The 72,089-nt window shown below is 39.8% G+C and overlaps 1 long non-coding RNA gene and 1 pseudogene across 1 annotated transcript; one reads left to right on the top strand and one right to left on the bottom strand.

The window, feature by feature from the left end:
* The first annotated feature begins 22,488 nt into the window (after positions 1–22,488).
* On the top strand, positions 22,489–37,463 carry LOC128627573 (uncharacterized). The gene is made up of 3 exons (XR_008391829.1): positions 22,489–22,750; positions 29,648–29,770; positions 37,308–37,463. It is a non-coding gene; the product is annotated as an uncharacterized LOC128627573 (long non-coding RNA).
* Positions 37,464–47,574: 10,111 nt separating this feature from the next.
* Positions 47,575–48,343, bottom strand: LOC119046521 (protein YIPF5-like; annotated as a pseudogene).
* Between the last annotated feature and the right edge of the window lie 23,746 nt (positions 48,344–72,089).

Here is a 72,089-nt window from a genome sequence, read left to right on the forward strand (position 1 = left end):
GACTTGAGAGACAGCTCGAAGGTGTCCCACTGGCCAGTTCGGGTATAACTGCAACATAAAAATATTAAATACACAGATGAACTATGAGAATGGGAATACATTAATACATATTGATGATTTTAAAAGATATCTAAATAAATAGGGGGTAAGGTTATTCCACTCACATTAGAATGCCGAGGGCCAAATGGCAGTGTGTAAGGAGTGCTGGAGAGAGGAAAGAAATCATCCCTTTGCAGCCACAGAGTAAAGGTGAGGCGACAAAGAAATGCCAAGGCATGGTAAGTCGCAGGGGGAGAGTCTGATGAGGAGCAGGACACTCATATGTCTTACAGTGTCTCCCCAAAGCCTGATTGTCAGTTCAGGGAAGGAAATAAAACCTCAGAATTGTTCAGCAGAGATCAGAATTACCCTTCCTACCAGTGAACACCTGATGTCTCCAGATGTGGCCCCTTGGGGGGAGTGCAACTTCGCCTGTGTGGCACAATGGCCAGAACTGCATAGCCTCAGTATAATCACACAGAAACATCAGACAAGCACAAAATGAGGACTGTTTTATTTTTTTAAGGGTGCATGTGTGGGAGTGGGGGGATTTAATATTCAAAATGTCAATATTATGAAAGACAACAAAAGACTTTGGATGCACTCGGATTAAAGGGGACTAAACGAGGAGGATGAAGTGCCAAACAGAACATGACTAGAACAACTGGCCGCACTGGTGTATGGCTGCCAGATTAGCTAAAATTATTATCTCAGTGTAAATCTATGAAGCTGATCACTCTACTGTGGCTATGCAACAGAATATGCTATTCCTGGGGAATACCCACTGAAGTATTTAAAGGTAAAAATGCCATAATGTAATTTACCTTCGACTGGTTCAGAAAAAAGAATTCTGTACTCACACACATATATGTATGTGTGTGTAGAAAGGCAGATGATAGAGACACAGAGAAAGACTGAGAGAAGAGGGAGGGAGGGAGGGAGGGAAGCAGGAAGGGGAAAGAGCGAGAGAGAGAGAGAGAGAGAGAGAGAGAGAATGAAGTTCCTTGGGGAGAAGAGAAACATTTGTTCCCCATGCCCGTAGCAGCATGCATTCTAGGGCCACGGCCTGAATGCTGGCCTGAAGAAATGACAAAAATATATGAGGATATATGAGGGGACATCCAAGCATAAAGTCAGGTCACCGAGACCAAGTGATTACACCCAGTGCACCTGCCCTCTCAGTGTCCCTGTGCGGTGATATGTTACACACAGTGCTAGCTTAGTCACCGCACCGGTCCTTTGTCCAGCAGGAAACAGGTGGCTCCCACACTGGAGCTAGATTATTGAGGACAGCATAATAAAGGGATGATTTACCAAGGGGTGAGGATTACAGAGTTAGAGAAACCAACAAGGGAATTGCATCTCCCCAAGAAAAGTAGCAGCGGGGAGCCAGTGCTGTCAGAAAAAAATGAAGGGAGGGAGCTGTTACTAGAACCTGAAGCCAAAAGAAGAGCTATTTGGAGAGCTGATCTGGCCACCTGGTAGGAACTGTGGTCTTTGGTAGACAGCTACAGCTGACTCTGCAGCCAACCTCAGCAACCCAGCAGGGAGGGGCCAAGGAGGACAATCACCATGCCCTACTTTCTTTGCACCTCCAGTCTCCTGCCAAGGTTTCCTACTGGCAAAATCCACCTGGCAGCCAGAGGACAATGGAGTCAAATGAGGCCTCCTCTGCAGGTCTGCCTCCCGGGGAACAGAGCCGGGTGGAGAAGGGTGGAAACTGAGCCCGGAAGGGAAGATGGACTTAGCAATAAGTGATATGGTGCTGCAGGGGATGTGTAGCTTTGTGGAAGCAGAGAGCTCATGTCCAACAGCATCCAGCAAGAGTTCTGACTGTATGTAGATTCGTGGGACTGAAGTGGTTAAAGAGTGTGAGAGGAAAGGTGGAAAAAGAATACTTCTTTCCTGGTCACTGGAAATAGGTTTTTTAAAAGCCTTTATTTTCTCTGAATAAGTTATTTTTCAGGTTGTCGACAAAAACCAGTACAAAGATAAGTATAGGAAAATTCATTAACAACATACCAGTAAAATTCAATATTGATGGAGAAATACTGCCATTAAATTTTTTCAAGAAGTAGAATACCTACCAGAACTGACCAAAAGGTAGTATATTTCTGGAGTGCCCCACCAAAGTGTGGTTCGGTGTCTGTGGTGTATTCACTGTGGGGGAGTAGTGGTCTCTGTACAGGGCCAGGGGCCAAGGCAGGATACTGACAGGACAGCTAGTTTGCAAAGAAAATTCAAGGGGCAAGGTGAAGCTGTCAACCAGAAGACAAATCACAAAACGAGAAGTTGAAAGATTTGGAGGAAGAGGCGTGGTGTGTGACATTGCATGGCCAGTGATTTGGAACCGAGGCTGTGGAGTGTCATTCGCAGTTTGTTTTGGAGGCAGGACCCACCATGAAAAAGAGGACTGACCTCCCTGCAGGCCTAGTAAGACCAAGACAGTCTCCATACAGCCCAGCATTGCCTTTTGAGAGAAAGCAAACCCAGCCATGATTTCCAGCACACAGAGCTACACTGATCCTTGCCTTTCTAACCTTTCCAGCCCCACCTCCCTCCCATTCCCAAGCACGACACAGCTCCACATGGTCTCTCAGGGGCCCAGGTTCCTAACATCTTGTTGCTTTACCATCTCCTGGGGTATTACCCTCATCCACAGGGCGGAAGCGGGCAAGAGAGAATAAGTGGCTTTGTCTCCAAGCAGAGGACTCAGAAGTTGCACATATAACTATTGCTCATATCCTCTTGGCCTGAAGCTAGTCATGGGAGACTGGAAAGTATAGTCTCTACCTGGTGGCATATGTTTTACCCAAACACATGGTGTTCCAAGAAAGGGGGGCAATTACAAGTTTCTGCCACCTGTCTTATTTTCTTGGCCTAGAATGTCCTTTGCTCACCTTGATCACTTCCCTGACCTTTCCTTCCTGCCCCTTTGTGACTTAGTTAAAAATATATTTTCTCAGTTCCTTACCCCTTGCATTTTAATTCCTCTCTGTTATACTTATCTGTGTACAACTTAGACTGTGAGAGCTGGAGAAGCACCCAGCAGTAAACTACTAAAATCACTCCTGAAATAGAAGAATTTTATAGTACCTATAAAACCTCCTAGTTACTGCAGTCTTGGTCACCCTTCAGGACAGTATTGGTATTAAAGAAAATTGTTTACAAGTCCGAACACACTCTTTTATATACTCCTCAGGTGAAAGATCTTCTGTGTCCAGAAAACGGTCTGTCTTAGACACCGACCTCACTGTTATTCGTAGCTGTTATTCCTTGAAGCTGCCTGTGTCCCACTCTGCACTGTTTTCTAGGACCTGCTCAACTTCAGGAGCCAGGCATCACTGTAATCACAAGAGGCTCTCACCTACCCAGAAATAAAACAGAAAGAAGTAGGCCTTCATTGAGCATTTAGTGAATGAATGATTTACTTATTGAACCAGTGAACAAATACATAAATGAAATTATAAAACTGGTTAATATTTGAACCAGAAGCTAGTTATAGAGGCTGGTTCTTTTAACTGTCTTAATCATCACATGGCATTTGCGGTTCACACATCCGCTCAATAGCTTTCCATTGAACAAAGCAGATTGTAGTATTTTGGAGACTGATTTTGCTGGAGGGGTAATACTTTCCTGAAATCTTGGCAATTCAAAGGAATAAATCCTACTGGACTGCTTGTGTGGAAGGTGGTCTAGGAACCTGCTTTTTCTGGCTTACAGGACAACCCTCCTCTGGCTCTCGCCCAACTCTTTTGTGTAGTCTGTATTTAAGGCAGAGAGGTGACAGCAGAACACATAGTCCCCCAACACTTCAGAGCTGACCCAGGGCAGCTGCCTGTAGTGCGAGGCCCCGAGAGCCACTGAAGTATAGGCTGGCATCTCCACCCAAAACAGGTTTGCTTGCACCTGAAAGTTTAGGAGAACAAGGTAAATAAGAAAAATAATCTGCTATCAGGATTCATACTTAAAAACAAAACAACCAACCACCTACATCCTGGTATCAATAAACATTCAGCCCTGTCTACATTAATATTCAAAGCACCTTGTAAAGATCACTCCCAGTGATCTGACCGGTTAACAATGTTGCTCAGGCTCTAGAAGACCCCAAATCATCACAGAGTAAATCGTGTTCAGATGCCTATATTTCTCAAACATTGTAATATGGCCTATATTTTTATAAATAAAGGGTGTAAATGAAAAATTCATTTTCATTTTGTTCCCTGCATTTCTGGAGTTCATTCTATCATGAAGCCAGTTTCTTCTTAAACAAAGGTAGGGTCAGGAGTCTGCCAAGCTTCTAAACCCTAATCTAGGGAAACTCCAAGTTACTTGTCACGGTCTCATTATCACATTTGGTACTGGCTGTGGTTTTTTCCCCCTGAGAATAAGAGGAAACTTTCTAAAACATAAGTTTAAAATGTTTAAGATCATCCTGACAAAACTAATCACAACCTTTGATAACTCTAAAAGTATCTATTTATATATAATAATTTATGTCTCACTTTTAACTGGGGGAGAAGACACTCTTGTTGAATGTGACTAGGAAGGTTTTTGCAGAAATAGCAACACTAAAAGTTTAGTAGTCAAATGAGAGAAAATTTTCTTGAGAGGAAGGCCCAATACTCTTGTAACGAGATTTTTCAAACAGATAAAATACTATGTACTTTTACAGAGTACTATAGCTGATGTTTGATTTAGGACCCAAATTGGATTCAAATACATCTGAATTTAACTGTTGAGAGATGGGCAGGTTTGGAGTTAACAGCTTAAATAGGAGGAGTTGTTTGTGACTGAAGTAGTAAGCAAGGGTTAGAGCATAGGTGCCTGGGGTGTGGACTAGGAAGGGAGGGTCACTGTGATAGCAGTGCCCTGAACATCTGCTCAGACATGAGGAACTCACACCACACCTGTTATTTAGTGAAATAGGCATGCTACAGAAAGAAAGCAAAGTTGATTTAAAACATTCTGGGGGAGATCCAAGGGAGCGAAGGAGTAAGTCGAAGCTGCACAAACCTCCCCACAAGACCAAACTGGAATTACAATTGTAGAGAAATAAACCTGAATAACTAACTGAATATTAGGCTGGAGAGAAGACTTATAACCATGGACAGACAGAAGAAGCCACAGCGCCACAATGTGTGGAGGAGATGCAAGAGGGCTGGCTGGGCTTCCATGGGAGGCAGCTGAAGTGCTGGAGGGAAATGTCAGCATCCAAGTGTGGGTGGGGGAGCCATTCCCCCGAGAAGTATGTGGTTTAAACCCCAAGCTGGGCTCCCCAGACTACAGCACCAGAGCCTGAAAATAAACCCAAATAACATATGGCTGTGAAAAGCAGAAGGGTGTCTGTCCACCAGGGGGAAATGGTTAGAGAGACAGAGAGCCTCTGAAAGGGCCAATGCATAAGCTTTCATTTGAAGTCATTTACCCTGGGCTCTGGCAGAGGGAGACCAGAGTGGACTAGAGATGCATAAGAACAGTCTGGGGTTGGTGGGTCTGAGGAGAGAATTAAAGGAACAGCCACCAGGATCCCTGTGCTGAGTCATTCTCCATACTGCAGAGGCAATCTTTCTCAAGGCAAAGTACTCCTCTTCAAGGGTCATCAGCCCGAGGGGAAGAAACAGCCCCATCCACAGGAATTACTGTGCCCCACCCTGTGGTGCTTGTCAGGCTGCTGAGTACAGCTTGACCTCTGAGTACAGTGGATCTTTGGGAGCTCCAAGACCTCAGCTAACCCTCCTCTGGGACCAGCGCTGGTAAATGTTGGTGTGGGTGTTCAGCCTGGTTTTTTCTACACACACACAGGCCCAGCAAAGAAAACCACAAGCTGTGGATTACTGATAACTCCAAACAGGTTGGGTAGAGCCAGTCACAGGCAGTGTCTAAAATAGGTACACATGAGAGTCTTTGCAGATCTACCTAACACATCAAAACAGACACAAAAAGGCAGCCAAAATTGGAAGACAAGAAAACAGGACTCAAATGAGAGAAGAGAATCCTCCAGAAGAAGAGCTAAATGAAAGGGAGCAAGCAATTGATCAGATATAGACTTTAAAGTAATAATTAATAGGATACTCAACAGCATGAAAAACAACACAGAAACCATAAAAAATGACCAGTCAGAAATAAAGAATACCACATCTGATATAAATAATACACTGGAAGGAAAAAAACAGTAGGCTAGATGACACAGAGGATCAAATCAGTGATTTATAAGAGAGGGTAGGAAAAAAACACCCAAGCAGAGCAGCAAAAGAATTAAAAAGAATGAGAGTTTGAGAGGCCTTTGGGACAACATGAAGCATAACAACATACATGTCATGGGAATACCAGAAGGAGAAGAGAAGAGTAAGGGATTGAGAACATATTTCAAAAAGTAATAACCAAAACTTCCCTAATCTGGTAAAGGAAAAAGACACACACGTCCGGGATGCACAGAGTCCCAAACAAGATGGACATAAAGAGGCCTACACCAAGACACATCATAATTAAAAATGGCAAAACTTAAAGACAAGGAGAGAGTCCTAAAAGTAGGTAGTTACCTACAAGGGAGCACCAATTAGACTGTCATCTGAACTCTCAACAGAAACATTTCAGGCCAAAAGGGATTGGCATGAGATGTTCAAGGTGATAAAAGCAAGGACATACAACCAAGGCTACTTGACTTAGCAAGGCTATAATTTAAAATTGAAGGAGAAATAAAGAACTTTCCAAACAAGAAAAAGCTAAAGGAGTTTGTTGACAACAAACCAGTACTGCAACAAAAGTTACAGGGCTTGCTTTAAGAAGAGAAGAAAAAGAAAAACAGTTAAAAAATTAAATGACAATAAATACATAATACCAATAATCACCTTAAATGTAAATGGCTTAAATGCTAAAACCAAAAGACGTAAGGTAGCTGAATGGATAAGAAAACAAGATTCATATATATATGCTTCCTCCAAGAGACCCATCTCAGACCTAAAGATACACGCAGACTAAAAATAAAAGGTGGGAAAAAGATATTTCATACATATGGAAAGGGAGAAAATATCTGGGGTAGCAATACTTATATCTGACAAAGTAGACTCTTAAATCAAGGCTACCGTAAAAGACACACTACATAATTATAAAGGGAATAATGCAACAAGGGGATATAACCCTAGTACATTTTTGCACCCAACACAGGAGAACCTAAATATGTAAGACAAATCTTGATGTATATAAAAGGAGAGAATGGCAAAAATGCAGTTGTAATAGAAGATTTTAAAAGAAAATGAACAAGGAGACAGCATTCTTAAACAACACACTAAAGCAAATGAATTTAATTGATATTACTTATTAACACATTGATATCAATTAATTGATCATACTTAGTAATACAATAAGTATGTATTAATGCAATAAGTATGTATTAATGGTATTAATACATACTAATACAATAATTCAGAGTATTTCACCCCAAACAGCAGAATATATATACTTTTTAAGTGCACATGGAACGTTTTCTAAGATAGACCACATGTTAGGACACAAAACAAGTCTCAATAAATTTAAGAAGATTGAAATCATATCAAGCATATTCTCTGACCATAATACTATGAAACTAGAAATCAATCACAACATTGAAAAAAGACACAAAGGCATGGAAGCTAAATAACATATTATTAAACAATGAATGGGTCAACAATGAGATCAAGAAACATCAAAAAATACTTTGAAACAAATGAAAATGAGGACACAACCATACAAAATCTGTGGGACAAAAATATCTAAGAGGAAAATTCATAACACTACTGTCTATCTCAAAAAAAAACAGAAAAAGCTCAAATAAACAATCTGACTTTAGACTTAAAGCAAATTGAAAAAGAACAACGAAGTCTGAAGTGAGTAGAAGGAAGGAAATAATAAAGATCACAGCAGAAAAAAACAAAATAGAAAGAAAAACCCCATAAAAGATCGAGGAATCCAAGAGCCATTTTTTTGTTTTTGTTTTTGGAAAAGATAAACAAGATTGACAAACCTCTAACCAAACTCATCAAGGAAAAAAGAGAGTACCCAAATCAATAAAATAAAAAATGAAAGAAGAGAAAAACACTGACACCAAAGAAAAACAAAGGATTGTAAGAAAATATTATCGACAAATATATAGGAAGAAATTGGACAACCAGGACAAAATGGATAAATTTCTAGAAACATACAATTTTCCAAAACTAAATCGGGAAGAATCAGAGAATCTGACTAGACAGATTACATCTAGTGAAATTGAAGCAGTAATCAAAAAACTCTCTACAAACAAAAGCCTTGGACCAGATGGCTTTGGAGGTGAATTTTACCAAACTTTCTGGGAAGAACTAACACCTCTCCTTCTCAAAAATTTCAAATAATTCAAGAGGAGGGAAAGCTCCCAAGCTCAGTCTATGAAGCCAGCATTATCTTAACACCAAAAACAAATAAAGAAACTACAAAAAAGAAATTATAGGCCAATATACCTGATGAACATAGATGCTAAAATCCTCTACAAAATATTAGCAAACTGAATAGGGCAACACATCAAAAAGATCATACACCATGATCAAGTAGGATTTATTCTGGGAATGCAAGATTGGTGCAACATTCACAAATCAATAAATGTGATTCACCACATAAACAAAATGAAACATAAAAAACACATTATCATATCAATAGATGCAGAAAAAGCAATTGATAAAATCCAGCATCCATTTATGACAAAAACTCACAGCAAAATGGGAATGGAGGGAACATACCTAAACATAAGGCCATATATGACAAACCCACTGCCAGTATCATATTCAATGGGGAAAAACTACAAGCATTCTCCTACGATTGGCAACAACACAGGGATGTCTCTCACCTCTCTTATTCAACATAGTACTGGAGGCCTAGAAATAGCAATCAGAGAAGAAGAAACAAAATTCATACGAATTGGAAAGGAAGATGTAAAACTGTCTTGATTTGCAGATGACATGATATTACACATAGAGAACCCCCAAAGATTCCACCAAGAAAGTACTAAAATTGAGACATGAATTTGGCAAAGTAGCAGGATACAAAATTAATATCCAGAAATCAGTTTTATTTTAATATGCTAATAATGAACTAACAGAAAGGGAAATTAAGAACACAGTCCTATTCACAAATGCTTCAAAAAGAATAGAATACCTAGGAATAAATGTAACTAAGGACATAGAAGATGTGTACTCAGAAAATTATAAGACAGTGAAGAAAGAAATAGAAGGAGATACAAATAAGTGGAAGCACATAACATATTCATGGTTAGGAAGAATTAGCATCATTAAAATGTCCATCATACCCAAAGCAATCAATAGATTCAATGCAATTTCTATCAAGATCCTAATGACATATTTTATAGAACTATGAACGAATAGAACGAATATTTCAAAAATTTATATGGGACCACAAAAGGCTCCACATAGCAACAGCAATCCCACGAAAGAAGAACAAAATTGGAGGAATCATGCTAGCCAATATCAAACAATACTATAAGGTCATAGTAATCAAAACAACATGGTACTGGCATAAAAACAGTCACAAAGATCAATGGAACAGAATAAAAAGTTCAGAAATAAACCCACACCTTTATAGTCAATTAATACTTGATAGAGAAAGCAAGCACATACAATGGGCTATAGATAGTTTATTCAATAAATGGTGCTGGGAAAATTGGACAGATACATGCCAAAAATTATATAAGACCACCTTCTTACACCACATACAAGAATAAATTCAAAACGGATTAGAGGCTTAAATGTTAGACCTGAAACCATAAAAATCATAGAAGATAACATAGGCAGCAAAATCTTGACATTGCTTCTAGCAATATTTTATCATATATATCTCCCCAGGCAAGGGAAACAAAAGAAAAAGTAAACAAATGGGACTACATCAAACTAAAGTTGTTGCACAGCAAAGGAAATCATCAACAAAATAAAAAGACAACCCACAGAATGGGAGAACATAGTCACTGATACATCTGAAAAGGGGTTAATATCCAAAACTTATATAGAACTTACAAAACTCATCACCAAAAAACAAACAACCCAATTAAAAAATAGACAAAGGACCTTAATAGACACTTCTCCAATGAGGAAATACAGGTGGCAAATAGACATATGAAAAGATGTTCAATGTCACTAATCATCAGAGAAATGCAAATTAAATCCACAATGAGATATCAGCTCACACCTGTCAGAATGGCCGTCATAAACAAAGCAACAAACAAGTGCTGTCAAGGATGTGGAGAAAGGGGCACCTTCCTGCAAGAAAGGTGCAGACACCGTGGAAAGCAGTATGGAGATACCTCAAAAGATTAAAAACAGATCTGCCTTTTGACCCAATGATCCCACCACTGGGTATATATAGAAACTACTCAAAACACTGATTCAAAAGGGCATAAGCACCCCAATGTTCATTGCGGCATTATTTACAATCTCCAAGATATGGAAGCAGCTCAAGTGTCCATCAGTATATAAGTGGGTAAAACAACCACAGGACATTTACACAATGAAATACTACTCTGTCATAAAAAAAGAAGAAAATTTTACCCTTTGAGACAGTGTGAATGGACCTGGACAACACTATGCTAAGTGAAATAAGCCAGTTTGAGAAAGACAGGCACTATACAATTTCATTCATATGTGGAATCTAAGGAACAAACTAAACTAACAAGCAAAATAGAGACAGACTCAGGCAGAGAGTAGGCTGACAGCTGTCATGGGGCTGGAAATGGGGGGGTGAAAGGATCAAGTATAAACATAAAAGGACTCATGGACATGGGCAACAGTGTGGTGACTGCAGGGGTAAAGAGGGGTATATGAGGGTTAAATGATAATAGAAAAATACAATAAAATTAAAAAAATAATAAAACATTCTGGTCTGGGAGCTGCAAACCTGAGCTTAACCTATCTTTACCTCAATGTCACTCCTCCAGGCTTCCATTTCCTTGTGTTATATAATTGGTTTGGGCTTTATGATTTCTGTGGACCTTCTGGTTATAACGTCCTCTGACTCTAAGGAGCACTGTGACCAAAAAGGAAATTAACATGGTGTATAATATCAAGATCAGCAAATGAATGGGGGCCGAGAGGCACAGTAAGGAAGTGGCAGTGTGCCTCCTTTTATCAGGTGGACGCGGGACCTGAAACCCATTTCCTTTGACACGGAGGGCAGCGGTCACAGGAGTCGTAGATTCCTGTCATGTCTGCAGATCCCAACGACTCTTGTCTCTGTGGGAATGAGGAAACAAGGCTGCTGAAACTAACAGATGAGTAGTTTTCAAATCGCATCTATTTAGAAAATTTTCTTCCATCTGCTTCTGTTGTGCTGAACTCTGCTTTGGAAGCATGAAAATAGAAAGGCAAGTAGCTGAAAGAAAAAGAAATTATCCCCTTCTATTCTGCCAGTACATTCTATTCAAAATCTGGGCCATGGGGAAAAATGATACTACAAAATCTGAACGTCCTTTTTTCATATTTTGTATGAGTTTACAAACCTATTATAACTTGCTACCAAATTCTTAACGTGGTATTCCAACCTTTACTTAGTTTCTATATTTTAGTACCCATTCTTTGTAATTCCCCTGTCACACCCTTGCCCTTAAAATTTGGTTCTTATTGCCTGCAAATAAACTACGTAAGACACTGGTTAAAGGAATGTTATAGATAATTAGGAAAAACATCCAAAATATCCCAGCAATACAAACTTCTTATCTGCAGTTATCTCTTGCTGATGTGAGTTGGGTAGAAAAAGAAGGTAATCAAGAGAAAGTGAAACATACTTGCTGCACTTTTTTTTTTTTGCTAAACTATTGTCTGTGTCCGTTATTATGAGACCTAATTCTTCCGAGAAAAAAAAAAGAGTGAATAGTTTGCTCTCTGCTATTCCTAGATTGTTTTGCTCTAAGATGACTGACATACCCTTAAAAGTAAGTGGTATGGAAGAGGTTATGAGTGTAACTCACTGGTGAGTTACTTGCAGAATTAAATAAAAATAAGTGATAACAGTAATTGCACTAATGGACCAATTTTTAAACTATATTTTATTGATTATGCTATTACAGTTGTCCCATTTCCACCCTTATTCCCCTCCACCATACACACCCCCTCCCACCCACATTCCCCTTTAGTTCATGTCCATGTGTCATAAGTTCTTTAACTTCTGCATTTCCCACACTACTCTTGCTCTTCCCCTGTCTATTTTCTCCCCACCATCTATGCTACTTATTTTCTGTACCATCTCCCCCTCTCTCCTCCTCCCACTCCCCTCTTGATAACTCTCCACATGATCTCCATTTCTGTGGCTCTGCTCCTGTTTTAGGTGTCCACTTAGTTTGCTTTTGTTTTAGGTGTGGTTGTTAATAACTGTGAGTTTGCTGTCCTTTCACTGTTCATATTTTTTATCTTCTTTTTCTTAGATAAGTCCCTTTAACATTTCATATAATAAGGACCTGGTGATGATGAACTCCTTGAATTTAATCTTATCTGAGAAGCACTTTATCTGCCCTTCCATTCTAAATGAAAGCTTTGCTGAATAGAGCAATCTTGGATGTAGATCCTTGCCTTTCATGACTTGGAATACTTCTTTCCAGCCCCTTCTTGCCTGTAAGGTCTCTTTTGAGAAATCAGCTGACAGTCTGATGGGAACTCCTTTGTAGGAACTCCTTTGTAGGTGACTGTCCCCTTATCTCTTGCTGCTTCTAGGATTCTCTCCTTCATTTGAATCTTGGCTAATGTAATGATGATGTGCCTTGGTGTGTTCCTTCTTGGGTCCAACTTCTTTGGGACTCTGAGCTTCCTGGATTTCCTGGAAGTCTATTTCCTTTGCCAGATTGAGGAAGTTCTCCTTTATTATTTGTTCAGATAACTTTTCCACTTGTTGCTGTTCCTCTTTTCCTTCTAGTACCCCTATAATTCAGATGGTGGAATGTTTAAAAATGTCCTGGAGGTTCCTAAGCCTCTCCTTATTTTTTTGAATTCTTGTTTCTTCATTCTTTTCTGTTTGGTTGTTTCTTTCTTCCTTCTGATCCACTCCATTGATATGAGTCCCAGTTTTCTTCCCATCGCTCTTGGTTCCCTGTGCATTTTGCTTCATTTCACTTAGTGTAGCCTTCATTTTTTCCATCTAATTTGTGACCAAAATCAACCAGTTCTGTGAGCATCCTGATCACCAGTGTTTTGAACTGTGTATCAGATAGGTTGGCTATGTCTTGGTCACTTAGAAGTATTGGCTCTGGGGCTTTGATCTGTTCTTCCATTTGAGCCACTTTTTTTGGGGGGGGTGGGGTCTGGTTGTGAGTGTTATGTATGAGGGGCGAAGCCTTAGATGTTCACCAGGGCAGGACAACCCAGTTGCTGAGTTGTGACGCTGTATGTGGGGGCAGAGTCAGAGAGGGAACAATGGCACTTGCTCTGCTCACTCTCAGATTTCAGATCCTCTTTTACTTCCCACATGAAAATTGGGCCCTTCTGGTGCTGGTTCCTGGGTGAGTGGGCTTGTGTACATTCTAGGACCCTGTGGGTCTCTTCAATGAACTTTTCTGTGAGGCTAAGAGTCTCTCCTGGCACCTCAACCCCCACAAGTGTTTTCAATTGGTGCTTTTGGGCTTTATTTCCTGTTGTTGCCCTGGATTGCGTGGTCTGTCTCGCTCCCTGTTTTCACCTGGTTTATCTGCACATTAATGTGTTACATGGTCAGCCAGCCATCTTGTGAGCCTTACTGGGTCTGCCTGTTGCCTTCCTGAGACTGGGGTCTGACAACTGCTGCCTGCATGCCCGGGTTCACCAGTCACCGCTTTTTCCTGCTGAGACCTGCTGAGACCTGCTGAGACCTGCTGAGACCTGCTGAGACCCCTCTCTGCCAGCCGCCGACTCCTCCCACTTAACAGTCTGGATGAATTATTGTTGGATTTCTGTACCGTTCAATTTTCTGTCAGTTCTGGCCTCACGTGCTTTCACCCTGTCTCTTGTGCTCTGTCATCATCCTAAAACTAGTGAGCTGTGGAAAGAACTCATATAGAACTCATATAATGGCCGCAACTCATATAAGAGCTGAGGCCATCACAGATTATATGACATCCAGATGACCCCCTGTGGGGGAAACTTTGCATGTAAGTCCCCCCATCGGCCATGGATGAAAATAAAACTACCAAGACATGATCTGCTTGGGGAGGAGAGGTGATCAGTCTCTCAGAGGAGAAAGACCAAGAGCCCCTTCCTCAATGGCTTTTATTGGGTTGTAATACACAGAAATACAGGTAAAGCTCATCAATCAATGTCAGGCGGCAAGGATCAAACAGTAGATAGTATTTCAAAGAAATCTGAGGGCTTAGTATGAGTCAGTATCTGTCAGGTAAGGGGGTTGCAAAAACTTTGGGAGACATACTCACTTCCTGCTCAGATCCTTATTGTATGAGTAAAAACACTCTTAGCAAAGCAGGCTTCACGGGACTTTTAGGAATTCTTTCTTATGCCCGATCACCCTGGAATGTGCTGTAGCTGGCAGAGAGCTGCACCGCCCTCCTGGTCATAGGTTTTTAGGCTTAAGTGGATTAGAGCCAGGAAGCTCTTCTCCTGGTTGGAGATGAGGACTCCGGCTATGTCACAATAGCGGGGGGGGGGGGGGGGACAAGGGTCCATCACTCCTCCTTGTTGCAGCCCCCCAAGTCCTTCCTTGAGGGCCTCCCAAGTGATCATGTCTGGCTTAGGTTGCCCCCCCTTCTAGGGGTCTTACCTGTCATTGAATAATTGACCAAGCACTGGGGGGCCAAAGATGCATGAAGCAGAAGCAGCACTCCTAAGCCAGGGAGATAAGCTTTGTCTCCTTGGTGGCTCACAGCCAGAGGTCACTCACTTAGCCTTAGCCATGGGGGTTACAACTGGTTCCTGAAACCAGGCAGAGCAGTTTCTAACAAGCCCCCACATGACAGTGAGCATTGATGAGCCCAGTCCTGCTCAGTGGAGCTGCCAGGCAACTTTGCACCACACTGATAGGACAGAAGCCACTTTCTTAGGCCCTCCTCCCCAGAGCTGTCTGGACCCCCAAGCATGACTGACCCTAACCATTTTATGAGCCTTTATCATGAGGACTAGAAAATTACTGGAAGTGCCCTGAAGGTGCAGAGGCTGAGGTGGGGGTGGGGGACCCATGGAACAGGACATACCAGACCACAGTAACCACCAGACTTCGTACCCAAAGATAACATCCAAACAAGTTGCAGCCCAATGGAAACATCCTGCTGTTCAACTGCTACATTACCAGATAAAAGCCCAAAGCCCTAACCCCTCAGTGCTGGTGCTGGTGCATTCCTCCACACCTAGCCCTTTCCCTCCCTTGGAAAGGTAAAAATAAAAAACTTTTACTCTCTGCTTTCTTCTCTTTGTGAATTCTTTCACAGTCTGTGTCATCGACCCCCCAACACACACTTTCTAGTTTTCAGAGTAGAAAAAATTTGCAGGTGGATTTTTAGGACAGAGAAAATATAAGAATACCAGATTATATAATATTTTTTTTCTTTGTGAAGGGTTTTTGTTTGTTTGTTTTTGTTTTTTTAAATTCAGCTCACCTTGGTAAAAATACTTTAAAAATCACTTCTCCCTTCTTCTTCCACTTTCTTCAAAATTTTGACAAAAAGAGGCTGTCACAGCTAAATAACCATCTATTTCTACTGCACAAGTCCTGTTCCTTCCAGAGAACCATGTATCTTGTTTTTAATAATGACATTCAGGCTTCCATCATTCCTTAGTCCAATAAATGTTATGATAGCGTTCATCCACTTTCTATTCTAGATTTGGATGATTTCTGCTTTTGGACATAACAAAAGTAACTAAGACTGAACTTATTTTCCCACTGTAAACAAACATAAAACTGGGCAAAATATATGAAGCTGTTATTTTCAGTCAGGAAAAAAAAGCAGCAAAGAAGTGAGTTCCATGAAACAAGGAAACACAAAAATTTAGCATCATATTGGTGCCTGCTTTCTGTCTAGGGGTACTTTCAAACCAAAGTGCAAGACGATGGAGACCAGGAGAAGGGAAGTCGGCTTGCTGAGCTGAGGAAACACAGATGAGAGTGTAGGGGGCCAGGGTGGTTGGAACTTTTTTTAATTATCACCCAAGAATATGTTCACTAATGAGAGAGAGAGAACAATTATTTATCTCCCATACACACCTCAAACAGGGATAGAACCCACAACCCAAGTATAAACCCAGACTGGGGATTGAATCTGCAAACTTTTGGTGCAGGACTGGCTGAAATTTTTTAGGTAGGGTACCAGAGAAAAGGGAGCTGCAGAAGGTCGTGCTGTTGGGGTGGCATGTGGAAGTTTGTGTGGGCAGCACAAGACTTTGTGAGGCTCAGCAGAGAGTGGCTACTGGAGACAAAAAACGGAACAGGGTTATAGGAATATACAGTCCTAGAAGACATTGGAGTCCTGTTCTAGCCAGTGTGGAGAAACCCATATTAGCACCTTGGGCATGTCAGTGAGACACCAGAAAGGCCACGCCTTCAGAATAATGGCCATGTACTAGAGAAAGGGCCACACTTTAGGAATAAGAAAAATATCAAAATAGACACACCATAACAAAACTTAAAACCAACCTTGAAAAAATTTAGAGAACCCTCCAGTAATTCACCTATGGACCACAATAAAACTCAAGTCCTTTCAAAGAGAAATCACAATTTAAACTTCCTACAAAGTACATCCACAATGTTCAGCATACGATATAAAAGTTTTAGACATGCAAAAAGGGAGAATATATGATCCATAATGAAGAGAAAAGGTACCCAATAGAAACAGATCTCCAAGAGAACCCAAATGTTGGACTTAACAGAGTATAAACTTATTTATTTATCTATTTATTTATTTATTTATTTATTTATTCACTCATTCATTCACTCATATTTTTTTTTAGAGAGAGGAGAAGGGAGGGAGAAGGAGAGAGAGAGACATTGATGTAAGAGAGAAACATTGACTGGTTGCCAAGCACATGTACCCCAACTGGGAACCAAACCTGCAACCCAGGCATGTAGCCTGATGGAATAAAACCAGCAACTCCTTCCTTTGCAGGACAATACCCAAACAACTAAGCCACACATATCAGAAACAGAGTATAACTTTAAAACTATTATGAATATGTTTAAGAATTAAATGTTGAGATATATATAATTAGTAAACATACAGGAGTCTTGGCAGAGAAAAAAATTACAAAAAAAAAGAAACAAATGGAAATTCCAGAATTTAGAAATAAAATACTTGAAATAAAAAAATTTACTAGATCTAGCCCTGGCTGGTGTAGCTCAGTGGATTGAGTGCAGGCCTGGGAACCAGAGTATCGCAGTTCGATTCCCAATCAGGGCACATGCCTGGGCTGCAGGCCAGCTCCCAGCAGGGGATGCACGAGAGGCAACCGTACATTGATATTTCTCTCCTTCCCTCCTTCCCTTCACTTCTAAAAATAAATAAATAAAAAATTTAAAAAATTTACTAGATGTGCTTAAGAGCAACTGAAAGGCTACAGAAGAGAAGGTCAGTGAGCTTGAAGACAGATAAATAAAAATGATCCCAACAACAAAAACAAAATGGAAAAAATGTTAAAGAATAAAGAGTGATTCAATGACTTATAAGATAACATCAAGTGGTCTAACACACATGTGGTTCAAGTCTCAAATGAAGAGGTGAAAGAGAATACAGTAGGAAAATACTGGAAGAAATAATGGCCAAATATTTTCTATACTTTGTAAAAACAAAAAACAACCTACAGAGCAAAGAAGCTTAGCAAATCACAAATAGAATAAATACATAGAAAACCACATGTCAGCACACTATAGTCATAGTACCTGAGAATTAAAGAAAAAATCTGCAAGTCACCTAGAAAAAAATTTTAAATGATATTACAGAGGAACAACTACAAGGGTGTTATCTAACTTCTCATCAGAAAAAATGGAGGGTAGAAGACAATGGAAACACATCTTTAAAGTGATTAGTGCGGGGGGAGGCGGGGGCCAACCTTGAATTATATATACAGCTAAAATATACTCCAAAGTAAAAGTGAAAAAAATATAGTCAAGTATAGGAAAACTGAGAGAAATCATCAAGAAACCACTACTGAACTGCTAGAAGGAATTCTTCAGGCTGGATAGAAAGCAGAATACCCAACGGTAAAATTCCTTAGCAATAATTACAAAGTAACAAGTGGAAAATCACAAGAACAGACAATATGCCTAAGTTTTCCTAGCATTCACAATATGAAGAAGTGATTTTGTAAACTGTTTTGTAAAAGAGGAGGGGGAGTACCAGATGCCCTCAATAGCTGATGCCTGGGTAAGTATGTGTGAGCTGGAGTTTCAGCCTCATCAGTCCTAGTGGGAACCTTTGTGCAAGAAACTGCACAAACATCTACTGATCCAACTGGTTACAGAGGTAATTAGGAAATGCTTCCAGGATCCTGAGCTATTCATTAAAAAACTTTATGAACATGGACTGTCCTCACATCCACAGAAAAGAAAATAGCTCCTGCATTAATTTTTAAGAAGAGCTTCAAAGGAACTCAAGCCTGGTATATTTTTGAAGGTTGCATATCCAGCCTAATTAAACTTTGCTTTGTTTTTCTATTTCAATCATATAAGAATATTTTTATAGCTCATCTTTAAATTTCATCTTTTTAGGAGAAATTGTAGAAGCAGGTGTTCCATTAAAAGAGAAAATATAAAAGTTTGTATTTGTCAATTCATTTTGAATATTAAGTAACCCAAAGGATATTTTACTAAGGAATGATCTTTATCCTCCAGATGGGGAGAGAGAAACCGAGTCAGGAGGCCTCCCCTCTCCACCTCGGTTCTTGTCTCTCAGTAAGAGATGAATTGAAGCGAGAGACAAATATGTGTGGTGGAAATAAGACAGCAAGTTTTTTTTTGTGAAATACATACAAGCATAAAGCTGCAAGCAGGCACTGGACTATTCTAATGCCCCACATATAGAGGAAAGAAAATTGTTAGTAAGTTTGTTCTATACACTTGAGCCAAGGCTACAAGTGGGTAGTTGGCTAATCTAAGTGTGCTGACTATGGGGGTTCAGGGGTTATATACCTCAGTTGGCTTCTAGAGATACCCCTCCTTATTCCCTTCTAAATCTTGGGGATAATATACAGAGCTTCAGAGGTTTTCTTACTCAGCAAAAGTTCTTTGTCTTAGAGAAATTGTTGCAGTGGCCCCCTTGCCCAGTACAGAATCTCAAGGACTTCTCTGATTCCTCCTGCTCATAATGTTTAAGACACCGGGCAACCTTAGTGAGATGGTCACAGAGGGCCTCCCTGCTTCTCAGCACAGGCTCAAGGACTCCCCTCCTCCTGTGCTGTTTTGCTTGCAATGCTCAGAACACTGGCAATCAGCAACCTTCCAGCAGTCTTATCAAACTGAGCTCAGGACTCCCTGTTAACCCGTGGGCCGTGTCTTCCTTTTGCTTCCAGCCTCCTCTTTGTTACATTGTGAAGGTGAGGGCCCTGCCTTCATTTCCCCTGCGTCTGCTCTTTCCTAGCTGCCGCCTAACAATTAAAGGAGTCTTCCCACCCCCCTTTCCCACTGAGCCCACTCATGTATGCATGCACACACATCCCACTGTGCTAATACAAAAATTAATTTAAAATCTGGCATCATGATTATCTTTTAATGAGATAAGTCATCAATTACCAAACTAGGAGTTTACCACTCCTGCCAAGTTAAATTACCATTAGTTTTTTTAAGGGATGTAGAAATTTTAATTTTAAAACTATGGAAAAATTATATTGCTTATATCTTAAAAAAATAAACAAAAATTTTTAATGATTTTCCAATTATGCCCTCAAAACTCATGTTAGTTAATTACTCATGTATATGTAGTGTTATGTTTTGAAAACACACAATGATTTAAAAAACTTTACAATTCACATCCTCTTACCTAGAAATAAGTAACACTAACATTTTCTTTTTCTTCTTGTCTATCTTCTCTGCATGAATAGGCACACCGAGACAGTAACATGAAAAACTACTTTTAATATCCCTGTCTGGCTGGCTGGATCAATTGGTTGGAGCATTGTCCTGAAATGCCAAGGTTGCAGGTTTGATCCATGGTCAGAGCACATACAAGAATCAACTAATGCACGTGTAAATGAGTAGAACAATAAATAGATCTCTCTTTCTCTCTCTCCCCCCACACCCTTCCTTGCTCTAAAAAAAAAAAAAAACCTGAAAAATGATTTCTAAAACATTTTAGATTACACCAAATTAAATATGCTTGAGTCTTTCTTTTATCTAACCTATTATCAAAGCTCTTTCAAACGCATGATTTTAGATTAATTGTCATAATTGTTTATCGTCATTGTGGTAGCCAGCCTCCACGGGAGCTCCCAATGATTACCGCCTCCTGGTATTTATGACCCTGTGCAGTATCCTGCCACACTGAATAGAGCTGAGCTGTGCAACCAGTAATATACTTAACAAACAATAGCGTGCGGCTTCCAAGGCTGTCATAAAAGCTGTTATAGCTTGTACGTTGCTCTTTTTTGGGTTACTCACTATAGAAGAAGCCAACAGACGTGTCATTAGGACTCGCATCCCTCTGGAGAGGTCCACATAGTAAAGAATTGAGACCTCCCGCCAGCAACCAGCACTAACTTGCCGGTATTCGCATGTGTCACCATGGAAGTAGGTCGTCCCACTTGGGTTATTAGACGACTGCAAACCTGGACGACACCTTGAGTGGCACCTCACGACTCTGAGACAGAACCACCAAACTGGCCTGCTCCTGGGCTCCTGACCAACAGAAATTGTGTGAGTCAATAAATGTTTATTACTTTAAATATTTAAATTTTGAAGTAACTTACTGCACATAGATAAATAATGATTTTGATGCCAGAGATGGAGTACCACCATAAAAATAGACCTAAAATGTGGGAGTGGCTTACAACAGCATGAAGGCTTGGAGAAGTGTTAAGTGTAAAGTGCATTAAAGAAACTGTTAGCAGAAGCCTGTTGACCTTCAGTGCTGCTTCTGTTGATGAGGGCTTGGGGGAAAGTCAGGAAAACATTATTGGAAACTAGAAGATGAGAGGTTCTTTTTAAATAAGACAAAAAAATTCAGCAACACTGTCACATGGCAAAGAAAGAAAGAAAATGTATCTCATTAACTAAGTGATTTAGCTAAGGAGATTTCCAGGCAGAATGTTGTAAGTGCACTAGTTTTCCTCTGGCTACTTATGGCAATGTGTGAAGAGAGATAAGCTGAAGGAAGAACTGCTAAACAAAAAGTAGTGAAGACTTTCTGCTTTTGAAATTTTCCAGATGACAGAAAATGCTAAAATTGTAAAATGGCTCCCAGGCAAAAAATAAATAAACAAAATCCAAAGCTCTTCCAAGAAAACCTGGCCTAAGGATGAAGTTGAGGCTGTGACTATAAAATCCTATTTTAATGATTTTTTTAAAATCTAAGGGCGTACTTACTTCAGAGAACTCTAGGGCTCCTAAGCAACTTAAGGGCATTGTCCCTCTGCAATTTTGACAAAAGTGGAAAGTGGGTTATCTTGAAGAGAAGAAATAGTGTAGCTTTTGTCTAATGGAATGACTCCTACCTACAATCCTTTTGAGACCTATAAAGTAGTGTGTAGGTCCCAAAATGATTGTAACACCACCAGGTTGGACTGAGTGGACGAGAAACATACAAAATAAAAGGAGACCTTTAGACTCCCTAACTTTGATATGCAGGAGGCAGGCTGAGACTGCCTCTCAGCTGCACAATGTGGGTTTACCTTTAAGGAACAGGAAGGAAGAGTAAGTGGCCAGAAATGGGAAGTAGGAGAGAACAGCCGAGAGCCATGCAGAATCGTTCCCAGAGAAGAGAGTAGGCCTGAATGCTAACTGAGGAACTTGCCACATTTGCTGAGCTGGATTGCAGAATTTGAAGCAATGACATCTGTGTGCCTCCTGTTCATCCCGTCTTGAACAGAAGTATCCACCATAGTTATCCTATGCATGTCCCAGCAGTATACGTCAGATGTCAGGTCTTCTGACTGGGAAGAACTACACTTGCACTGTACTTGAAACTAAATTCTGAAGAAACCCAAAGAGCTGCATCTGCCCCAGGATCTCATTTAGAGGGTGAGATTCCATATTTGGAACTGGTGTTGTAATAAGTTGAAACTTTCTCAGGCCTTGTGACAGGATGAGTGTATTTTGTATATGTGAGGCATATGAATCGTTAGGGGTCGGAGCACAGGCTGTAGTAACTGGCCTCCCTAATGACTCCCAGTAATTCTTGCCCTCTGGTATCCATGTCCCTAATTAGCCCCCTACCACAATAAATAGGAATTATCTGTGCAATGCACAGGATATTGTGCAAAACAGAGTGCAACTTCATGAAAGACATTGCAGTTTCTACTTGTTTTCTCCAGGGTCACTCACTATGGGACAATCCAGCTGCTATGTCATGAGAGGACACTGCAGTCTTGCAGTGAGGTCCATGTGGTAAGGAACTGAGAACTCCTGCCAGCAACCAGCTCTATCTTCCCAAGTGTGTGTGTGAGCTACCTCGGAAGCAGAACCCCCAGCCCCTGTCAAGCCTTCAGATGGCTAGAGGCCTGGCCAACATCTTGCCCTACAGCTCATGATGTATCCTGAGGCTGAGCCATCTCTCCAGGCTGCTCCTGAGTTCCTGACCACATAAATTGTGAGAGATGATACGTGTTTATTGTTTTAAACCACTAAGTTTTGGGGTAATTTGTTATATATTACTAGATAAATAACACAGCTTTATTTTGTCATATGGATATGCTGCAACGGACTTAACCATTCTTCATGGTAGAACATTTAGATTGCTTCTAATTTTTATTATTATAAATATTACTGCTGTGAATAAACTGTTCAAGTAATAAATTATTATTTATTAACCTATTAGTATATCTGTAGACTAAATTCTTAGACAGAAAATTACTAGATATGAGCAATGTATATTTCTAACTGCATTATAAAGGATGGGGCAAGAGCAGGCTTACAGCCGTGAGTACACAAAACACAGAGTTTATTCTCATACCATTATTTATATAGTATTGTGTTATTTTCCTATGAACACATGAACCGATTTCTGTTCCACCCTGTAAAGAGTATGCATTTTACTGCAGGTTCAGCCATGATTTTAAAAATCATAAGACAGGAATACCGACTATCACTCCTTTTATTTAGCACTGTACTGGAATAATCAAACTTAGAAAAGAAAATTAAAAGTATAAAAGTTAGAGAGGAACAATTTAAATCTCCACTTTCGGGAAACATAAGAGAAACTATGAAAAAACCTATTATAAATGATAAGAGAATTAGGTCAGTTGACAAGAGACCGAAAAACTGTATCTCTACCCGAAATGCATTCAGGAGGCTTTGAGCAGAGGTCTGACCAGGTGTGTTTACAGGCAATGGCAGGAGACAACAGAAGGGCTTCTTGATCATATCCTGCTGAATTTCATCACAAGTCCCACAAATAAAAACATGTTAGTCGTATAACACTTGAAGAGTACATGTATCACTCTCAAATGTTTGCATAGACATTTATAATCCCTAACCATTGTGAGGGGAATTATTGCTGGTTTTGAAACTACAGTTAGCAGGGGGGAAATAAGAGAGTACACAGTGATTGCAGCCGTCTGTCAACCTCAACTACTCATTTCTTCCCCCAGTCCCTGCAGCTTCTCACACTCTTTCAGATAATCCTCTCTGACACTAATAAGCCAGGTCTTCAACTGCTTAGCATTTTGCTTCCTGGGCCTCTGCTGAGTCAGTCAGTCTCCCATCCTAGCAAGTTCTCACATGTGAGATTTCTGCTAAGTTAGCTGGTTTATTCCAAAGGGTATGTTCAAGCCCAGAAGCCTAACTAGGTTTCTCCCTGAAGCTTAAATTTACAGGATCGTGTGTTGGAAACGCTCAACTACCCATGGTCACAGGTCTCAGGAATATGGGGAGCTTGATGCTGAACCACATTCTGCCTATGCAATCACCCTCCTTTACCCGATCAACTAGCTAAGTTTAGCTAGTGATAAACTTAACCAAGATGTGTTGTCTTTGCTCACTCTACTGCACATCCCCTAAAGAAGACATTGATGATAAGGAAAATGGATAAAAATGAGGGAGGAAGGAAGGAAGGAAGGAAGGAAGGAAGGAAGGAAGGAAGGAAGGAAGGAAGGAAGGAAGGAAGGAAGGAAGGAAGGAAGGAAGGAGATGGAACAGGTCCAACAAGTGAACCTCAAGGCTCTGAATCATCAAGGATGTCTGTCATCTCCCTGGGTACTGTAGGTTTCACCTCTATGTTCAGCATCCTTGTGGGGATGGTTTATACACAGTTGAACAGTAGGAAGGTATTGGGGTGTTCCTGCTGTTCCTTCTTGCAGCCTTCCCAGACATCAGAGAGCCAAGTGTACTGACCACCAAGAAGACCCTCCAGATCCCTCCCCCTCCCCACGGGGTGAGAAAGGGGGCACTTTGTAGAGGGGGAGGGTTATTTAAATGGCTTTTCCAGCACACAGAGGACAGGAAGTGATTCTCCACAGACAAAGGTAACAAGCTGCTGGAAGCCAAAGGCAGACTGTAATTTGTGTGCTGTGTCAGAAGTGAACTGCAGAGATCATATCCTCCAGTTTTAGCAAGCAAAGGTGAGGCTTGTGTGACTCATTCTGGCTTGGCCTCCATGCTGAAATGTACACCACATTTACTCACAGAAATCCTGCCAATTTAGCCTATCTAGAACAGAGCAACTGAGTTTTAAATGGTTAGAAAGAGAGAAAATATGAGATAGTCATCCTCAGCATGCACCCATCTATGAAGCTATTAAAATATCACATCCTGGAATCTCCAGAGTGTGAATTTTTCATCACGGTTTCACAACACCATACAATCTCTTTATTTATCCCATGGGATATAGGGAATTCACAAAACAGATTTACAATTAATTTTATTTCAAATGAATACATAGTGTATTACATTTGCTAAGTCAGAGAGATGAGATTCAAAATAAAATAAAATAAAAATAAAGTGTTGAAAATCATGGCCCTATAGATAAGTCTGGCATATTCAATGGCTGTAGAGCAAAAGAATGCATAGACACCCTCTGATGCCCTTTTTGAAAGTCAGGGATGTTGTAATTCTTTGGGGTTTAACCTTGATTCATATTAAATTTCAACAGCACATGTCTCTGATTCAGTCAGGTTTGCGACACAATAGTAAGAAGCTAGGAAAATTCCTGAGCAAGTGAAATAGGGAATCAGACAAGAAAATTAAACAGGCCAAACAGTCTGAGCAACTTACAGCCAGCTGGTGAATCGTGAGACCTTATCTCCCCTAATCAAGGACACTGGAGAGGAAATGGTTTACACCTCTTCCTCCCTAACCTGAGAATATGTAGCTTAAATCTCCCTGGTCTGGGAAAAGAGAGAACAGAGACACAATTAGTGCCATTTATGCCAGCTAAACCCAAGGACAAATGAAGTTGGGGAAACAAAAACCCCCATTAAAAGCCAGACAGACCCAAGATAAGACTCAGGGCTGACTCACTCTAGAGCTCACCCATGCCCCTTCCTCCTAAACTTTTTATTTCTCTCTAAACTCTAAGGGTCTGCAGGAGACTTGCAGCCAGGGGAGCAGTGGGCAGCAGCATCTCCACCCATGTTTCCCCCCTGATCCTGTCTCCAAGGCCCCCTTTTCTCTGACTTTTCAGGTGAGCTAAAAGCAGCCCTGCCTTGGCTCACTCTTTTCCTACAACTTTTCTAGGGAGGCGTAGCAGAGCACGGCCTAGATTCTCTCCTGTTACTTCTTCTGCCCTGACTGCTTCCTTTGTTTCACTGTCCATGGCTTACTAAAAATACTCTCAAGATCACCTGGGCTTGTGTTATGAAAGCTTCCCCCTGCAAAGTCAAGAACTCACTAGGGACTGTCCTGAGGCCAACCCGCTCGAGGCTGGTTCCTGTCCAGTAAGAGGTTCAACCTCTCCCAGTGCTTCCTGCAGAGCTACACGTGATACTGGTGATACAGAGGACTAACACGAATCTGCTCCAAGAAGAATCTAGAAGATGGCATTTTTGCTGTTTTGCTAGCAAAAGAAAGAGTGCACCGAATCAATTAAGCAAACATTATGAAGAGCTGATGAAGGTTCTGGGCAAGGCCCTGATAACTCCCCAAAGAATGCCAAGCAGCAAATGACTTTTTAAAGCCATACTATGTACTGACTTTGTAATACATAATGTATTTCTGGGCACAGCAGATTTACTTCTCTAATTATGTTTTTCTTATGCTAATATTAAAATTAGCCTGAATTCCCTGGTCACTTTCAGAGGAAGGAGTGGCTTTAGAAGCATACTGGACAACAAAATTAAAAAAAAAAAAACAATGAAAGATACCCAAGGCAAGAAAACATGACTTCTTTGTCCCACCCTCCACTTACCCCCTACAAGTCTTTTTTTCAATTTCTTCTTCTTTTATTTGGGTATTTTTTGTTTTGAGAAATTGTATGTGACTCCTTAGGAATATAGAAATCTTCAGTAATCTTTATGAAATCCTGGGAGAAGAGAGAAAACACTTTCAATTTATTGAGCCCCTACAAAGGGCCAGATATCAGACCAAGTATGTTATAAGAGATTCCTTTTCACCCTTCCTGGGGCCTGTAAAGTCGGCATTGCTATCTTCAGTTTAGAGATGAAGAAACTGAAGCACAAAATTAATAAAAGATTAAACCAGAATTTAAGCATCAGTCCACCAACTTTAAGACCTATTTCTTTCCACTACCCAATATACTCTAACCTTTAATATCCCAATTACCAACAGCCCAGTAAAGAAATGGGCAAAGGAGGGAAGCAACAATTCACAGAAAAGGCTCTTAGGCATACTTCTAGATCTTCCATTATACTCACAATAAGGGAAAAGCACATTAAAACCTCACCTCCAAAAATAGCAAGGCTATAGAACATTTGGTATCACTTGTCAGTGAGGCGTGGGAAACAGGCTTGCTCATCCATTGCTGGCAAGAGTAAGGGCACTTTGACAATTCCCACCAAAATTACTCTTCTATGATTTTACCCTTCAGGAATACTCGCATTTGTGAGAAAAGATATACACATAAGACATTGTCTATAATAGCAAAGGACTGAAACAACCTGACTTGCACTAATTGGAGACTTTATCAATCATGGTCACCTATACAAAGAATTATATACAACCATTAAAAAAATGAAGGTCCCCATTGATATAATTTGCAAAGAGAAAACAGGAAGACCCAGAACAGCCAGTGCTATGTGCTTCAGTTTGTGTGAAGGGGAAAGTATATATAAATCTTTGTATTTAACTAAACTAGTAAGAATTCAGTAACACTTGTTTTCACCAAGCTGGGGTCGGGGCACCAGGGGGAGGATGGTAGACTTATCTCTGTACACCCTTTGTGCTATAAAAATTTTGAAACATGTAAATGCATAATCTATTTTTTAAAAGTAAAACTTAAAAATTAAAAGCATACCAATTAATTGCCTTTAAGAACACCATGTTTAACTACTAAACAACAAAAGGAGGGCAAAGATACTTCCCTGGCCTACCCTGAAGGTTGTGCAAACTGGTACAAAATCACCCCCAGCCAGTTTTCTGGGGCCATTCATGTCCTTGGAACTACTTCTTCTTAAATTGTTGGCAAGGCTATGAGTTGAGTGCTTCACTTTTGCTCCTTCTCCATAAAATGATAATATTATAACAATGATGAGAATATTTATGGAAGGGCTGCTCTTTGCAAAACTCTGAGCTTAGCGTTGCATTTATATTGTCTTATTTAATCTTCATGATCACCTTATGCAATGGAAATATCAGCCCCACTTCAAAGTAAGAAAATGGAGACTTTACCAAGTAGTATTTCCTATTTGCTTTGATTTCCAGACAGTATGAAGCAACCGTTTTCTAATGTGTACAGCTTTGAGAGAACAGAGACTTTTTTTTTTTTAAAAAAAAGGCCTTTAAAATTCCACCATACAAAAAAAAAACACAAAGATGCTGGCACAAAATTTGTTCCACAGAGAATATTCTAAAGGACTCTTGTGACATTCAACAGCAACTCAGTAAAAATAGTCTGTGGATTATATAAGAGATGCTAATGGTTTAAAGGAAGAAAGAATCCCGTAAAACTACTGCAGCCAGAGACTCCTCTCCCATTCCCACCAATTTCTCAGTTACAATGTGCACAGAGCAAGTGCTATTGTTTTAACACAAAGAGAACCAAATTCTTTTCTCTCTACACAAAAAATAAATCACATAGTACAGGTTTCCGCTGCTATCTGAAAAGAGAACATTCCTATGAGAACTTTCATAAGCTGAAATGCTGTAAAGAGAAAACACAATTGCCATTAATTTATATGGAAAAATGTCTGGGCACCCCTAGACCCAAAATTCAACACATGCACTGTCTTTATTTCATTCACCATGATGGAGATACTTAATTATGTCCAATTTTACATTAAGCATAATACCCTAGTTGCCAGTTGGGTTTTCAGTGTGCTGTGAGAACTGTGTTCGAATACAGACTTCTTGGTGATAAAAACTCCTTGTTGATATTGGTGAACTGAAGGACTGAACTGCTACTCTCAGGGCCGAAGACTGTGTGTACAGCACAAGATGAGTCCACTGTAAAAAACAGTTTAGTTCTCCTTTCGGTTTTGATGGCTATGGATTTTATTTATTGCTTCCACATAATTCAGTCCACTGGGACATGTTATAATGATCACCTGCTTATGACAAGGCATGGTCTGAGGCACTGAGAATTCAGGCAAATACAACACCAAGTCCTTGCCCTCCAGGAGTTTAATATTCTACCAGATGATACCGAAATGTACAAGGTCAGGTAGATAATATGTGACATCTAAAAAAATTAAACCAAATGAAGGAGTAGAAACTAACAAGGGGTATGTTCTAGTTAGGATGGCTGGGGAAGGTGTCTCTGAGGAGAGAACACTTCCAAAGAAATCTGAATGAAGCCAGGGGTTATCCTGGAAAGAGAGAGGGAACAGCAGTGCAGAGGGAACAGCAAATTCAAAGCCTCGAGATGGGAGTGGTTTGGCAGAAATTCTGGAGGCCTGGGTAGGAAAGGTGCAGGAAGCAAAGAGGAGAGTGGGAGGAAAGAGAAGGAGTCAGGAAAATAGCTGAGCCCCCTGGTGGCCTTGAGATCACGAGAAGGCCTTCGGACACTGGGAAGCCATTGAAAAGTTTTGAGCAGGTGAGTGACATGATCTGATTTATATTTTAAAATGACATATTTGGAATCTATGATGATCTAAATTTAAGAGTTTTTCTAAATCATACCTCTGGCTGCTGGGTGGAGATGCAGTAGGCTGGCTCTGAGGTGGCCCCCCGCTGACCCCACCTTCAGTGTCCCAGCCTTCCTCTGACTCCTCCCCTTGCACACAGGCTGTACCTATCGACTCACTGATAATGAACAGAATATTCCCAAAGTAATGGGATGTCGCGTCTGAGATTAGGCTATAAAAGTGCTATGGTTCCATCCTGAACATTCTCTCTTGCATTCTCTCTCTCCCTCCCTGTCTCTCTCTCTCTCCAGCCACTCACTAGGGGAAGCCAGCTACCATACCGTAAGCCACTTCAGGGAGAGGCCCGTACGATGTGACAAGGAACTGAGACCCATAATCCAAAGCCATGAGAAGCTGAAACCTGTGACAGTCACGTGAGTGATCTTGGAAGTGCACCCTTCTGCCCCAGTCAAACCTTGAGATAACCGACACCCTGACCAGCAGGTGAACCGCAATGTCACAAGAGACGCTGAGCCAGAGGCACCTAGTTCAGCTGCACTTGGCTTCCTGACCCACAGAAACTGTGTGATAATAGATGTTTGCTGCTTTTAGTCATTACATTTTGAAATAAGTTGCTACACAGCAATATATGATGAGTGCAGGGAAATAAGAGTAGAAGCAGAAAGATCGGTTAAAGGCCATTGCCATAGTGAGGAGACAATGACTTAGGGCAGGGCGGTGATGGTGGAGGTGGTCGGAAGTGGGCCTAGGAAGGGCAGAAAGGGGGATAAGGAGAGCACCATGCAACCTTTGACCTGGAAAAAGAAAGAAAACACTATGGCACTAGTTTCCACACTGTAAAGGATAACCATTGAGTCCCACAGCGGGACAGGATGTTCGCAGTGATAGAAGCAGAGAATAGCTCTAGAAAAATTTTGTCACTGGCTCCTATGGAGAGGTGTAAGCACAAGAAGTCTGAGCAAATGGCTTGACCCAGCCTTTTCTACATGTGTGTGGCAGAGATACAGAGCTGATTCAATGAGCTGAAAAAGTGAAAGCGACTAAATCTATGGAGCAAAAGACAATGGTGGCAAGAACACCTTTGTTTGGTTAAAATAATCAGAGAAACTCACCTGAATAAACATGTCAGTCCAAGTGGCTAGGATTAAAAATTTTTAAAAAGCCATATTCATAAGTGTTCCTATATCCAGGATAAGTCACCAGGTAACTGTAAATACAGGAACTTACCTGTGCTGTACACACCTATTACACAGTCAAGATATTGCTGGACACCCAAGCACTGGTCCTGGAGGCAGTTTAGCCTAGAGTTACATGGGTTTTGATGGGTCGGGGTAGGAAGTCTAGCTCCTCTATTGCTAACTGTGTGGCCTAAGCAAACTGATTTAAATTCCTCAAGTTTCGGTTTCCTTGACTGCAAAATAAGCCTGGTAAAAGGACTTGCTCTTGTGCCTTTAGTACAACACTGAGCAATAGGAAGGACTTGATAAGATAGCGTGTGTGTTTTCCTTAGCACAGTGCCTGGCATGTAGTAAATCCTCATTTACTGTGTGATGGGGACTGTCACCTGTCACTGCTGTTCTGACTTCCTGGAGAAACACATGACAAACCGAGGGAGGAGACAGTGCCCTTTATCTCAAAGCCAAGCTGCACTGCTGTGTCAGAGATTAAAACCAGAAAGGTACACCCCCCCCCCATACAGCTATTCTTCTAGGAAATGCTGAGATCAAAGGACGCCTTTACCCCATCAGCAGCGCCGCTGCTGCTCTCCTCTGCTCTCTTCTCACCCTTGATAAGGGAGCTTTTAAAATGCCTCACGATGAGTCCTGCTGCTGAGTTAAAGGAGGACCAAATAGCCACAGGGCATAGTCCTTGGAGAACTTCCTCCAAGCCGCTCCACTGCCTGCCCTGTCACCTTCTCTGCCTCCCTGGCATTCACTGTCTGCTTTGTGACCACGGATGAATGAGGAGACACCCACAGAATAAGCAAGTCAAGGTGTTCGTGGGCCACTGAAGGACAAAGGCCACCAAGGCACCCACAGCCACAGGCTAAGACGCGCAGACGGCACACCCCCATACCTTGTCACTAAGAACTAACGTATGGCACTGACAGGTAAGACAGACTCAGCAGCTGGCAGGTTCAGACACAAAAATCATCACAGCATAAGCTGCCAACATGACTCTGCTGGAAAGAATGGTCACTTTCATGAATGATAACAAAATCCAAGACCGCCATGAATTCACAGAACAGTGTTACTGACAAGCCAAACAAATGTATGCAGTTAGATAAAGACACATTATAGGTTATAATAAAAAACTCAATACTAATAATGTTTACAACAGAAGACAACAACTGGAAAGGACAAAGTGTTTGTTTTATGTATACATCTTATCTCAAAGTGCACTATTTAGTTGCAGATATCTAACTGAATCCAAGAAGACATCATCAGCTCGGCTTCCTGGTTTAAAATGAAAGGTTTTAGAAATCCACATATACTTGTAAACCTAAATGATTTTCAGTTAGGCTTATAATTAATTCATAACCTCCGGCTCACACCCACAAACAATTTAAATTTGTAAAGAGAAGTATCAAAATTTACACAATTTGTTAATTTTCTTAAAATTTTCCTCCACCCTGGATCTTTGCCAGCATTCTGTCATTTCTAATCTGTAGTGTCAGTGTGACAGTTAAAACAAACAAGAGCTAATGTTGTGGCAGGGGAAAGCAATCAGCACATCCATTCATTAGCTTCCTGCTCACACATTCACTGTCAATTATAAATATTTGCTTGGGCTAAATTCTGCCACCATCACTGGATCTATTACCGCCTATAACGAAGTGATATATTTGAAGAGTCAAGCTTCTGGCATTCTGCAGCTGCGACTCAAGAATAATCAAATGTTCATAAACTAACACTTGGGTCCCAGCAGAGTGTCTTGCTCAAGATAACAAATGATTATCCTAGACAATGGAATACAAGTCAAACCCTGATTCATGAGTTTCACAATTATGTTTCTGGACTACATCCATTAGTTTTTGTTGAAAGCCTTTTCACTTGCTATTTGGGGACATTTTTAGGGGGCATTCAAGTCCACAGTTGGCATTGTGCATTGGCAGATACTGCAGAATTCTTGGGGGAACTCTGGATTCTACTAAATGCAATCCATGAAAGTTGTTGGCACCCCTGACTATCAGCTGCTGTGAGTGATGGCTGCTAATGACTCACAGCTACCCCTTTCTCCAGAGAACTAACTGCCTTTGGTCAAACAGCAGCCATCTTGACCTGGAATCTTTGCCTTCTCATTCAGCCTCAGACTTTAGCCAATGACTTACTGACGGGAGTATGAAGGGCAGGTTGCTTCTCTCAGGGTAGAAGTGGTCAGCTCTGTGGTATGGTTCATGCTCCGGAGCTTCCCCCTTGGCCAGGCTGAAGCTAGCCTCTGTCAGATACCGCACACTTGCTTAGCTTTTCTCTTTTGACCTATTCTGGTTCTCTCACTCTCCTGAGCGAGTCTCTGAAAAAAAATCAATTGAACAACCTCCAGCCAATGTAAGATGCTAAGAATTTCTCTGCCCTGGATGGGACTGTGCTCCAGCCAAGGCCCACCATGACCACTAAGCCCCACCCCCTTGAACTGGTTACTCTTTCCCAAATACTTGAAACAGGTGAGTCTTTTCACTTGTGGTAATCCTGATGTCTTCCCTCAGACCGGGAAATACCATCCAAGGACCGTCATAGCCATCCCTAACGTCTAGCACAGTTCTGGCAGAATTCCTCATCTCAGTCTTGACCACAAAATCATTCTCAATCTTTCTTAGAAAGTAGTTAGAAAGAGATGGAAACCCAATAGAAAAATAGGCATAGGGTATGAATGAAAACAACCCATTGAAATGCAAATGGAGACATGGGATGAGAAGGGGTGCTCATTTTCACTCATAGTAAGTGAAATATAAATTAAAACTATGGTGAAATACTATTTTTCAACCATTGGGTAAATTTTAAAATATATATTTCTTTCCTATCCAGATATCCTGACCAGTGATAGTGGATTCTTTTTTCCCTTGTTACAAATAAATTGTTTGTCCAAGAAATTTTACCTTGGGACCCCACTGTTGCAAAATGAATCTGATAAAGCTCTACAAGACTCCTTAGGGCTGTGGGTGAAAAGAGAATACAAACCTTAATCTAAACATCCACTTCCTCAGGAATGTTACACATTCTATTGTGCTTCTTTTCCAAGTCTTAAAGAACATGCTGCTTTCCTCATTTCCTCTGTCCCACCCAGGCAAGAGTCCTTTTTATCACCATCTCTCACTTCCACCAGAAATCTTTTTCTCTTCAAGACCATAAAACATCTTGTTAGCATAAGGGGCACAACCTTCAATTTGTCATAATTTTCCTACTCATTTTACTACACAATAGGATTAAGTGGGGCGCACATTTTCCTCCATCATGCTGCGCCTGCAAGTTAAGTATACACATGTCTGTTCTATTCCCTCCTTTATTTTTTCAAATATTTGCTTCCTCTCTCTGTAGAAGGATTGTACTACTTTGCCCCAGTAATGTCACATTTGGTCTTATAACTTGTGCCTTTTGGTGACATGTGAGCAGAAGTGACAGAGGCCACTTCCTGTCAGAAGCTTTAAGACCCATTATGTGGTTCCACCATCTTGTTCCTTTCTCTTCTGCAAGACCACTGCCAGATTAGCACATCCCAGAAATGGTTTATTCCTTTAGATTGCGTCCTAGAATAAAGACAACATAGCGAAAAATTTCTCTCCCACTCTTTCTCCTTCCCTTCCCCTCTCTCAAAAAATAAATAAATAAAATATTAAAAAAAAAAAAAACAACATAGAGCTGAAACATGAAGAACATGAAACGTAAAACATAATATACCTTTGAGGCCTTAAGCACCTGAGATTTGGGAACCGTGTGTTACTGTATTATAAACTAGCCCAGCTGTCTGCTAGATCTCTGGGTTCCAATGCACCTAACTCTCCTTTGTAGCCCAACAGCATCTAGCATAATCCTTTGGCCATAGTACACATTCAATGAAAACTGCCTAAGTAGAATTTTCTCTTCCTCTTGTTTCCCTTCCCCTTCCTTTCTGAACAATTCAATCCACAATCCATTATGAGGGGCTAAGGAGATAAGTCGTTTGGTAAAGGTGTGAAGAGGAGCTTAAGAGCCCAGTGTCTGAGCCTGAGCCAGTGAGAAGACTTGATCAGATAGGTAAATAGTGTATTACGGATAATGGGAATCCAGTTTCTTGCTATCAGACAAGGGAATCATAAATATAGAAAGAGAAAATCACATTGAACCCTATTTTGTTGGAATGGAATTGGAATATTAATGGTTTTCAATATGTATAGAGAGATAAATAAATATAATTGTAAACATGTGTGTATACATAAATTAGGTAGCTCCGTCCCCTGAAAGGCCTGGGAGTAGCAACTCCCTCATTGGAAATGACCATACCTAGCACCCAAGCTTTGGTTTCCGAACACCACCTTCTACTGAAGGAATCAGGGGTACTTGGGAAAATAGCTGATTCCAGAGCTCTGACAGGAAAAGCAACGGACTAGCCTGGCACATCTTGTTCTGCCATAACGGAGGACCATACTCAAAAAAAGAAAAAAAGGCCCCTGTCAAAAGGAAACAGAAGCCAGTTTGTAGAGGCTCCCATGGGCTAAATCAAAATAAATACAGTAATGAATTAAAACCTATAAAGCACCATAGGAATTTAGCATATATAATTACATAAATATTTAGATAGAGAAATTGAAAGTGTGTTGAGAAACAAGATATTTATATAATCTCAAAGGACCACCCTCAAAGTACTTCTACATTATTAAGGAAAACATCATAAATTTACATTGGAGAAGCCTGGCAAACACCATGCTAATCAAGTGAGCAAAGCTGACATCGCCAGTAAGGGCACAGAGTGAAATGTGTGCACTGACAGACTGCAATGAGTCACACAGCACCCTGTCCATGGTGTCCACGCCAAGGAAACATAACCAGAACTTACCCATGACGAGGTGCAGACAACCCAAACTGAGGGATATTCTATAAAATGACTGGCCCATGATCTTCAAAATTCTCAGGGTCATGATAGTCAAGGGAAAACCTCAAAACTGTTCTGGATTAAAGGCAATTAAAGAGAAATGGCAACTCATGTGTCCAGGGAGTCAGAAGTTGGAGAGATGGAGCCACCAGTCTAAGAATACCAGCAACTCCTGGAAGCTAGAAGAGACAAGAAATGGGCACATTTACTTAGCCTTAGTGAAACCACTCTTGAATTTCTGGCCTCAGTAACTGTGAGAGGAGTTTTCTGTTGTTTTAAGTGGTTTATGGTAATTTGTTACAACAACCATTGGGAACTAATAGAGAATCACTCCCTAATACAACAGCAATAGCTGTTGTCCTATCTGGTCTCCTTTCCACCACAATGAATTGAAGTAAGAATGGGGATAGTCAACAGTTTCCACGTTATCATGCTGGAAGATCCAAGGGAAATCACAGATCTGATACACTGTTAATGTGGGTTCACCTTCAAAAAGAAGGCTAATAATGAAATATTTAATATATTTTAATAATTAATATTCCTGAAGAGGTCGATGTTCTTGTTAATAATTAAGAATTGTACTCTCCTTTCATCCATAGCTCAAAACAGTTTTATTCAGCTTTATGAAATTTATTTCTGAGTCATAGGATGTCTGTCACTGGATTTAACAATTCAGAGGCATCGCTTGATTTAAATATTCAGCTATAGCAGGGATATTAGTCAGGGTTCTCCAGAGAAAGAGAAGCAACAGAATGTGTATATATACAAAGAGAGAAATGTATTTTAAGAATCAGCTCACATGATTTGGGGGCTTGGCAAGTCCAAAATCTGCAGGGTAGTCTATCAGGCTGGAAACTCAGAAGGAATTGCAGTTTGGGTCTAAAAGCAGTCTGTGCATAGCATTCTTTCCTGCATGGGAAAGACATTTTTTTCTCTAGAAAGGTCTCATGATTGGATGGGATTCACCCATCCTATTGAGGGTAATTTCTTTAATTTAAAGTCCACTGATGTAAATGTTAATCTCACTAAAAATAGCATCACAGAAATATCTAGAATACTGTTTAACCCAATATCTAGGCCTAGACACACTGACATGGAAAATTAACTATCACACAGGGGAAAAAGAACCCACCGTCACTGGGCTGAACATGTGCATAGAATAAGAGCTCATCTTTTTGATTTAAGGTCATTCACTTTGGTTTCATTCAGTGATATGTATACTTTTAGCTATTTCTTTCTCTTTTTTTTTAAACCTAGTTTTTATTTTCAGAAGGAAAAGCAGGCCCGAGCATCTTCAAAGTTTAGGGCTCATTTCACCAAAGTGTTTAATGCATTTTTTAACTACCTCATTATCATATGGGCATATGGAAACATTTGTTATTAGCCATTCAGGGAACAAGAAAATGTAGGTCCATCTACTCTACAGGCCTGAATCAAGAAAGGCTATTCTTAGGACCAAAGCTCAATGCAGATAGAGAACAGATCTAAGGCATGAGGATGTTTTGACTAAAAGTTTTCTACTTGATTTAATTAGCACAGCCTAATTCATTCACTACAGAAAAGAAAGACCAGAGTGCACCTGTGGCAGAAATATCCACCACAAACTAATTCTGTTTCAGAAGATGATGCAATGCTACTTCTTCTGCCAGGGACAGAAATGACACATCTTGGATACAACTTCTGCTCACGGAGCCATGAGCAGAAAAATGGAAATTCTTGATGGGACTGAGAAATGCCTTTGCCCTCAGGCTCCCTAGTTCTCTGGTTTCTCAGAAATGTCAACTGGGAAAGGATATGTATTTCACATAAGAGAACCAGGGGGATAGTAAACTGAGCCAGCCAATAACCATAATAATGATGAATTAAATATCTGTTTTGCACCAGATGCTGTCCTGGATACCAGGCACACAGGATGACAGAACATGGCCCCGCTCTTCTGTCCACTGGGAGTGACAAATAACCCAGTCACTGTGATACATGAGTAAGAGAGCTGCATACAAAGGCAGGAGTGACTAATTCTATCAGAGGGTCTAGGGGGGGTTCACAGAGGAGGTGACCTTTGACCTTTACCTTGGAAGATACTTGAGTCCGGCACAAGGAGTAACAGGAGACAGAGGACTACAGAAACTTGGAGTTTATTTTTTATTTACTTATTGGTTTTATTATTGATTATTAATGTACTGAATATCCACTTGCAATATATGGAATGTACAAAAAACTGGAAATAAATTTTAAAAAGACTCAAAAAAGACCCATAAGTCCAAAATCTAGAGGTAAGCTACAATAGTAATTATTTTGCCATGATTCAGTGTTTTCTTTTTCTATGCTTTGTAATATAATATTGTGTTTATACTACATTTAAAACTCTGCACATTGTTTATTCTCAGAACATCCTATCATTAAAAAAACAATATTTGATAGCTTCTTAAAATCTCACCAGGTTTATCATAGTATTTGCAAGCATTAATATATTGAGGATTTTTCTGCTCCAAATTTTTATTCATATAAAGGATGTCATTGTGTGTACATTTTTGTTGTATTTTAAAAGTGGAAATCCTGAACCTCATTAACACTCTTGATAACTATCCATATTGCTTTCTAGAAATGTTGCAACAATTTAAATTATTGCCAGCAAAGTACAAAAAGTACCTCTCTTACTAAATTCCTACCAACATTACAAAGAATTTTTAAAAAAATGATTTTAGCATACATTCAGTAAAATGCACTAATCACAAACATATAGCTTACTGGAATCATTTTCAAATTTTTAAATATTTAATAATTTAATGGGAATTTTTTATTTCTTTTATATCTAGAAAAGTTAAATTTTTTAATATATATATTATACTCTTGAACTTGTTTTTTTTAATGGCACTTTAAAATTTTTGTTCAAGTATAGTTGTCTTCATTTTCCCCCATCAAACCCATCTCCACCTCTCACCCTCGATCCTAGCCCCCTTGGTCTTTGTCCATGTGTCTTTTATACATGTTCCTCGATGGTCCCTCACCTTTTTCCTATTGCTATCCCCACCCTCCTCCCCTCTGGTTACTGTCAGTTTGTTCTCTATTTTAATGTGTCTGGTTATGTTTTGTTTGCTTGTTTGTTTTGTTGATTAGGTTTCACTTACAGGTGAGATCATTTAGTATTTGTCTTTCACTGCCTGGCTTACTTCACTTAACATAACGCTTTCCAGTTCCATACGTGCTGTCATGAGGGGTAGCAGCTCCTTCTTTCCTTCTGCTGTGTAGTATTCCATTGTGTAAATGTACTATAGTTTTCTAAAATATTTTATTTATTTATTTTAGAGGGAGGGAAAGGATGGGAAAAGAGGGGGAAAGAAACATCAGTGTATGGTTGCCTCTCATGCACCCCCAACTGGGGACCTGGCCTGCAACCAAGGCATGTGCCCTGACTGGGAATCAAATCAGTGATTCTTTGGTTCCCAGGCCAGCACTCAATCCACTGAACCACACCAGCCGGGGCTGTTTTTCAATCCACTCATTCACTGATGGGGCCTGAAATTGTGTCCAACACTCGGCTATTATAAATTGTGCTGCTATGAACATTGGAGTTCATAGGTTCTTTTGAATTGGTGTTTCAAGATTCTTAGGGTATAATTCCAGCAGTGGAATTGCTAGGTCAAAAGGGACATCTATTTTCAGTTTTCTGAGAAAATTCCATACTGTTTTTCCTAGTGGTTGTACCAGTCTGCAATCCCACCAACAATGCACTAGGGTCCCCTTTTCTCCACAACCCTTCCAACACTTGTTTGTTGCTTTGTTTGATAGCCAACACTTATTTGATGGCCATTCTGACTGGTGTGAAGTGGTATCTCATTATGGTTTTAATTTGCATCTCTCTGATAGCTAGCAGTACTAAGCATCTTTTCATGTGTCTCTGGATCCTTTGCATGTCTTCCTTGATGAAATGTCTATTCAAGTTCTTTGTCCATTTTTCAGTTGGGTTTCTTATCTTCTTAGAGTACAGTCATGTAAGTTCTTTATATATTTTGGTGATTAAACCCTTGTCTGAAGTATCATTTGCAAATATGTGTTCCCATATGATCGGTTCTCTTTTTATTTTAATATCGTTTTTCTTTAACTGTGCACAAGCTTTTTATTTTGATGAGATCCCATTTGCTTATTTTTTTCTTTATGTCCCTTGCTCTAGGGGACACATTGGTGAAAATATTGCTTTGTGGAACATCTGAGATTTTTCTGCCTATGTTCTCCTCTAGAACTTTTATACTGTTGTGATTTATATTTAATTATTTTATCCACCTTGAATTTATTTTTATGTATGGTGTAAGTTAGAGGTCAAGTTTCATTTTTTTGCATGTAGCTGTCCAGATCTCCCAATACTATTTGTTAAAGAGGCTATTTTTACTCCATTTTATGCTTCTGCCCCCTTTGTTAAATATTAATTGACCATAGAGGCTTGGGTTTATTTCTGGGCTCTCTAGTCTGTTCCATTGGTCTATGTCTCTGTTCTTATGCCAGTACCAAACTGTTTTGATTACAGTGGCCTTGTAATATAGTTTGATGCCAGGTATTGTGATCCCTTCTACTTTGTTCTTCTTTCTCAAAGTTACAGCTGCTGATCAGGGTTGTTTATGGTTCCAAATAAATTTTTGAAGTGTTTTTTCAATGTCTATGAAGTATGTCATTGGTACTTTAATAGGTATTGCATTGAATCTGTAAATTGCTTTGGGTAGTATGGACATTTTGATGGTGTTAATTCTTCCAATCCATGAACATGGTATATGTTTCCATTTGTTTGTATCTTCCTTGATTTCTTTCTTCAGTGTTGTGTAGTTTTCCGAATACAGGTCTTTTACCTCCTAGGTTAGGTTTATTCCTAGGTAGTTTATTTTTATTTTTACTATAGAAAATGGGATTTTTTTCTAATTTCTGTTTCTGTTATTTCATGGTTGGTATTGGTATACAAAAATGCCGTTGATTTCTGAGTATTGACTTTGAGTATTGAGTATCTGGATGTTTTGCCAAATTCACTTATTAGTTCGAGTAGTTTTTTGGTGGAGTCTATAGAATTTTCTATGTACACTATGATGTCATCTATAAACAATGACAGTTTTGCTTCCTCCTTTCCAATTTGGATGCCTTTTATTTACTTTTTTTTTTTGTCTAATTGCTGTGGCTAGGACTTCCAATACTATGTTGAATAGAAATGGTGAAAGCAGACAGCTTTGTCTTATTCCTTATATTAGTGGACAGCTTTTAGTTTTTGCCCATTTAGTATGATGTTGGCTGTAGGTCTCTTGTATATGGCCTTTATTATATTGAGGAATGCTCTCTCTACTTACACTTTGCTGAGTGTTTTTATTATAAATGGGTGTAATACCTTATCAACTGCCTTTTATGCATTTATTGATATGGTCATGTGGTTTTTGTCTTTCCTTTTGTTTATGTGATGTATTACATTTATTGATTTGTAAATATTGTACCATCCTTGCATCCCTGGGATGAACCCCACTTGATCATGGTGTATGATCTTTCAAATGCATTGCTGGATGCAGTCTGCCATTTCATCCAGGTTTAGGCCTTTTCCCCCCTCTGCCCAGTACACCCATTCCTTCCAGCAATTCCCCCCACCCTTAGTTCATGTCCATAGATCATGCATACAAGTTCTTTAACTATTCTGTTACCTATAACTTTTCTTAACATCCCCCTGTCTATTTTTTACCAACAATTTGTGCTTCTTAATCCCCACATCTTCCCCCCTCCCCATTTCCCCTTCCCCCTCCCAACTGATAACTCTCCAAATGATCTCCATATCTATGATTCTGTTCCTGCTATGCTTGTTTGTTTAGTTTTTTACTCAATTATTGATAGTTGTGAACTTATTACCATTTCAATTATCACTGTTTTGATCTTCTTTTTTAATATAATTCTCTTTAGCATTTCATATAATAATGGCTTGGTGATGATGAACTCCTTTAGTTTTATCTTGTCTTGGAATCACTGAAGGAGTCTCTTGAGAATCCCACAGTTTCTTCTGCTGCCCCAGCCCCCACGGGTTTTTACAGCCAGAAGTTATGAGAACTTATCTACCTGGTGCTGAAATCCTGGACTGAGTGGTCTGGTCTGGGGTTGGGTTCCCTCACTCCCAAGGTATCACATCCAATTTTTATCAACCACATGTGGGCGTAGGACTGCCCGTCCCTGACTCCACACCTCTCTGGGCCACTCCATCTCTCCTGCCTCTCCACACGTCCACACATTTCTGCCCCTTCTACCCATCTGGATGAATGTGGCTTCTTTAAATCCTTGGTTGTTGGACTAAGCTCAATTTTCTGAAAATTCAGACTATTTATTTTGTAGTCTAGTTTTACTTTTAGCTATAGTTGTATATAGAGGCAAGGCATATTTACCTACACTTCTGTGTTAACCAGAAGTGACCTTTTCCCATATTCTTTGAGATGTTTTTGTCAGTCAAAGCTTTTACTGTTCGTGTGGCCAATTTTCTCAACTTTTTTCTTTGTAACATACTTTAGGTATAATTCAAAATATTTTTTTAGATTTCTCTGAAAATTCTTAATTTGTGTGTCATTTAGAAATGTGTTGTGTCTCTTTCAAATATTTGGGGGGTTATCTAGGTATCTTTCTCCTATTGATCTCTAGTTTAATTTTATTGTGGTCAGGGGTCATTCTTTGTATGAGTTCTTTTTTAAATATATTTTATTGATTATGCCATCACGCAGTTGTCCCATTTCCCCCTTTCAGTCCCCTCTACCCTGTACATCCCCTCCCACCCACATTCCCCCCTTTAGTTCGTGTCATAAGTTCTTCAGCTTCTACATTTCCCACACTACTCTTGCCCTCCCCCTATTTTCTACCCACCAACTATGCTACTTATTCTCTCCACCTTCTTCCCCTTCTCCTCCTCCCACTCCCCTCTTGATAAACCTCCACGTGATCTCCATTTCTGTGGCTTCACTCCTGATCTAGCTGTCCACTTAGTTTGCTTTTGTTTTAGGTGTGGTTGTTAATAACTGTGACTTTGCTGTCCTTTCACTGTTCATCTTTTTTATCTTCTTTTTCTTAAATAAGTCCCTTTAACATTTCATATACTAAGGGCTTGGTGATGATGAACTCCTTCAACTTGACCTTATCTGAGAAGCACCTTATCTGCCCTTCCATTCTAAATGAAAGCTTTGCTGAATAGATCAGTCTTGGATGTAGATCCTTGACTTTCATGACTTGGAATACTTCTTTCCAGCCCCTTCTTGCCTATAAGGTCTCTTTTGAGAAATCAGCTGACAGTCTGATGGGAACTCCTTTGTAGGTGACTGTCCCCTTATCTCTTGCTGTTTCTAGTATTCTCTCCTTCATTTTAAGGTTGGGTACTGTAATTATGATGTGCCTTGGTGTGTTCCTCCTTGGGTCTAACTTCTTTGGGACTCACTGAGCTTCCTGGACTTCCTGGAAGTCTATTTCCTTTGCCAGATTGGGAAAATTCTTCTTTATTATTTGTTCAAATAAGTTTTCCACTTGTTGTTCTTCTGCTTCCTCTTCTGGTACCCCTATAATTCATATGTTGGAATGTTGAAAGATGTCCTGAAGGTTCCTAAGCCTCTCTTCATTTTTTTGAATTCTTGTTTCTTCATTCTTTTCTGTTTGGTTGTTTCTTTCTTCTTTCTGGTCCACTCCATTGATTTGAGTTCCAGTTTTCTTTTCATCACTATTGGTTCCCTGTGCATTTTCTTTCATTTCACTTAGTGTAGCCTTCATTTTTTTTCATCTAATTTGCAACAAAAATCAACCAGTTCTGTGAGCATCCTGATCACCAGTGCTTTTGAACTGTGCATCTGATAGGTTGGCTATATCTTGGTCGCTTAGAAGTATTGGCTCTGGGGCTTTGATCTATTCTTCTGTTTGAGCCATAATTTTTTGGTCTGTTTGCACCTGTTATCTATGAGGGGAGGAGCGTTAGGTGTTCTCCAGGGCGGGTCAACCCAGTAGCTGGGTTATGATAATGTATGTGGGGGTGGGGTCAGAGAGGGAACAATGGCGCTTCCTCTGCTCTCTCTCAATTTCAGTCCCCTCTGCCACTTCCCACAAGCAAACTGGGCTCTTCTGGTGCTGGTTCCTGGGTGGGTGGGCTTGCGTATATTCTAAGACCCTGTGGGTCTCTCCAGCAAACTCTTCTGTGAGGCTGGGAGCCTCTCCCAGCACCTCAGCCCCTGAAAGTTTTTTCAATCAGTGCTTTTAGGCTTTATTTCCCACCGCTGGGGCCCTGGGTTGCACAGTCTGTCTCACTGCCTTTTTTTTTTTTTTTGCTTGGTTTATCTGTGCACAGATGTGTGTTTGCGGTCAGCCAACCACCTTGCATGTCTCACTGGGTTTGTGCATTTCTTCCCCACACCTGGGTCTGCTAACCACCAAACCTCCTGCGGGGACCCCCTCTGCTGGCCACTGACTCTGCCCCTCTTACCGGTCTGGATGAATGGTTTGTTGTTTCTGGACTTTGGTACAGTTTAATTTTCTGTCTGTTCTGGCTGTGTTTTTGTTTCTAAATCTTTGTTGACCTTAAATTTGGTTGTGTGAGGAGGAACAATGTTTCCGCCTATACCCCCATCTTGGCCGGAAGTCCTGTATGATTTCTATATATTTAAATTTGTTAACATGTGTTCTAAGGCCCAAAGTGTGGTCTAGTTTGTTGAATGTTACATGTAAGCTTGAGAAGTACATGAGTTCTGTGTTGTTGGATGGAGTATTCTGCAGATGTCAATTAGATCCAATTGACTGATAGTGCTGTTTTTATCTGTATGTTTACTGATTTAGTGCCAGTTTGATTTCTCAGTTACTAGCAGAGGGTGTTGAAGTCTCCAAGTGTAATAGTGTATTTTTCTATATCTCCTTTCAGTTCTATTAGTTTTGACTCATGTATTTTGATGCATATTTAGGTGCATAAGTGTTTAGGATTGTTATGTCTTCTTGGAGAATTAAACTCTTTATTATTATATAATACCACATTTTATTCCTGATATTCTTTCTTGGTCAGAAGCCAGCTTTGTCTAAAATTAATATAGATACTCCAGCTTCCTTTCATTAATGTTAGTTAGCATGATATATCTTTCTGTATTCTTTTACTTATAATGTGAGTCTTTATATTTAAAATGGGTTCCTTATAGTTAGGTCTTCTTTTTTAAATTCACAACAGCAATCTGTCTTTCATTAGTATATTTAGACCATTCACATTCATGTCTTCACTATGAAAACCTGCTGGGTTCTTGGAGGTAAAGATCACAAAAAAATGGGGGCTTAGCCCCAAAATGTGGTCCCTAGGAGTTTCTCACTCACGCTAGTTCACAGTCAGCCTTTGGAAATGCATTCAAAATAACCATTGAAGTGTAATATTTTAGTGAACCAATGTCAATGGAAATTTAAGGCAAGGAGATAATAATTCACCATATCTAAAAGTTCATTTGTTTTCAGATACATAGCCATGGCATAAGCATTCTGTCTAAAAAGTGTCTGTGACACATCCTCTTAAAAAATGGATTAGTTTCTGTGGACACCAAGAGCATGTTACCACTTTTAACTTAACAAAAACCTCACAAATCCTAGTCTTGGTAGCAGAAAGCCTAGCAGGTGTGATTTGGAAGGCAGAGTGCTTTCCTGCAGCCCTCGGGCTATGCTTCTGGGAAGTGCATCTTTAAGAGCTTCATAAAAATAGCAAACTAAGCGTGAATTTTATATCTAATACACAAAGTACCCTTTTTTTTTGTTGGTGGCTTTGTCTGTGTTTGTTTAGAGCTACTTAGTTTACAGGACTGGCCAATGTCATACTATGTCATTATGCCCTAAAGGAATTTTACAGTTTCTTATATATCTCCTGCCTTTCTTCTGTAACAAGTGAATAAAGGTTCCAGTCCAATATGAAACACAATGGAAATCTAGACAACTCTGGACGAGGTCACCTGGACAGCCTCTTGCAGCTCACCAATGCATGGGGGTATTCAAGCCACAACCAAACTGTAAGTAATACAGTATGGTACTGGATTAAAGATAGACATATAAATGAAGGGAATAGAATTGAGAATCCAGGAATAAACCCTTACATCTTCAACAAGGATATCAAGACAATTCAGTGCTGAAAGAATAATCTTGCAAACAAATGGTGCTGGGAAAACTGGATACCCATATGCAAAAAAAATAAAGTTGAACCATAACCTCACAAAATAAAAAAGTACAAAAATAAGTTAAAGAACTAAATGAAAAAGCCAAAGCTCTTAGAAAAAAACATAGGCATAAATCTTCATCACCTTGGATTAGGCCATTGTTTCTTAGATATAACACACAAAAAAAGCATAAGTATCAAAAGAAAAAAATGGATAACTATACTTCATCAAAAAATAAGACCTTAACAAGAAAGTGAAAAGACAACACAGGAGTGGGAGAAAATATTTATAAACCATATATATGATCAGGGAATTGTATGTGGAATACATAAAGAGTCTTATAATTCAGCAATAAAATAAAAACAGTCCAAGAGCCCAGATCTTGGTTTCTAATGCCATTCTCCAAATGTATTAATAAAATGAACAGGGTTCCTTAAAGAAATGGTTTGTTCCTAGACTGATACAAGAAGTATACAAGAGTGAACCTAGAGCATCTTATAGTGCCAGAAAGTAAGGAAGTGCTCAAACACACACACACTCACACAATGAAAGGGATATATCCAAGGGACTCAGGAGCTCATTGAGAGAGTCCCCAGTGGCCTAAAGTTGGAACAAATTGAGCAACAAGACAATATGGTATTGGATTATAAATCAATATATAAAATAAATAACCATAAGTCCATAAGGATATGAATGAGTGAATGAATGAATAAAGAAGAAGAGACAAATCTTCCATGTAGAGGTATTCCAAAAAGTTTATATAGATATTCTACCTTCAGGAGGTGGTACTTAACTCCTTACTCCTCAGAAGTAGGTTGTTGCAAAGAGTGCAGTGTGGAAAGGGAGATGAAAGAAACTGCACAAACACTGCCTCATCCAGGTGATCTAGGTCAACATCCACAATGATAAGCCATGTCAATAGTGTGTAGTGAAAATGACACTTTACCTTTGTGGCCTTCTTCCCCCAAACACATAAATAACCCCAGTGTCATGAGAAAACATTAGAAAACCCCAACAGAAAAACACTCTGCAAAACATTTGACCAGCACCCCTCAAATTTGTCAAGGTGATCAAAAACAGGGAGTGTTTGAGAAACTCTCCTAGGCAAGAGGAGCCTAAGGACATCTGACAACTAAATGTAATGCTGTGTCATTAATTTAAGAAATGTACCATTCTATGTAAAATTTTCTTAATCAACTGGGAAATTTTTAATTAGTAAGTATCAAGTGCACTTTACATTGATAACTGCAATACTGAAACTGTGACACTTTAAATATATTTTTTCATAAAAAGTTAGTGATTTTCTTTTGTCTGGGAAACATGAAGATCCAACCACAAGCATTTACATGGCCAGTATAAGTCACTGTGATTTAGTTGATGCTAGTATCTAAACCGGTGTTCACATTTCACATCTACAATAAGGCAGATGATGAATTTCTGTATCATTGAATTTTAGCAAAAATGCCATGAGATAATTTAAACAAATGTCAAATTTCTGAAGTGCAAACTCATAAACTACATCAGGGTCACTTTTTGCTTGAAGTGCATCTGACTTGACAATACAGGCAATTTTTCTTTCTTAATTCCTTGGGAAAACATTTTTGCAATAAGTTTTATGTCTTCTTTACTATGACTGGCTTCTTTTTAAGAAAGATCATTAGCTCTGTAGTAGTTTCCCATAGTTAATAAAAATCTGTCAAAAACATCATAATATAATTTTCAAAGAAAAAGTTGTTTTTCAAAGGCTGCAGGAATGGGAAAGAAATAACACTTCTTATTTATATAAACACAAACAGTTTAAAGCTAATCATACTACAAGTAAATCCAATATAGTATTAAAATTTTCTATAAAATGAAGAAAAAATATCTGCTTGCTTCGACTGTTCCCACAGTCAAACGTTACTGTATGAGAGTTGCACTATAGTAGTTTGCTGGTCCAATTTAAGGGTTTGAAATTATTTTTGTGTATTTGGCCCAATGATGTCCACATTCCAGATAAATTCAGTTCAAAAACTGGAAATTAGGACAAATACTCCATGCAACAAAGTGCAAGGATATGCTACCAGAAGTTGCTGTCCTTCCATGGGCAACACAGAAAGAAAAATTTTGGAAGCAGAAAAATGACATTATTCAATATTTTCAGCAGTGAAAATGATTCCTACCATTCCTTGCAAAGAAAATATCACTGCAAACTAAAAAGTAGGATCATGGGAAGAAGAGAAATCCAAGAACACTTGCCACACAACAAAATGAAATACCTGTCATACCCATTAAGTTTATTAAACAAAACTTTCCTAGACATCCAATTGTACTGATCCCATACACATAGCCAAACTGGATATGCCAGCCAGTAACAGTATGGCTCCAAAGGCAAGGCACAAAACCATGTGTCCTGCCAGATCAGTCTCATTCTCATTGCTGCCATCTGCTACTTTTAATGGATATAACACTGTTAGTGTTTTTTGCTAGATGTGGTCAAAATTGATACTCAATTCTTCTAATAACGGTGGCTTGTCCTCAAAGCTGTTTTCATAGAATGGCTTAGGTATAGTTGGAGTCTATGCCCAGGCTGGCTGGAAAATCTGCCTGCTGTATGGCATTATGGCTGCATCATGCTTGGAGGGACAAATCAGCCTTGTTGTGATGAGTCACAGGCAGCCTACTGTTTGCTATAAGCACCTCCACTTCCTCCATAATCATAGCACTGCTGTGATTGGTCATCAGTGCTGTAACTGTCTGGTAGTAATACATGTTTAAATGACCAAAGCCTGTCATTGCAAATGACCAAATGGGGAGGTGGTGTTAATAGCTCCAGCAGCCCTAGGTAACCCTCGAACTATGCTTAAGGCCCTGCATTGGCCCCTGTTAATATGTGTCTCAGTCCAAAGTAATGTAAGATGTTAATAAGAGAGGAAGTTTGGTGTATGATAAATAAAAACTATGAACTATCTTCATAATTTTTCTGGAAGTATAAAACTTCTAAAAAATGAAGTTTATTTTAAAAAATAAGTTTAAAAGAATGAATAAACCAATTTAAAAACAGGTAAAGGTTCAAATAGACATGTATCCAGAGGAGATATATAAATGGCCAATAAGCACATGAAAATACATTCAACATTTTTAATCTATAGGAAAATGCAAATCAAAATCACAGTGAGATGCCACTTCACATCCACTGGGATAACCATAATCAAAAGATAGACAGTAACAGGTGTGGCAAAGATTCAGATAAATTGGGACCCTCATACATAGCTAATAGAAATTAATATTGTGCATCATATTTGGGGAAATAATCTGGCAGGTCCTCAAAAAGTTAAACATGGAGCTACCTAATGATACAAGAATTCCACTCCTAGGCATATACCCAAGAAAATTTAAAATGCATATTTACATAAAATTTGCACACATTCATTTCAGCATTATTCATAACAGCTAAGCAATAGAAACAACCCAAATATCCATCAATTGAAAAATGGATAAACAAAATGTAATGTGTCTATATGATGGAATATTATTCAGCTCTGAAAAGAAATGAGGTATTAATAAATGCTAACACATGAATGAACATTGAAAACATTATGCTAAGTGAAAGAAGCCAGGCACAAAAGGTTACCTATTGTGTGATTTCATATTTATGAGACATCCAGAATAGGCAAAGCCATAAAGACAAAGAGTAAATTAGTAATTCCATAGGTTAGGGAGAGTAGAAAATGGGGAATGACTACTAGTGGGTACAGAGCTTTTTTTGAGGGGGGTGTTGCAAATTTTCTGGAATTTAATAGTACCACAACTTTGTGGATATACTAAAATCTAGTTGAGTTGTACACTGCAATTAATAAAATAAGAAAAATAATATTCAAGTCATAAACTATCATTCAAGATATAAACTATCCTCAACATTTTCCTCCAAAAACAGGAGGAAGATGTTTCATGTAACACATATGATATTTATAGAAACGTTAAAACACCAAGTGGACAGTCAAACCAATGTCATGTTGATCGGCAATCAAGGAGCACCTGCTTTAGGTAGGGATGCTGCATAAACCATGTCCCTAGAGAAGGTAATGCAGGAAAGGGCAAAGAAAAGTCTCTCTCTACATCAAGTGGGAGAAATAAACATAGGTCCTATCTATAAAATAAAATAACTAATGGAAGCTGGGTTGACTTTGACCCACGCATTTAGAAAACTACAAGCTTATTATGATTACTTGTATCTGACTGGCTAAGATCCGATTGGCTATGACTACAACTGAAAACATGAGATTTAATACTCTGTGCTCACTGTTTCTATAGCTATTTAGAATAGCCCCCATTTCCATGGGAAAATGGAAAGAAGGAAGGTGGAGAGGAAGCAGATTTCAAGAAGGAGGAAATGGCCCCAAATCCGCAGGAAGCAGAGCAACCTCACCTTGCTGAAATAGCAGACATCTGCTGGGGTAACATGGCAGTGAGCAGAGATCAATAAGGTAAGCCCTGAGATTCTAGGCTAAGGAATTTAAACTTAACCTTGTATTGAAGAAGCAAGAAACTGAGCTCAAGGAGCCAGAAGCCATATCAAGATAAGTATATTAATGAGATATCATCTTGAAGATAATTTACACTGTAAGGAGCTGTTCAAAATTAAACCTTTAAAATGTTAAAGATTAGAGTAACTGGAGAAATATGCATAATGGGTAACCACATAAGCAGTATTTCAGGACCATAGAAAACCTACACTGAAGCCAGGAGACACTCCAAACAAAAGGACAGCCCAGTGTAAGCTGTATCAATGACTCAAAAATTGAGTCAAGTGCTTGTCTAATTTCCTTTCCCTGTGTTTCTTTTTTCTTCTTTCCTGCTCTCTTTCCATCTCATTTTCTTCTCTTTAGCCAGGACTATCCTTCCCACTGTGCTTTCTCCATACCCTCTCTCTTCCACTCTCTTGTTTACAACCTTTCATTCACAAACATGTTGAGACCTCATTGTCTCTTCCCTTCTACCCAATTTTAAATCCTATGTATTCTCCATGTCTTCCGTGTATGTGCAGGAAGAAAAGCGGAAGTAGGTGCTGGTCTATGTGACTCTCTTGTCTGGGGGCAACAGAAGCTACAAATGTCACTTAAATATTTATTAATCCCTCCCCCCTCCCTAAAATCAAGCAGAGGTGCTTTGGGCAAATGAGGAGAGAAGTGCAAGGACTTACTGAAGTCTTCAGTACCAGAAAAGGAAAATCTCCTTTATCTATATTAGTAATTCAAGACCGATATTCCTTGTAGAATGGAGGTTAGTTAAACTATATTTCCTATGACTAAGTTGATCTTTTTTAAGGGAGGAAAATAATTTTTTCAAAGGGAAGATTCAAAGACTGAATCTCTGATGAGAACATTTTTACAAAGGCAAGAAAGAACAACAAACAAAGGTACTATATATGTTTACTAACTTTCAAAAAGTACCCATGCTTTTTAGAAGGTGACGAGACAAACTTGGGTCTACGACATTGCAGCATCTCGCCTGCTCAGCGAACCTGCTCAAGCGCCCACAGGTGAGAATGCTCTGGGCCACTGAGGACAGGAGGTGGCAATGTGTAAACCCTCACACCTTTTTAAATGCAGGCAGGATTACAGTATTTTCTCCTTAACTTAGAAAAAAGAGTCTATATTTGAGAGGGGAAATTAGAAACAACCAAAGCAGCACAGGAACTCTTGAGCCCAGCACCTGGACCAGAAGCACAGCTCTCTGTGGGGGAGGGGCTCACCTTCTAAAACACTAATTATTCCCCTTTAAAATACCATGAAAATATTAAAACCCCTGTGTCTCCAAGTATATTCATGTAAGAGTGTGAACTGTCTTCTTACAACCCCAATAACTCTGGGAACAAAATAGATATAAAATCTATTTAATTGATTATAAATAGATTTAATTGGAAGTTAGATTATTCGATGAGTTTGGTAAGTGTTTGAGGAGAGCCTGCCATGTGCCAGGAGCTGAGCTAAGGCTCACCTCCTTTGTCTTCTGTAATCTTCAAGTTCTCCAGGAGGCAGCTAGCATTATTTGCCACTTTTTACATGAAAAAGCTGAGATTCAAAAGAACTGATTTGTCCAAGATCATGTTGGTATGTAGCTGAGATTCAAACCTAGACTCCTCATAGCCACTTTTTCTGCTTTATTTAACTGATTACGGGCTCAAAAAAGCAGAATCTATCTGAACAAGGTCATCTTTGTAATCAACAGTGGAAAGAGTCCTGGACTGAGATCCAAGTTATAGCATTGGTTCTGCCACAGCTCAGCCCTTGGAGGTCACTTCCCTGCCATTTGTTCTGAATTGTCAAGGTTGAAATAATAAAATTATTTTTCAAAAAAAATCATAAAATGAATGCATGGGATGACACTTTGAATCATTTTTTCAGTCCATGGGCTTTTCCCCTGACTGAACTTGATGAAGTTCTTTCCACCACTCAAGACCTTGGCAAGGGAGTGCTCTAGCCTGGAATGCCCATCACATGACTGGAAACTTCACAGCACCCTCAGGGCCTGTAGTGCCACCTCTTCAGAGGTGTCTCCTGATCACTCTTTCTAAAGTTGGTGGTGCCTTCTGACAATCTATTGCAGGTTCCTTCTTACTGACTTCCTATAACCTAACTTATAATTTAATGTAACTAATAACTACTGCATATGTTTACTTGTATATTGCTTATGTTCTCCACCAGAATATAAGGACTACATCTGTCTTGTTCACCACTGTATCCTCCTTGGACCAAGCATAACACATAGCAGGTGCTTAATCAGTGTTTATTGAATATAAGAATACTGCTCACCCTGGCTGGTGTAGCTCAGTGGGTTGAGTGTGGGCTGCAAACCAAAGGGTGGCCAGTTCGATTTCCAGTCAGGGCACAAGCCTGGGTTGCAAGCCAGGTCCCCAGTGGGGGCCACATAGGAGGCAACCACACGTGGATGTTTCTCTCCTTCTCTTTCTCCCTCCCTTCCCCTCTCTCTAAAAAGTACATAAATAAAAAATTTTTTAAAAAGATTGCTCACTCAATGTCATTGAAGATCTTAGCTTCTTGGAGGTATTTTAATAATACAAAAACAAACCAACAAAAAACCCAATGGGCTCAAAAAAAACCCTATGAGCGTGAAAAGACTTTCAAAACTTAAATATAAAACCAACTTGCGATACAATCCCATTTTTATAATAAACATATAATGTATACTAAAATATATAAAACAAGAAGTAGAAAGTGAATGCCTCTAACAGTGTGGGATTATCAAAGTTCTTTATAATTTTCTTTTTGTTTGCCTAATTTTCCTGTAATGAGCATGTATATTACTTTAGTAATGAGAATACACAATAAAGTAAATTTGGGAGATGGGGGTAGGTTTGACTAAAAACCTTCAAAAAACACAACAGGTAACAAAAGTAAACTCTAATGGCTGCATCAAAAAGGTGTTCAGGATTATTAGCCTTGCCCATTTTATTTGATAATTACAACTGATATTTTCTCAAAATCTTGTAAGTTGAAAAAAATGAAACTTTAATTCTCCATGTTTATTTAGTTTCCTCACTAAGCTTCTCTTGGTAGAATATCGGGAACCACTCATCATAAACACCTTTATAGTACCATGTTGTTGCAATTTTAAAAATGAAGGTGAGTGGGGACACTAGACCCTCTCAGAGGTCAGATGCTCACAGCAAATCCCAGCCTCAGTTTACCCTACAACATGGAAGAAGTGGACTGGAGCATTTCTAAGGTATCATCAGTTCCTATTTCATTAGCCTTTCGACCATATAATAGGCAGAAGAATGTGTAAGCATTAAAAGATTATAGATAATAGTTGTAGACAGATAGACAGATATTTCTGTATATTGAATTTCTTTTACACAGATGTACAAACAGACTAGACTATATTTAACAATGGTAGTAGTGCTCAAACCCACAGCAGTTCCAGAAAAAGCAAATCAAATGCTGAAATAAATAACCCATCATTAGCAGCCCCAAAATTAAGGAAAAAATACCATCTAACAATTTTAAATATTCCCTGCAGTTGAAACATTTTAATAATAATATTTAGGAAAGAGTCTCCCTGACCAGTGGGGCTCAGTTGGTTGGGCATAGTCCCACAAAGTGAAAGGTCTCTGACTTGATTCCAGTCAGGGCACATGCCTGGGGTTCAGTCCACTACTGGCGTGCGTACGAGAGGCAATCCATTGATATTTCTCTCTCACATCAATGTTTCTCTCCCTCTCTTTTCCCCTCCTCCCTTTCTCTTTAAAAATAAGTAAATAAAATCCTTAATAATATTTAGGAAATAGTCATTCTGTGTAGTTTTAGAAAATTGGTCATAACAGGCAGAGTTCAAGACCATGAGTTGTTGGCTCAGGCAGTTATTAACAGGTTCAAGCTCAGTTCTCTTGGAGTTTTTAAGAGGAAGAACTACGTAGGCACTAGTAATTTATCTTGAATAGGAGACAGTGCCTGGCACATTGCAGCTGCCCAAACCTTTTTTGTTGAAAGGAAGAAACACAATATAGTGAATACAAAGGACTTCAAACCCAAGAAACACTCAAGTGCCAGAGGAACACTAGAAGGAACAGGCCCAACTTTAGAGAACTGCCAGTTTTCACAACCAATTCCCATAAACTCATGCTGGTATATTCCTGCTGAGGATAGTAATTCTACTTCATAAATTTTTCCTCCTAATACCCTTGAAAGAACTTACTCATATTGTACCAAGATAAAATGGGGGAAATGGAACAAACATTTAATTGGTATTGTCACTATGCCGCGTATTATACAGTGAGAAGTTTGGTCCCAGAGCTCACAGCTCCGGTTTAAACCTAGGCTCTAGCAAGGCCTTTAAGAAAATCATTGAATCTCTCTTTGACCCTCAATTTTCTCAGATGTTGTACTCAGTTGATGATCATTTATAGATATATTTCTCTTTTTTAAAAAACAGCCTATTAAGATATCATTCACATACCAATCTATTGAGAGTATAATTCAATGGTTTCTAGTATAGTCACAGAATTTAGAATCTAAAACATTTTTATCACCCTAAAGAGAAGCCCTGTACCTATTAGCAGTCAGTTCATCTTTCTTCTCATCCTCCCTCCCACAGCTCAAGAAAATCACCAATATGTTTTCTATGTCTCTAAATTTGCACATCCTGGACACTTCCTATAAATGAAAACATACTATATGAGGTCTTTGATGACTGGCTTCTTTCACTTAGACTAATGATTTCAAGACATACTGCATTATAGCATGTATCAATACTACATTCCTTTTTATTGCCAAATGATACTCCATTTTCTAGATGTGACACACTCTATTTATCCACTCATGGGTATTTAAAAATATTTTTAAAATAGTTCTGGCTACTTGGACTTATATTTAGAATCAGGTGGATTGCCTTTTTCCCCTTCAGCTACCTTATGCACAGCAGGGTGGCACATTGGTTTGGGTCTCCCAAACAGGTAGACCATAATAAAACTCCTCATTAAGGCAGGTAAAGTTAGTACCACCAATAAAGTGTTCTTTACTTGTCATCATTGTCCTTTGCTATGTATATCAGAAAACTGCAGGCTCCTGCCACTTTTTCCATTCTGACTTCACTTGCAGTCATATCTAGATACTGTCATTGCCAACAACAGTATCACTTTCAAATCTTTGATTTCAAGACTTCTGGCCAAGATGGAGGTGTACATAGATGCACTGTGCCTCCTCGCAAAAACAAAATAAGAACAGTAACGATTTGGAAGCAGAATAACAATGAGAACTGACAGAAAATTGAACAGTATGGAAGTTGGACGACCAAGGAGTTAAAATAGACACATTCATCCAGACCAGTAAGTGGGGTGGAGTCGGGCAGCTGGGCAGAGAGGGGTTGCAGCACAGAAAGCAGTGGCACCAGGTGCGCCAGGCACCCCGGGCATGCAAGACAGCAGCGGGCAGACCCTGGGCTCGCAGGCGGTGGCTGGGAGACCCCAGGCATAGGGTGGCAATGGGAAGACCCACTGAGGCGGCAATTATGAAGTGAGGCACTGCGTGCAAGGCAGCTGGCTGACTGGGTGGTCACACATTCACGCACAGATAAACCAGGCGAAACCTGGGAGTGAGACAGACCACACAACCCAGGGTCCCAGAGCTGGGAAATAGCCTCAAAACACTGATTGAAAGCACCTCTGGGGCTGAGGCACTTCCAGCCTCACAGGAGAGTTCATTGGAGAGGCCCACAGGGTCCTAGAATGTACACAAGCCCACTCACATGGGAATCAGCACCAGAGGCCCAGTTTGCTTGGGGGAAGCAGCGGAAGTGACTGTAATCTGACAGAGTGGAGAAAATGCCATCGTTCCCTTTCGAACCCCTTCCCCACATATAGGGTCACAACCCAGCAACTGGGTTGCCCTGCCCTGGTGAACATCTAAGGCTGCACCCCTCATACATAATATCTGTGACAAGACAAAAAAAAATGGTCCAAATGGAAGAACACAGCAAATGGTCCAAATGGAAGCTCCACAGCAAATACGACTAAGCAGTGAAGAGATAGCCAACCTATCAGATGCACAGTTCAAAGCACTGGTACTCAGGATGCTCACAGAATTGGTTGAATTTGGTTGCAAATAAGATGAAAAAAAAATGAAGGCTACGCTAAGTGAAATAAAGAAAAATGTATAGAAATGGGAAGGAAACTGGGACTCAGATCAACATTGTGGACCAGAAGGAAGAAAGAAACATTCAACCAGAAAAGAATGAAGAAACAAAAAATTTTAAAAAATGAGGAGAGGCTTAGGAACCTCCAGGACATCTTTAAACATTCCACCATCTGAATTATAGGGGTACCAGAAGGAGAAGAGGAACAGCAACCAGTGGAAAAGTTATCTGAACAAATAATAAAGGAGAACTTCCCCAATCTGGCAAAGGAAATAGACTTCCAGGAAATCCAGGAAGCTCAAAGAGTCCCAAAGAAGTTGGACCCAAGAAGGAACACACCAAGGCACATCATAATTACATTAGCCAAGATTAAAATGAAGGAGAGAATCCTAGAAGCAGCAAGAGATAAGGGGACAGTCACCTACAAAGAAGTTCCCATCAGACTGTCAGCGGATTTCTCAAAAGAGACCTTACAGGCAAGAAGGGGCTGGAAAAAAATATTCCAAGTCATGAAAGGCAAGGATCTACATCCAAGATTGCTCTATCCAGCAAAGCTTTCATTTAGAATGGAAGGGCAGATAAAGTGCTTCTCAGATAAGGTCAAGCTCAAGGAGTTCATCATCACCAAGCTTTTATTATATGAAATGTTAAAAGGACTTATCTAAGAAAAAGAAGATAAAAACCATGAACAGCAAAAAAACAGCAAACTCACAATTATTAACAACAACACCTAAAACAAAAACAAAAACAAACTAAGCAAACAACTAAAACAGGAACAGAACCACAGAAATGGAGATCACATGGAGGGTTATCAAGAGGGGAGTGGGAGGAAGAGAAAGGGGGAGAAGGTACAGAAAATAAGTAGCATAGATGGTAGGTAGAAAATAGACAGGGGGAGGGCAAGAATAGTATAGGAAATGTAGAAGCTAAAGAACTTGTGGCACATGGACATGAACTAAAGGGGGAAATGTGGGTGGGAGAGGGTATGCAGAGTGTAGGGGAATAAAGTGGGGAAATGGGACAACTGTAATAGCATAATTAATAAAATATATTTTTAAAAAATCTTTGATTTTATTTGAGGCTTGATGTTTCACTTCCTCAACTATTATCATTCCAACGAGTCTTTGCCCTTCCAGGATATCCATTCCATCCACTCTACTACCTTTTACCTACCCAGTAACACTTTCAAATCTTCATTTTCTTCCTTATCCAGTTTAGATGCCATAATCCATCATTGTGATGATCCATCATCATCATCATCATCATCACCATGCTCTTGCATAACACCTCCTCTCCTACCCATTCTGCCTTCTGTTGTCCTTGCCTGGCACAGTTACCACCACGATCTAATGATCTGCCTACTCTGTTTCCAAATCTGAGCAGTTGAATATGGCTAGAGACAGACCACCCAGCACACACTGAGGGGCAATATTTTAAATTGGCAATCACAAATCTCAAGAGGAGCTCCAGCATACCTGGGAAATCCTATTTCATTTTCTTGCTTACTCTCCAGCTTCCTCTGTTTTCTTTCTTCCTAAATTTCCAGCTCCTTCACCTTTCTCGCTCTCACTGATGAACCAATGGACTGGCTTTTTATTCAACTGAGAAAACAGCTACGATCAGAAAATAACTTTCTCAACATTCCTCCAACAAATCTACCAATTTACTCTCATCTAGATGCATACACTTTACCTTCCTTTTGCTTTCAAGGGATGAACCAATTTCATTAATCTGAGAAAATATATAATGCTTACAAAAGTTCTGAAAAGAGATTTGGACAATGATGTAGAGGTTAAAGTTGAATTAGTGTGAAAACTAATTACAGGGTCAGATTCTCCATTTGTGTGCTAGATGCCAACTCCTCTTGTATCCTGCAGCAACGTGAAGACTATAGGAAAAGTTTCCCACCTGGTGCATCTATGGAGAGAGTTCACATAGTCATAAACAAATAAACCCTGAATATTGATTGAGCCAAATTATGGAGTTATGAATCATCTATTTACCTCCCACCATGGAAGATGAAAATTTAACTTTCATTTCTCCCCCTCAGCCCCTCTGATAAAAATAAAAACTTAGAAAGCTGTCATCTCTACTCTGTCATTCCTTCTCATGGGCACACGGGAGTCATTGATCATCTTGTCCCTTACAGTTCTCTATGACTGAAACTGCAAGAGACAAGATGATCAATGGCTTCTACGTCACCATATCAGTGACCAAGTCTCAGTCCTCACCTTACACATACTGACAGCAGCCTTTTATACAGCTGATCCTTTACATTCTTCTTGAAACACTTTCCTGACTTCATTTGTAGGATGTCACACTCCCTCGGCTTCCCACATACCTGGCGGGGAATGGCAGACCCAGTAGGCCATAAAACTCAAGACACTTGTGACAATTTGGGCGAACCACACCAGAGCATTTTTGAGCACTTTCCTTCCTGGAGAAGTCTCCAGGAGTGATTCTGAAAGAAAAGGATCATTGATATCCCTTGTGCCTCTGTACCACTGGGATCTAGGGTGTTCCTTCCCCAGGTGCTTGGTTGTTGCTCTCTCTCCATTGCAACAAAACCTGTGTTTCCTAGTTTGGTAGCAATAACTTTATTTTTTTTTCCAATCATACCCTACTTGCACCCACGCATTTTTTTCTGGAAAGTTCGGGTGCCAGATAGACATGGGCATTTACAATAAAATTTACAGAGACCCATTATGTCCTCCATTTCGGCCAAATAAGGACTTGGTGAACAGTGTTCCAACTAAATGGTCATTATCTTATAATCTAGGACCTCATCAGTGCAGACAGAGAATCCAAACACCTGTACCGGAATTAAGTTCATATCCCTTATGCCCCCTTTTGACTAGGCTACCACTGGAGTGTGTACCAACCAGGCTGGCGCAATACTGCTCTTAGGGAAAAGAAAGGTACATCATGACTAGAAAGGCTCGGTGTTAAAATCCTTTTAACCCCAAGTGTAAGTCTCTATAACACTCTAAACCTGGTCACTGCCCAGAAAGACCTTTAGAAGAGATGACCTTTTTCTTGGCACAGCTGCACTACCCAACTGCCTTACTAAGGTGTCTAAACCAGAAGGAGATGAAGGAAGTGAAATCAGAAATATTTTTGAGTAGGCGATTTTTTTGGAGATTATTCCAACATTTAACACCACCAGATGCATATGGATCATAGGGACTATGAAATTCTTAGAAATTAGCCCACTGTTGAGTGGCTATTGTGGTAAAATATATCTATAATCACACTGCAAATAATACAAAAGGCCAAATACATAACACAGGTTATTTTCAAGGGCCACAATAGTGGACAGTACATGAACTTTTTCTCCACTCCAGAGGAAGAGGTCATCTCTATTTTCGAAGGTTGTTCACTACAGCAACTTGAAAATAAGTGTCTGGACAGGCAGACAGAGCCTCTGCTCACAAGACGTGCAGAAACATAAGACAGTCATGTCTCCCAGCAGGGAGCTGAGTACAAAATGAACACCAGAAGCAATGATAATTATATATGTATACATACACATATTAATTAGAAAATATAATAGAAGAAACAAATGGATTAATGATTAAAATTAATAACACCAAGCCCTGGCCAATGTGGCTCAGTTGGTTGGAGTGTCGTTCCATGACTGAAGGATTGCAGATTCAACCCCCGGTCAGAACACAGGCCTACTTTGCAAGTTCAGTGCCAGGTCAGGACCGGATCCCAGGTCCGGGCATGTACAGAATGTTCTCACTGACGTTTCTCTCTCTCCCTTCCTCTCTCTCTAAAAGCAAGTTTTTAAAAAATGCCCTTAGGTAAGGATTTTAAAAAAGTTAGTATCACCAAAATAAGAAATAAATGAACACAAGTGAGTCTGTGACTACGATACCCTGAGAACACAATAGTTTATATTGTTTCCAACCAAAAGATCATATTCTAAATCTAACCATGATTATAAAAACCAAACTAAAACAAGTGACAGGTATTCTTCATAAACGTTATTGTCACAAAAGACAAAGAAAGTCTGAGGAACTGCTCATTGGAGGAAAGTCAGTCACAACGACCAGCACAGAACATAACCCTGGACTGGTTCCTGCAGCAGGAAGGAAAGAAGTGGCCACCAAGGACATTTTTAGAACAACTAGCAAGTAGAAATATGAACTTCAGATTAAATAAGAGAATTGTATAAATTCTAAATTTCTTAATTACTATATTGTTTTCATATAAGAGAATACCTTTGAAGAATTTAGGTAAAGGGGCATGGTAAACACAACTCCCAAATGTTCAGAGGAAAATATGTGTTTATACAAGAAAAAGAATAATAAATGATGCAAAATATTGAAAACTGGTGAATCTGAGTAAGGGGAATATGAGAGCTCTTAGTTTTATTTTTGCAACTTTTCTATAAGTTTGAATTTTTCCAAAATAAAAACCAAAAGAATTTAAGATAACAGATATTTGTGAATAAGCATAAATAAAAATTTTCATGATCTCTATGAATAAAATTATAAAACTTTTCTAAGGAACATAAAGAATTCTTGAATAACTAAAAGACATAGGAAGAACTATTATTGACATCACCTATATTGACATCAAGGTGTCAATTCTCCTTAAGTAAGTACAAAAATTTAATGTGATCTAGGTTAAGATACAAACAGCAAAAATAGTAGGAAATATTTTTAAAGTACCATACTGAATATTAAACTATTATAAAGCCACATCTGCATACAGCTATATGGCCAGGTAGACTGCTCAAGGGTCTAATTTTAAAAAGCCAGAAATGCATCTGAATATGCATGCAAATTTTGATCCAGGCATTCTAATTGTAGAATTTTTTAAACTAGGTAAATATTACATGTATGCAAAATGACATATGTATAATGTCATTCATTATAGTATATTAATATAGCAAAAGATTGAAAAAAGCCTACATGTCCTATTAGAGATGCCTGATCTGATAAATTATAATCCTTGCACATGATGGAAATTCATTCATCCATAAAGAAAAATGAGTTAACAGGAAGCTAAACAACAAAACAAACCAGCAAGCAAAATAAAAACAAAGACACTGAAATAGAGAACAGGGGGAAAGCGACCAGAGGGAAGAGGGGAGGGAATTTCAGGGGAAATAGGGGAGGGATTTAGAGGAACAAGTATAAAGGACACAGGGACAACAACTAAGGGGGGTGGAAATGGGAGGGAGGTGGGGAGCACTGGGGTGGGGTGGGCTGGGATGGGAGTAATAGAAAACTGTACTTGAAAAATAATTAAATAAAAAAGACAAAAAAAAGAAAAATGAGGATATTGTCTATGTACTTATAACACGTGACCTCTTAGATGCAAAATAGTATGTTTAGTATACCACCACTTATTTTTTAAATAAGGGATGAGGAGAATTTTAGTTGTCTCTGTATCTCTGGAAGGATATGTTGTACTTAATAAGAAACAGAGTGGCAACAGAAATTCAAAATATTATCTTTATCATTGACATGGCACATACCAGAGAATGCAACTGAGAGGTGAGTCAGCAGTGGGTTTCTCAAGACCAGACCCCAGGAGCAAGCAGTCTCATCCACCCAAGTGGGGCCCTTGCCACCTCCCCACAGGAAAGCCTCCCTGTACATTTCCTGACATGGAACTACAGAGAAAAACTCTCTGATGGAGTCATCCTGGCTCTCAAAACAAAGGGGAGGAGGAAGGGGACTGGGCTCCACACACCGATTTTCCCCCCAAACTCATCAATCATGTAACTCACTCCATTCTGGGGGGAGAGGAAAGAGAGGGTCAAAGGCCAGAAGAGTTAGGGAAAAAACCCTCTTCTGTAAACCTTGTGGATGAGCAAGAAGCATCCTTCCCCATCCCCTGCAGCAACAGGATAGACAGGAAAACGATAACTCTGAAGTCCTCTAGGAACAGGTAGTAGATGACCAGGGACATGGATTGGAGGACACCATGAACTGAGTTCCCTTTTGTATTTTCAAGTTGAATCCATCAGATAGGAAGGGTATATTCCCTATTCAAATACAAATAAGAATAAAATAAAAGCACCTCCACATGATGCTGAACAGAAAATTGAAAACTGCCAAAAGTGGATATAAGAAACAAGACTGAATTCATGTATCATTTGCTTTACAACTGGTGAAAGATATGGAATTGTACCTAACTTAATAATTAGAAAAATTAGATAGTGGGAATTTTTCCCCCAAAGTATGAAACCTACCCAGAAATTATGACCTCTCCAGCCATGACTTTGGTCCCTTTGCATGAAATGTGTTATGTGTCCATCAAGAGGCCATAGACAGAATTCAAGAAGAATTGGTCTGTGAAGAATCATGGATCTAGATAGGGATGCAATATGCCCAGTAAACACCTTCCCCGCACCTGGGCTCATACAGAGTGGGTGAATAGCCTCCTGGATGCTTTGTGTGAAGAGTTCATTTGCCCAGCATTTATAAGGTTTAAGAATGTTTTTCCCATGATCTAGGGGACACTTCTCCTCACCTCGCAAACGGGCTGGTCATGTAAAGAGGTGCATGCCAATGAGAACACAAATAGGTTTGTGCTGATTCCCAACTGTTCTCTTCAGATTAACCCTTCTTTGGCCTTTTGGACAATGAACAAATGGAGAAACACAAACAGCTCAGTAACAATCACTTTGGCTGCTATTTATGACCAGAAAATGCTAGATTTTAAGGCTACTCCTATATATATCACATAAGATATATACATGGCCTATATCATATAGATGATATAGATATTAAACCACATATATGGTTTAATTTTTTGTTATTTTCATTCCCTTTTCTACTCATGTTCCCATATTTCTCAGACTCTGAAGTGTCAAAGCAGGCATATTTTTAAAATGGATACTATAAATAGGTCACAAGAGGCAGCCAAGGAAAATGTCACTAACTCACAGAGGCCCTGAAAGGAACATTTCAAGGAATAATTGACTCAGAGTACTCTTTTGATGGGCATGCGAAGGCTGGGGTGATTATGAAAAATTCAGAAAGGATGTTTAGGACAGCCATCTCACTCTGCCCTCCCTCTCCTCCTCTGACTTCCTCCCATGAAGGAATTGACTTCTCCCTCAATGGCTTTGCTGTATTTGAAGGAGTGTTGTGCATTTTTGGTTCTGAGTTTTCCAGTTAGGGTAGAGGAAGTAGGACAATTCATTGTGTGTCAGTGAACGGGTGAAAAAAAAAAGAGAGAAGGAAAGGGGTGGTAAGAATACTAGAAAGTATAAAAGAAATAACAAGGGGTATTAAAAAAAAACAACAGCCCACCTTTTCTCTCAAACACTGTAGCATAGAAGTAGCTTCTGGTGGCAAAACACTGCGTTGGGTGGCTCATTTACCTACTAGGACCTCAGACCCCAAGGCAAGGAAACTCCTCATACTCTATTATAAACAGTGGCAGGTCCCTGGACTAGAGGAGTTTTGAAATAAAGATATCCCTTGTCTGTGTCAAACTGAGGAAAAATGAAGCAATGCAGTTTTTTTTCTGAAGCTAAAATTGACGTAACTCTTTTATCCTGATATGTTGATCCTGAGAAGGAATATACCTGTCAAAAAGGACTCCTTGTGGTTAACTGGACCCATATTCATAACCAGAGTCTAGCAGTGGTTGTTTACAGTGGGTCTCTCACCTAGTTTGCATTTCAGGGAAAAGCTACAGACCATACTGCCATACCCCCTGCCCTGTGTTCTTGCTGTCTGAGCTGACATTCATAAAGGAGGTCCTGTAATTGTACTTTGAGCAGTGGACTTAGACCAGTCCCATCCAATAGGAATTGCTAGCTATGTTGACATTTGTTGTAGACTGCACTGCCTGGTTTTAGGAATTGTAGCTCGATCCCTTGTGGCTAAGGGTGAGGGACAACCTTTGGAATGCCAGCCGCAGGACACAAGGCCTGTCTCTGGTAGCAAACGCTGCCTCAGTTTCCTCTCCCTGCCCCCAAAGCTTGGTCGGAAGTCAATGACGGGTAAGACCCCTCACAGCAGGGGGCAACCTAAGCCAGACTCGATCACTTGGGAGGCCTTCATGGAAGGACTTGGGGGGCTGTAACAAAGAGCAATGGACTCCCGCCCCCCCACCCCAGCTTTGACATAGCCTGAGTCCGGATGTCCTCTAGGAGAAGCACTTCCTGGTTCTAATCCTCTTAAGCCTGAATACCTGATGGGGAGGGGTGCAGCTCCTTGCCTTGCTAGAGCATGTCCTGGGGAAAAATCTGGCATCACAAAGACTTGCTGATAAACCTGTGAAATCTACCCTGCTAAGAGGGTTTTCATTCATATGATAAGGGTCCAAGAAGAAATGAGTATGTCTCCCAAAGTTTCTACAACTTTCTTCCTGACAGACACTCACTCAGACTCTGAAGCCCTCAGATCTCTTTGAAATGTTATCTACTGTTTGATCCTTGCCGCCCGGTTTTCCTGTGTATTACAACCCAATAAAAGCCCTGTAGCAGGAGGCCTGGGGCCTTTTTCTCCTTGGATAAACTGGCCACAGCCCATTCCTCCTCCCCTAAGCAGATCTCATCTTGTCTCGGCCCATATTCACTTTTGTCTGTGGCACTTGGGGGGACTTGGGGAGAAGTCGCCCCCACAGACATTAGCATTTTTAACAGCCAATTAGAGTGGCTCCAAGAACAACCAATCAGGATGCACAATTCTGACCAATCAGGACAGTGCAGTTTGGAGCAATAAAACTGAAAGTTTGGATTCTTCATTCATATAAAAATGGACCAATCAGGGGTCAAGATGAGCACTTTCTCCATATAACCCAGCATCCCTTTTGTCTTGGGGAGTGCACTTTAAATTGACTCCAGAGGCTGTGTTTCCTCAGTTTACAAACTGTTCACTTTAATAGTCTTACCTTTGTCTGCACCCCTGATTAGGAACTCCCACTGGCACTGGATTGCCGGCATTGACTTTTTGTTAACAAAGTTAAAACCTTTCTAAATTTATGACATTAAGATGTTTTTTATCTTTATGGAAATAATAGATGCTAGTTACATTTTTAATTTGTTTTTTGTAAGGTGTCAGAAAATTTCCAAGTGGGAAATACATTATTCAGGATCTTGCCTGATTACACAACCCATTTATTGAAGAGCATTTAATAAAATCTATTTTTCTGTAAATATTTTTTCTATTTTTCTATTAACTATCTTTTCCTGTTGCTTTTATTTTGCCCCACTTGGAAAAATAAAAAGATTGGGAAGCTCTCATTCTTAATTTTAGAAATATATATGTCACTGACCCATGAAACACAATAACCTGGAGACACTGGTCTAAAATGTCTGCCAAACGGGGTGTCACGGGAAGTCAAATCGAATGGCAATAAAATGTGTTCAAAACATATCATTATGGTGAGAAGCTACTTCAAATGAATATCAAAAATAACTTCACAGTGGAGTAGATTAACAGGTGTAAAAATAATCCTTTTGAATTCCAAATGATGTGCAAGCATGTCACTCCTCAAAAATTAGGTAGGAAGAGTTCATGAAAAGTCTATCTGCAATTTAAAAATCTATTTGTTATTTCCCTGGCTGGTGTAGCTCAGTGGATTGAGCATGGGCCTGAGAACCAAAGGGTTGCAGTTTGACTTCCAGTCAGGGCACATGCCTGGGTTGTGGGACAGAACCCCAGCAGGGGGCACATGAGAGGCAACCATACACTGATGTTTCTCTCCCTTTCTCCTTCCATTCCCCTTTAAAGATAAATAAACAGACTTCCGGCCTAGATGGAGGCGTAAGTGGAAATATTATGCTTCCTCGCACCACCCAGTTTAAAGACAACAAAGTTTTAGTATGCAACCAAAACACAGAAAATTGAACTGTATGGAAGTCCAACAATGATGAACCATTCAGCCAGAACAGTAAGAGGGGTTGAGTCAGTCAGCACTGGCAGAGCGCGGGGGGGCAGGGAGGGGTTAGGTCAGAAGGAAAAGCTGCCAGCCGGACCCAGGTGCAGGCAGTGGTTGGAAGATCCCAGGCATGGGGTGGCAACGGGCAGACCCAGTGATGGTGCAAGGAGGCTGTGTCAGGCCCGGAATTAGATAAAAGTAGCCAAGAGGAACCGGAGGCAGGCTCCAGACTGACTCAGCAAGGAAGATAGAAAGTACAAAGAGTGCTGAACAAGACAACCGCCTGTGCATGACCTTGTCTTTGCAGAAAAGTATCCATTGTTGCAAGCAGAGAACATAGCCATGTGTGTTCTCTCGAGATAGCCAATTGCTAACAGCTACGTCTGCTTCTGTATTTGCTTGCTTGCTCACCCCAATAAAAACCCTAGGCTGTAAGCCCCAGGCCCGACTCTCATTTGCAGCCTCTTGGCACTGTGTCTCTGGACACTTCGAGAGTTCGCACCTGCGCAGGTAAAGCTTTGGCCAATAAAGTTCCATCTTAAACTCCTGAAAGCTTGCTCGCGTTGGTGGATGCCACAGCTGCATACCATAGTCACACATTCACGCACAGATAAACCAGGCAAAGGAGTGAGCAGTGAGATAGACTGCACAACCCCGGGCCAGCACCAGGAATTAAAGCCTAAAAGCACCGATTAGAAAAACTTTCAGGGTGGAGGTGCCGGGAGAAGCTTCCAGGCTCACAGAGAGTTTATTGGAGAGACACGCAGGGTCCTTGGGGTGCACGGGCCCACACACCTGGGATCCGGCACCAGGGGGGCCTGGTTTGCTTGCAGGAAGCAGCAGAGGGGACTGAAATCCAAGAGTGGAACAAAAGCCATTGCCCCTCTCTGACCCCGCCCCCACATAAGCATCACAACCCAGTGACTATGTTGCCCCATACTGGTGAACACCTAAGGCTCCGCCCCTCATACGTAACAGGAGTGAACAGACCAAACATTATGGCTCAAGAAGAACAGCTGAGGCCCTGACAGGTGTAGCTCAGTGGATTGAACGCGGGCCTATGAACCAAAGGATTGCAGTTCGATTCCCAGTCAGGGCACATGCCTGGGTTGCAGGCTAGTTCCCAGCAGGGGACGCACGAGAGGCAACCATACTTCTCTCCCTCTCTCCTTCCCTTCCCCTTCTAAAAATAAAAAAGAACAGCTGAAAGCCCCAGAGCCAATACTTCTAAGCGACCAAGAGATAGCCAACCTATCAGATGCACAGTTCAAAACTGGCAAAGATGGAGGCAGAGGTAGATACACTGTGCCTCCTTGCACAACCACAACAAGCACAACAAATTTAAAAACAAAAAAACAACCAGAAGTGACAGAAAATTGAACTGTATGAAAGTCTGACAACCAAGAAGTTAAAGATACATTCATCCAGATCGGTAGGAGGGGCAGAGACAGGCAGCCCGGTGGAGAGGACTCATGGTAAAGCAGTGGCTGGCGGACTAAGACAGGCAAGGCAGCAGCAGGCAGACCAGGCAAGGCAGCAGCTGGTGGATAGGAAGGTCCCTCATTTGTGTGCAGATAAACCGAGAGGAACAACGGACAGGGAGACAGACCACACAACCTGGAGTTCCCGTGCAGGGAAATAAGGTCTCAAAACCTCAGACTGAAGAAACCTGTGGGGGTTGAGGCAGCAGTAGAAACTCCTAGCCTCATCTGGGAGAGACCAGTAGGGTCCTAGAATGTACACAAAACCACCCACCTGGGAATCAACACCAGAAGGGCCCAATTTGCTTGTGGGGGAACTGAGGGAAGTGACTGAAAGCTGGCAGAGAATGGAGCAAGTACCTGTTTCCTCTTGGACCCCTTCTCCATATATACAGCACCACAATGCAGCAATGTGGGCTATCCCGCCTGGGTGAACACCTGAGGCTCCACCCCTCACTACGTAACAGGTGTGTCAAGACAAAAAAAAAAAATTGCCCAAACAAAAGAACAGATCAAAGCTCCAGAAAATGTACAACTAACTGATGAGGAGATAGCCAACCTATCAGATGCACAGTTCAAAACACTGGTAATCAGGATGCTCACAGAATTGGTTGAATTTGGTTGCAAAAAAGATGAAAAAATTAAGGCTATGCTAAGTGAAATAAAAAAAAATGTACAGGGATGGGAAGGAAACTGGGACTCAAATCAATGGTGTGGACCAGAAGGAAGAAAAAAACATTCAACCAGAAAAGAATGAAGAAACAAGAATTCAAAAAAAGTGAGGAGAGGCTTAGGAACCTCCAGGACATCTTTAAACATTCCACCATCTAAATTATAGGGGTGCCAGAAGGGGAAGAGGAACAGCAACAAGTGGAACACTTATTTGAACAAATAATAAAGAAGAACTTCCCCAATCTGGCAAAGGAAATAGACTTCCAGGAAGTCCAGGAAGCTCAGAGAGTCCCAAAGAAGTTGGACCCAAGAAGGAACACACCAAGGCACATCATCATTACATTAGCCAAGATTCAAATGAAGGAGAGAATCCTAGAAGCAGCAAGAGATAAGGGGACAGTCACCCACAAAGGAGTTCCCATCAGACTGTCAGCTGATTTCTCAAAAGAGACTGTACAGGCAAGAAGGGGCTGGAAAGAAGTATTCCAAGTCATGAAAGGCAAGGATCTACACCCAAGATTGCTCTATCCAGCAAAGCTTTCATTTAGAATGGAAGGGCAGATAAAGTGCTTCTCAGATAAGGTTAAGTTGAAGGAGTTCATCATCACTAAGCCCTTAGTATATGAAATGTTAAAGGGACTTATGTAAGAAAAAGAAGATAAAAAATATGAACAGGGGAAGGACAGAAAACTCACAATTATTAACAACAAAAACAAAGGTAAACTAGGCAAACAACTAGAACAGGAACAGAACCACAAAAATGAAGATCACATGGAGGGTTATCACGAGGGGAGTGGGATGGGGAGAGAGGGGGAAAAGGCACAGAGAATAAGTAGCATAAATAGTAGATAGAAAATAGACAGTGGGAGGTTAAGAATAGTATAGGAAACATAGAAGCCAAAGAACTTATATATACAACACATGGACATAAATTAAAGCGTGTGTGGGGGATGTAGGTGGGAGAGGGTGTACAGGATGGAAGGGAGTGAAGGGGGGAAATGGGAAATTGTAATAGCATAATCAATAAATATATTTTTTAAAAAAAGAACTAAGTGAAACAGAGATAGCCAAACTTTCAGATGCAGAGTTTAAAACACTGCTGATAAGGATACTCAGAGAACTCATTGAATATGGCAAAAGCATAGGGAAGAAATTAAATGTACACTAAATGAAATAAAGAAAAATCCACAGGGAATCATCTGTGAAGGGAAGGAAGCCAGGGTCAAAATCAGTGATTTGGAACACAGGGAAGAAATAGAGTCAACCAGAACAGAATAAACTAACAAGAATTTAAAAAAAAAAAACAAAAAAAAACAAGGAGAGAGTAAGAAGACTCTGGAACATCTCCAAAAGTGCCAACACCAAATGATAGGGGTGCCAGAAGGAAAAGAGGAAGAGCAAGAAATTCAAAACTTATTTGAAAAAATAATGAAAGAAAACTTCCCTAATTTGGCAAAGGAAATAGACATATAAGCCCAGGAAGTCAGAGTCCCAAACAAGTTGGACCCAAAGAAGACCACACCAAGACACATCATAATTAAATTGCCAAAGGTTAAAGATAAGAGAATCTTAAAGGTAGCAAGAGAAAATCAGATAGTAGCCTACAAAGGAGTTCCCATAAGACTATCAGCTGATTTCTCAAAAGAAACTTCGAGGGCAAGAAGGGACTGGCAAGAAGTACTCAAAGTGATCAAAAGCAAATACTTACACCCTAGATACTCTATCCAGCAAAACTATCATTTAGAATGGGAAGGCCAATAAAGTGCTTCCCAGACCAGGTAAAGCGAAAGGCATCATCATCAAGCCATTATTACATGAAATTTAAAGGGACTTATTTAAGAAAAAGAAGATAAAAACGATGAGCATTAAAATGACAACAAACTCATAACAGCTGAATCTTTAAAAAAATGCAAACAACAAGAACAGGAAAAGAATCATACATATGGAGATCATTTGGAGTGTTATCAGCTGGGAGAGGGAAGGGGGAGAACGGGGGAAAAGGTACAGGGAATAAGAAGCATAATTGGTAGGTACAAATTAGACAGGGGGAGGTTAAGAACAGTATAGGACATGGAGAAGCCAAAGAATTTATATGCATGACCCATGGACATGAACACAGGGACTGGATTGTGGAAGGAAGGAGGGTACTGGGCAGAGGGCGACAACGGGGGAAAATTGGGACAACTGTAATAGCACAAGCAATAAAATGCATTTTTAAAAAATGGATGTACAGATGGAGCATTATCGTCAACATTCACGTGGAACAATTTTCTCTGAATGGATTCTACCAATAAGACATAAAAATAGGCTTTTTAATTGTTGGGGTTAAATTTATTTACATTTTATATGCCTCCTCATTTTAATATACAAAAGGTACTGGTAAAAGAAACTCAAAACTGTATAAAGGTTATACTCAGAGAAGTGCTGCTTCCAAGTTTCCTCTCGCCATGTCCTCTTCAGCCCTTACACGTAACCATTTCTTTACGTGGTTAAGGAAAGAATGAAACACTTATCCTTACCGTCGGGGAAGAACTATACTTTATCTCCTGTTTATGCGAGAAAATACTTCTTTATAGAAAACAATGTCAATTAGTAAATGTATAAAAATTAGGAAAAAAATCTTTCTAGAATCTTAGTGAAATAATTCAGACAAGGATATTAAAACAATCGGGCAAGAGGTTGTTGGAAGATGATATTCGTACAGAACCAAAGTAGCACCTCACAGATTACTTGCTTGTTGCAAAACAGATACATGTCTTATGACAGAGATCTGGCGTTATCGTCTTAGCTGAGTGGTCAAACTTGACATTATATGTTCACTGACGGGAGGGCAAAATGAAATACCCAGCATTCACCATGAAGCATTCTTGCCAAAAAAGTTTAACATGGTTCTAGTCAAACCTCTGGGCTAAAGTTCTGGTTAATGAAAATATTGGAGATAAAAGAACAAGTCAAACAATGAGACAAAGTGTAGGCTATCCAGAGTGTAGGCCATCCAACAAGACAGCTGATCTGGTTTCTTCCAACAGGCAATATCAAGGGCAAAAGTGGCAGCACTGGTCTAGGTTAAAAGAAACTAAATGAGACTAGACTTTTAAAGACATGATTCACAAATAGTCAAGTATTCATGCCAGGTACAAAGAGTGTAAGATTTTGTGCTATGAAGCAACTCACTATTACCCCTACACTTGTGTACGAACATTAGAAGATATGTGAAGTATGTTACTAATTCTTTACATTGGCAACAAGATAAACATTGAACATTAGAATAGCAAAGAGTCTTATTTATAGAAATCATTTAATAACATTTCATTAGTTTCAAAAAATTAAAAAATTTTAAATTTTGATTTAAAATGGAGACATTAATTATATTTGTATTTTGCCTTAGTTTTAACAAGTAATCTTGAATGTTTAAGGAAACTTTTGAAAAAATAAAAATAATTTAATATTTATTTTCTATTACACTTGGAATACATTTTTATAATTCATATTACTGTCAACAAAAATTATGAGAAAATTTTATTATAAGAATGTATTGAATGATTTTGGTAGAATGAAGGCAAGACAAATGAAAAAGTTTCCTGAAATAAAAATTTTAAAAGAAAAAAATAATGCAAATGAAGAGTAGCCAAATATATAGAGAATAGAATCAAAATAAACAGTGTTTCTCATGGAGAGACCTGAACAAAAGAAACAACCAATGACGGATGTCTTTTTTTATTTTTTAAACTTTTATTTATTGATTTTTAGAGAGAAAGAGGAAGGATGAAAAAGAGAGAAACGTCAGTTTGTTGCTCCACTTATTTATGCATTCTTTGGTTGATTCTTGTACATGTTCTGACCAGAGATCAAACCCACAACCTTGGTGTTTCAGGGCA

The sequence above is a fragment of the Artibeus jamaicensis genome, unplaced genomic scaffold, assembly GCF_021234435.1.
Source record: "Artibeus jamaicensis isolate MK-2021 breed Jamaican fruit bat unplaced genomic scaffold, CSHL_Jam_final contig_452, whole genome shotgun sequence".
NCBI lineage: Eukaryota > Metazoa > Chordata > Mammalia > Chiroptera > Phyllostomidae > Artibeus > Artibeus jamaicensis.